Here is a 72089-nt window from a genome sequence, read left to right as displayed (position 1 = left end):
AAATAATAAATTTCTGCCAAAACACTGCACAAAAATTTTATAGCCAGTCTTTTTGGTGTTACCCCCTCTGACAGTGTCACCCATTGGGATCCACACACCCCCTTCTGAACACCCCAGGAGATGCCAATGGGAAACTGACTGCCACATCTTTCTCCTGCAGAGCAAACTGTTGGGTTTGAACCACTCACTTCTCAGTTAGTGGTCCAACGCTTAACCACTACACGACCAGGGCACCTTCTAAAGTGGGCATTAAAACCAAACCAAAAAAACCAAACCCATTGTCTTCGAGTTGATTCCAATTCAGAGCAACCCTGTAGAACAGAGTAGAGCTGCCCCATAGGGTTTCCAAGGGGCACCTGGTAGATTCAAATTGCCGACCTTTTGGTTAGCAGCCATAGCTCTTAAAAACTACACCACCGGGGTTTCCAAAAAATGGGCATTACCCATATTTAAATAGCCTGTTAACTATATTTAAGCATAACAGTTTGATCATATAGATGGGGCAACAAAAAACATAGATTTATCTACAGATCATTTGGGTAAAGCATTTTTCTTTAAAATATGTGTTATCTTTAAGTATAACTTATACGTAGCAATAGCAATGCACAAATATAACTGAATCCTCATTGACTTCACTGCTCTGTAATAATGAAACTAAAAAGCAAAATTACCAATCCAGTATAGTGAAAATGTATACATGGATAGTCATTATCCTTGTAAAAATCCAAAGTAATTAAGGAATACACCACAGTTCCACCATATTTTCAGTGCTTGGTTTAGTCTGCTAGGCCTTGAAAGGTTTTGTTTTGTTTTTAATAAATTATGCTTTAGAAGAGTGTGTTAGCTTTCCAAGCAAGAAGTTTAAGCCTGGCCCATTTTTAGCCTAAATGCATTGACTTGGTGAAGATTGGAAACGAAAAATCAAAGCAAAATTAATGGACTGGGGTCATAAAAAATTACCAAAAGGCTTTAATTTGGAAGAAATGAAACTTGGTTAGTTAGCTCATGAATCATGCTGTTGTTATCCAAATGTGAAAAGCTCATAGTAGCAATTGTAACATCATTAGTGGTTCTCTTGGCCTTTGTTTTTCATCTTTTGTATTCTTACTGCTCGTTAAGATCTAGTTTGTATTCATTGCTGTATTTTGGTGTATAGATACATAATTGTTCAGAAAGAGACATGTGCTCAAAGTGCCCTTAATTCATGTCTTTTGCTAAACAGTCAAGACCAAATCTTTTAATGATATTATTTCATTTTATAGTAAAGAACACAGAACTATCTTCTTTTACTCTAATAACTTTGCTATGGCTTATTTTTTTATCTCAATTTTTTTGATAATGTAATATAAGACCATTAGAAAATAGTTTTGATGTTTCTTATCATGCCTATTGGCAGAGATCTGTAATAGTAAATTGAATATGTTACTGTCATTAGGTGTCCTTGAGGTGGTTCCAACTCATAGTGACCCTATGTACAACAGAATGAAACAGCGCACGGTCCTGAGTTGTCATCACAGTTGTTGCTATATTTGCGCCTATCGTTGCAGCCACTGTGTCAGCCCAACTCATTGAGGGTCTTCCTCTTTTTCACTGGCCCTCTTCTTTACCATGCATGATGTCCTTCTCCAGGGACTGGTTCCTGCTGATAGCATGTCCAAAGTGCGTGAGATGAAATCTTGCCATCCTTGCCTCTAAGGAACATTCTGACTGTACTTTTTCCAAGACAGATTTGATTGTTCTTCTGGTGGTCCGTGAAATATTCGGTATTCTTTGCCAACATCCCAATTCAAAGGCATCAGTTCTTCTTCGGTCTTCTGTTTCATTGTCCAACTTTTGCATGCCTATGAGGCGATTGAAAACACCGTGACTTGGGTCAGACAAACCTTAGTCCTCAAGGTGACTTCTTTGGTATTTGATACTTTAAAGAGGTGATGTCATTATGTAAAAGATGACAACATTGAAACAAAAAAGAGGGACTAAAAACTGTAGTCATAGATCTTTCATATGGAGAGGGAGTCAAGGCAATATACAGAAATAAAAGATTAGTTTAAACTTAGAAAAATAGGGCTAAATATTAAGGTAACCACAATGGAGACTAACAATCCTACACATCAAAATAAGAAAGAAAAACATAAAAACTCAGCAAATACAAAATCAACAACAATGAAAAAGAGGAAAAGAAAATATGTAAAGAAAAACAACTCAACACAGAAAATTAAGTGGAAAAAAGAATCTATCAAAACCATGAAAAAAGGGCATCAAAATGACAGCACTAAATTCATACCTATCAATAAACATTCTGAATGTAAATGGACTAGGTGCACCAGTAAAGAGACAGAGAGTGGCATAATAAATTAAAAAACAAGATCCGTCTATATGCTTCCTACAAGAGACACACTTTAGACTTAAAGACACTAACAAACTAAAACTCAAAGGATGGAAAAAAAAATATATCAAGCAAACAACAATTAAAAAAGAGCAGGAGTGGCAATATTAATTTCTGACAAAATAGACTTTAAAGTAAAATCCACCACAAAGGATAAGGAAGGACACTATATAATGATTAAAAAGTCAGTATACCAGGAAGATATAACCATAATAAGTATTTACCCACCCAATGACAGGGCTCCACAATATATATTAAAAAAAACTAACAGCATTAAAGAGACAGTTCCACAACAATAATAGGAAACTTCCAACACACTACTTTCAGTGAAGGATAGAACATCCAGAAAGAAGCTCAACAAAGACATGGAAGATTGAAATGCCACAATCAAGCAACCTAACCTCATAGGCAAATACAGAGCATTCCGCCCAACAGCAGCCAAGTATACTTTCTTTTCCAACACACATGGAACATTCCGCAGAATAGACTACATATTAGGCCATAAAGCAAGCCTTAACAGAATCCAAAACATCGAAATGTTACAAAGCATCTTTTCTGACCATAAAGCCATAAAAGTAGAAATCAACAGAAAAAGCAAGGAAAAAAATTTCAAACACTTGGAAACTGAACAATGCCTTGCTCAAAAACTGCTGGGTTACAGAAGAAATTAAGGATGAAAGAAATTCATAGGATCCAATGAGAATGAAAGCATTTCCTATCAGATTCTTTGGAACACAGCAAAAGCAGTGCTCAGAGGTCAATTTATAGCAATAAATGCACACATCCAAAAAGAAGAAAGAGCCACAATCAAAGAATTATCCCTACAACTTGAACAAACAGAGAGCAGCAAAAGAAGCCCTTGGGCACTGGAAGAAAGCAAATAATAAAAATTAGAGCAAAATTAAGTGAAATAGAGAACAGAAAAACAATCAAAAGAGTTAACAAGACCAAAACCTGGTTCTTTGAAAAGATCAACAAAATTGATAAACCACTGGCCAAACTGACAAAAGAAAAACAGGAGAGGGTGCAATAACCTGGATAAGAAATGAAATGGGCAATATCACAACAGAGCCAACTGAAATTAAAAGAATCATAACAGAATACTATGAAAAATTGTACTCTAACAAATTTGAAAACCTAGAGGAAATGGACAAATTTCTGGAAACACACTACCTACCTAAACTAATACAAACAGAAAAGGAACAACCAGATAAACCTATAACAAAAGAAGGTAATCAAAAAACTACCAACAAAAAAGAAGCCCTGGTCTGGACAGCTTCACTGCAGAGTTCTACCAAACTTTCAGAGAAGAGTTAACACCACCACTACTAAAGGTATTTCAGAGCATAGAAAAGGATGGAATACTCCCAAACTCAACAAAATTCTAGCCGATAGAATTCAACAACATTTCAAAAAAAATAATTCACCGTGACCTTGTGGGATTCATACCAGGTATGCAAGGATGGTTCATCATCAGGAAAACAATCAATGTGATCAATCACATAAATAAGAGAAAAGAACCACATAATCTCATCAATTGTTGCAGAAAACACATTTGACAAAGTCCAACACCCATTCGTGATAAAAAAAAAAACTCTCAGCAAAATAGGAATAGAAGGGAAATTCCTCAACATAATAAAGGGCATTTATACAAAGCCAACGGCCAACATCATCCTAAATGAAGAGAGCCTGAAAGCATTCCCCTTGAGAATAGGAACCAGACAAGGATGCCCTTTATCACCACTGTTATTCAAAATTGTGCTGGAGGTCCTAGCCAGAGCATTTAGGCTCCAGAAAGAAATAAAGGGCATCTAAATTGGTAAGGAAGAACTAAAACTATCTCTATTTGCAGATAATATGATTTTATACACAGAAAACCCTAAAGAATCCTCAAGAAAACTACTGGAACTAGTAGAAGAGTTCCACAAATTGTTGGGATACAAGATAAACATACAAAAATCAGTTGGATTCCTCTACACCAAAAAAGAGAATGTCAAAGAGGAAATCACCAAATCACTATCATTTACAGTAGCCCCCAAGAAGATAAAACACTTAGGAATAAATCTAACCAGAGACATAAAAGACCTATACAAAGAAAACTACAAGACAGTATGCAAGAAACCAAAAGAGACTTACATAAGTGGAAAAACATACCTGGCTCATGAATAGGAAGATTCAACATTGTGAAAATGTCTATTCTACCCAAAGTGATCTGTAGATACAATGCTATCCTGATCAAAATTCCAATGGCATTTTTTAATGAGATGGACAAAAAAATCATGCACTTCATATGGAAAGGGAAGAGGCACTGGATAAGTAAAGCATTACTGAAGAAGTAGAACAAAGTGGGAGTCCTCACACTACCTGATTTTACAGCCTATTATACCACCAAGGTAATCAAAACAGCCTGGTACTGGTACAACAACAGATACATAGACCAAAGGAATGGAATTGAGAATCCAGATGTAAATTCATCCACCTGCGAGCAGCTGATATTTGGCAAAGGTCCAAAGTTCATTAAATGGGGGAAAGACAGTCTGTTTAACAAATGGTGCTGGCATAACTGGATATCCACGTGTAAAAAAATGAAACAAGACCCATACCTCACACCGTGCACAAATACCACCTCAAAATTGATCAAAGACCTAAATATAAAACCTGAAATGATAAATATCACAGAATAAAAAATAGAGGCAAGGCTAGGAGCCCTAATACATGGCATAAACAGTATGCAAAACGTTACTAACAGTGCACAAACACCAGAAGAGAAACTAGATAACCAGGAACTCCTAAAAATCAAACACTTATGCTCATCCAAAGACTTCATCAAAAGAGTGAAAGGACAACCTACAGTTTGGGAAAAAATTTTTGGCTATGACAAATCTAATCAGCATCTAATTGCTAAAATCTGCAAGTTACTATAAAACCTCAACAATAAAAAAGTCAAATAACTCAGTTAAAAAATGGGCAAAGGATGTGAACAGGCACTTTACCAAAGAAGACATTCATGCAGCTACCAGAGACAGGAGGAAATGCTCACCATCATTAGCCATTAGAGAAATGCAAATCAAAACTACAATGAGATACCATCTCACCCCAACAAGGCTGCCATTAATCCAAAAAACACAAAATAATAAATGTTGGAGAGGTTGTAGAGAGTCTGTAACACTCATACACTGCTGATGGGAATGTACAATGATATAACCACTTTGGAAATTGATTTGGTGCTATCTTAAAAAGCTAGAGAACTACCATACAATCCAGTAATCCCACTCCTTGGAATATATCCTAGAGATATAAGAGTCTTTATGCAAATAGATATATGCACACCTATGTTCATTGTAGCACTGTTCACAACAGCAAAAAAGATGGAAACAACCAAGGTGCCCATCAGCAGATGAATGGATAATCAAATAATGGCATATCACATAATGGAATACTGGCAATGATAAAGAACAAAGATGAATCCGTGAAACATCTCATAACATGGAAGAATCTGAAAGGCATTATGCTGAGTGCCATTAGTCAGTTGCAAAAGGACCAATATTGTATAAGACCACTATTATATGAACTCAAGAAAAGGTTTAAACACAGAAGAAAACATTCTTTGATGGTTACAATGGTGGGGAGGGAAGGAGAGGGATTTTCAGTAACTAGATGGTAGACAAGAATCATTTTAGGTGAAGGGAAGGTCAACATACAATACATGGGAAGTCAGCATAACTGGACCAAACCAAAAGCTACGAAGTTTCCTGAATACAACCAAACACTTCCAGGGACAGAGTACCAGGGGCGGGAGTCTGGGGCCTGTGGTTTCAGGGGACATCTAGGTCAATTGGCATGACAAAGTGTATTAAAATGTTCTGCATCCCACTTTGGTGAGTGGTGTCTGGGGTCTTAAAATCAAGCAAGCAGCTATCTAAGATGCATCAATTGGTTTCAACCCACCTGGAGAAAAGGAAAAAGAAGAACACTAAAGACAAAAGGAAAATATGAGCCCAAGAGACAGGGCCACAAGAACGAGAGACTTCATCAGCCTGAGACTGGAAGCGCTAGATGGTGCCCGGCTACCACAAGGACTGCGCTGGTGGAGAACACAACAGAGAATCCCTGATGGAGCAGGACAAAAGTAGGATGCATAACTCAAATTCTAGTAAAAAGAGTGACTGAGACTGGGGAGACCCCAGAGGAGTCTCTCTTAGCCCAAAACTAAAACCATTCCTTAGGCCAACTCTCAGACAAAGATTAAACTGGACTATAAGACATAAAATGATGTTGGTGAGGAGTGTGCTGCTTAGCTCATTAGGCACATGAGACTATATGGGCAGTTCCTGTCTGGAGGAGAGATGAGAAGGCAGAGGGGCACAGAAGCTGGTTGAATAAAAAAAAAAAAAAAAAAAAGGTTGAATGGACACAGGAAATACAGGGTGGAAAGGAGGAGTGTGCTGTCACATTATAGGGAGAGCAGCTAGGATCACATAACAATATGTGTATAAGTTTTTGTATGAGAAACTGACTTGAATTGTAAACTTTCACATAAAGGCACAATAAAAAAATAAAAAAGAAGGTTGGAAACTGAAAAAAAAAAAAAAGTTGGCTTCCTGTGTTTCTTAAGGTCCTTATGAGAAATAGATACCAAGATGGTTTTTTTATTAGCTGAAATTGTGAGAGGGAGATGTGGATAGAGCTGGAAATCTGGGAGAGCTTTCAGACATTGATGCCAGCCTGACCTTGACTGAAGAAAAAAAGAAGAGACTACAATGGCATAAACTGCTGTGCAATCTGACAAAGGTTTGTTTAAGTCATAATGGAGTCCTCAAGTCACAATTGGAAGAGAGAGTACCATGTCTCCCAGAAATGCCTCTTTATTATCCCTGCCCTGTTCAGTCTGTCTGGGAGCAGCCCATGGGATGTGATGCCTTCATTACAAACTGCAGTGCAGCAGCTGGGATTCATGGCCAATTACGATTCCTTGAGGAAACCCTGGTGGCATAGTGGTTAAATGCTATGGCTGCTAAGCAAAGGGACAGCAGTTCAAGTCTGCCAGACGCTTCTTGGAAACTGTATGGGGGCAATACTACTCTGTCCTATAGGGCTGCAATGAATTGGAATCCACTTGACGGCACTGGGTTTTGGTTTGGTTTGGTTAGTTGGAGGTCTGCAAGGCACATTTTTGTGGCTGCCATACCTCATTGCCACCAAAATGTGGAGGTATGGACTCAATGTGGAAAGATCTCTCTTGAATCTCTTCACTAGCATTACCCATAACATCCTCTGTCTTTATCTATATGCTCACTTTTCATATTTTCAAAGTGAGTAAAATGATTCAAGAATCATGGAATAGAGTTTTTCTATTTCCTTGGAGAATCTATATATGATTATTTGGTCTTAACATTTCATATGAATTTTATCAGGATGTCTCCGCTTGACACTTTGATTTTGAAATATGGTGGTATATCTATTCCTGAATCTCCTAAAAAATGTAGAACCAAAGATTGGTTTTTGTTTTTGCTTTTTTTAATATTGAATCTGTTAATAAAATAATTGCTATTAAAATAGTTGTATTTATATAGGAGAATCAGGTGCTTAGAGAAGATATTATGGCATTTGATGTATCTGTTAATTAAATTATATTAATTATGACTCACGGGGCATTACACAAATTTCTGTTTATTTTATATCTGTAGAATATTACATCAATTGGAATTATGAAGGCAGAGATAGTACTAGAAGAGTAGGCTTAGATTTTTATCTATCCATTTCTTCTTCAAATGTGAATAATTTGTAATAAGCCTTTTCTCATTGCCTTTCCTGTTCTCACCTATGAAATGTATTGATTTATACAGTTTTACAATGCAAATATATTCTATTCTGAAACTAGTAGATGAGAAAGCAAATAAAAATAACTTATTTTAAAAGTTAAGAGGCTAATGCTTAACACATGAGCTTTTTGTAATCTAAACTGAAATAAATTATTGGGTGACAGACTATTTTGCAAAATATTCCAATTTTGTTAATTTTCTAAAGCTAGCCAAGGTTAGAGGAAATTGACAGAAAAAAAAAAAAAAAAACAAAGAATGTATTATTTTTGAACTCTGTCATCTTAATATCTAGGAAGACTTAATACCTCATTACAAAGTTATTGATTTGGGTGCACAGAGCACAGAAATTGTATATTACTTGTCCAAGGTAATAGCATGTTTTGAAATGAATCTGTAGTTAGGCTAAGCAGGTTTATTTGAGTACATAGAACATGAAACAACTTCCTAAATTACTGAATGATTTCTAATAATTACAAAGTAGAAAACATGACATTTTTTCAGCATTAAACATTACATATTGCTTGAAGTCAAATTTAATAGAGTGTTACTGGATTATTTCTACATTCTCTTCTAAAAATAGTTTCTGATCTAATAAATCAGCATAACTTGGTACCTGATCAGAATAACTGACAGCTCAGGGACTCATCTGGTTGGATTTCTTTATTTCTTGGGACAATTCTGTAAGCATGCTTTTAAAAACAGACTTACGAGTCAAATCTATATTGGCAGAGCTCAATTTCAAGGTGGTTCCAAAAAATTAAATAAAAAATCTTCTCTATAAAGTGAAATATGAGTAACAGAAAAACCCAGGTGTAAAAAGAAGCAAAAAAAGAAAACAACTTAAATTTTTCATTTGGATGGGGAGATAATCTCAGAAATGGAAAATGAAGACAAAAAATGGATTTCTGTTTCTGAATAGGATGGAGTAGTTTGCTGTAGGCCAAGCTTATACCAAGACCAAGTAGGGAAATGCTATAAAAAAATAATTTAAATTGCATATTTAAAGGCATCAGAAAGCTGCTGAGGCAATAAGAACTACAAGGTCACCACTGGGAGAATGGAGGAAAGTCAAGGTGACTTTCTACCTTTGCTGATTCTAGATACAGGGCATTAGTCAGTACAGGCTTTGCCTAGACAGAGAGCAACTTCTGGAGGAGAGAGATACCGGTAGAACTTTGGGAAACATAGAGTGATGTTGGAGATATGAAGGGGCAAGATCTCAGTGAGAAAGAATTGTGGAGAACTAAACCTGACGCACAGCTCATTTCCCCTGAAATTCTTTGTCCATTTCTGAAACTGCTCAATGCAGGAGGCTAAAAGCTATGCAGACAGTTTTGAATAGGTGAGCAGAGTTTTCTGCTGGCTTCTTGCCTATTGTCAGAATTGTCAGAGGGAGGATGCCTGATGAACAGTTAAAATTACGGAAGTTTCAATCATAGGAATGAATGTGAACCAGATGTACCAGAACCTTATGAAAATTACGACGCAACCTCTACTCATTTGAGTCCCTGATTGGATTGTGGTCATCAGGCACTACTTTATCTGGCTGGCAAAGGACAGAGTGAATAATTCCTAGAGCAGTATAAAAGTACAGTATTTTAAAAAATACATAATGTCCAGAATTCAATTAAAAAATGATTAGACTCGCCAACATCCGAAAGGAAAAAAAAAAAAAAAAAGGAGATACACAGTTGAAGTTAGTTTAAAAAACAAACAAAAAACTTTAAAGTAACTGTCATTAATAGGTTAAAGGAAACAGAAAGAATGGCATTATAAATGAAGATAAGGAAAATTTCAGTCAAACAAAACACTTAAAAGAGATCTAAATGATGCTTCTAGAACTGAACATTGTAATATCTAAAAATAGCTTAATAGATGGCTTTAACGTTAGATTAGACACAAGCAAAAAAGAGGATTAGTGAATAAGAATGTATATCAATAGGACATATCCAGATTGTACCACAGGAGAAAAATGAAAAATACTAAAAAGGCATAAAATGCAAGCAAAGTAAAATGGAAAGGTATAATATGTATATAGAGTTCAAGTTCCAGAAAGAGTGAGGAGAGAAATAACTGAGAAGCAATAATTGAAAAAAGTGATACTCTTAAAAATTGACAAAATACTTCAAGATACAGGATTAAGAATCTCTGTGAACCCCAAGTAGGTTAAATACAGAGTGAAGCACATGTAGTCACATCATCCATTGCCCGTCTGTCAGTTTGTCATATGGTGGTGGCTTGCACATTGCTGTGATCTTGGAAGCTGTGCCACCAGTGTTTCTAATTCCAGCAAAGTCACCCATGATAGACAGTTTTCAGTGGAGCTTCCAGACTAAGTAAAACAGACTAGGAAGGAGTTCCTAGCAGTCTACTTCTGAAAGAACTGGCCAGTGAAAACGTTATGAATAGCAACAGAACATTGTCTGCTGTAGTGCTGGAAGATAAGCTCCTCAGGTTGGAAGGCACTTAAAATAAGAATGTGGAAGAGCTGCTTCCTCCAAGTAGGGTCCACCTTAATGACTTGGGTGGAGTAAAGCTTCCCCAACCTTCATCTGCTGAGGTGGCCCAACTCAAAATGAGATGAAACAGCTGGAAACATCCATTAATAATTGGAACGTGGAATGTAGGAAGTATGAATCTAGGAAAATCGGAAGTTTTTAAAAATAAAATGGATCTCATAAAGATCAATACCGTAAGAATTAGTGGGCTGGTTTTAGCCATTCTGAATCTGACAATCATATGGTCTGGTATGCCAGAATGACAAATTGAAGAGGAATGATGTCACATTCATCGTCAAAAAAAATTTAAAGATCTATCCTGAAATACAATGCTCTCAGTGATAACGTAATATCCATACATCTACAAGGAAGACCAGTTAATACAACTATTATGTACCAACCACTAAGGTGGCAAAAGTTGCAGAAACTGAAGATTTTTACCAATGTCTGTAGTCTGAAATTGATCAAACATTCAAAGATACACTAATAATTAATGGTGATTGGAATGAGAAAGTTGGAAACAAAGAAGAAGAATTGGCAGTTGGAAAATATGGCCTTAGTGATAGAAATGATGCCAGATATTGCATGATGGAATTTTGCAAGACCAGGAACTTCTTCATTGCAAATACCTTTTTTCAATAACATAAATGGTGACTATACATATGGATCTCACTGGATAGAAAACACAGGAATCAAGTTGACTACCTCTGTGGAAAGAGACAATGGAGAAATTCAATATCATCAATCAGAACAAGGCCAGGGGCTGACTGTGGAACAGATCATCAATTGCTTATATGCAAGTTCAAGTTGAAGCTGAAGAAAGTTAGAACAAGCCCATAAGAGGCAAAGTACGACCTTGAGTATATCCTACCTGAATTTAGAGACCATCTCAAGAATAGATTTGATGCATTGAACACTAATGACCAAAGACTAGACCAGTTATAGAATGACATCAAAGACATCATATAAAAAAATCAAAAGGTCATTAAAAAGGTGAGAAAGAAAGAAAAGACCAAAATGGGTGTCAGAAGAGACTCTGAAAATTGCTCTTGAACCTGAGTAGCTAAAGTGAATTGAAGAAATAATGACGTAAAAGAGCTGAACAGAAGACTTCAAAGGGTGGATCGAGAAGAAAAACAAAGTATCATAATGAAATGTGTAAAGATCTGGAGTTAGAAAACCAAAAGGGAAGAACACGCTTGGAATTTATCAAGTTGAAAGAACTGAAGAAAAAATTCAAGCCCGGAGTTGCAATATTGAAGGATTCAATGGGAAAATATTGAAAAAGGCAGGAAGCATCAAAAGAAGATGGAAGGAATACATAGACTCACTGTACCAAAAAGAATTGGTCAATGTTCAACCATTTCAGAAGGTGGTGTATAATTAAGAGCTGATGGCACTGAAAAAAGATGTCCAAGCTACACTGAAGGGAATGGCAAAAAACAAAGGTCCAAGAATTGACGGAGTACAAATTGAGATGTTTCAACAAATGAAATCATAGCTGGAGGTGCTCACTCGTCTGTGTTAAGAAATTTGAAAAACAGCTTCCTAGGCAACTGACTGAAAGAGATCCAAATTTGTGCCCATTCCAAAGAACAGCGATCCCACAGAATGCAGATATTATCGAACAATGTCATTAATACTACAAGCAAGTAAAATTTTGCTGAAGATCATTCAAAAGTAGTTCCAGCAGTACATTGACAGGGAACTCCTGGAAGTTCAAGCTGGTTTCAGAAGAGAATGTGGAATGGGGAATATCATTGCTGATGTCAGATGGATCTTGGCTGAAAGCAGAGAATACCAGAAAGATGTTTATCTGGGTTTTATTGACTATGCTAAGCCATACAACTATGTGAATCATGACCAGTTAGGTATAATATTGCAAAGAATGAGATTTCCAGAACACCTAATTGTGCACATGTGGAACATATACACAGACCAAGAAGCAGTTGTTTGAACAGAACAGGGGACACTGCATGGTTTAAAGTCAGGAAGGGTGTGTGTCCAGGTTGTATCCTTTCACCATACTTATTCAATATGTATGCTGAACAAATAATCTAAGAAACTGGACTCTGTGAAGAAGAACAAGGCATCAGGATTGAAAGAAGATTCATTAACACTTGTGATATGCAGATGACACAACCTTACTTGCTGAGAGTGAAGATGACTTGAAGCACTTACTGATGAAAATCAAAGACTACAGCCTTCAGTATGGATTGAACCTTAACATGAAGAAAACAAAAATCCTTACAACTGGACCACTAGTAACATTATGATAAACAAAGAAAATATTGAAATTTTCAAGGATTTCATTTTACTTAAATCTATAATCTATGCCCATGGAAGCAGCAGTCAAGAAATTGAACGATGCATTACATTGGGAAAATCTGCTGCAAAAGACCTCTTTAAAGTGTTCAAAAGCAAAGATGTCATTTTGAGGACTAAAGTGCACCTGACCTAAGCCATGGTATTTTTAGTCAACTCATATGCCTGTGAAAGCTGGACGATGAATAAGAAAGGCTGAAGAAGTGTTGATGCCTTTGAATTATGGTGTTGGCAAAGAATATTGAATATACTGTGGATTTCCAGAAGAAGGAACAAATTTGTTTTGGAAGAAGTATAACCAGAATGAAGCAAGGACTGCGAGACTTTGTCTCATGTACTTTGGAAATATTATTAGGAAGGGTCAGTCCCTTGAGATGGACAACATGCTTGGTAAAGTTGAGGGTCACTGAAAAAGCAGAAGAGCCTCAAGGATGGATTGAGATGAATTGAAATGGATTGACACAATAGCTGCACCATTGGGCTTAAGGAGCAATGATTGAGAGGATGGTGCACAACCAGGCAGTGTTTCATTCTTTGTAAGTAGATGCCCTATGAGTCGAACCAACTAGACGGCACCTAACAATAAAAACAGCAACATGAATCTAGGAAAATTGGCAGTCGTTAAAAATGAAATGGAATGCTTAAAGATCAATTTAATAGGCATTAGTTAGCTGAAATGGACTGGTATTGGCCATTTTGAATCAGACAATCATATGGTCTACCAGGAATGACAACTTGAAGAGGAATGGTGTGACATTCATCATCCAAAAGAACATTTCAGGATCTATCCTGAAGTACAACACTGTCAGTGAGAGGATAATACCCATATGCCTACAAGGAAGACCAGTTAATACCAGTATTATTCAAATTTATGCACCAACCACTAAGGTCAAAGATGAAGAAACTGAAGATTTTTACAAACTTCTGCAGTCTGAAATTGATCAAACATGCAATCAAGATGCATTGATGATTACTGATGATTGGAATGTAAAAGTTTGTAACAAAAAAGAAGGATCAGTAGTAGAAAAATATATCATTGGTGATAGAAACAACACCAAAGATCACATGGTAGAATTTTGCAAGACTGACAGATTCTTCATATCAAATTCTTTTTTTTCAGCAACATAACAACGTAAACCACAACTATACACTGGACCTCACCAGATGGAATACTATGTCTGTATGAAGAGACGATGGAGGAACCCAACGTCATCAGTCAGAAAAAGGCCAGGAGCCAACTCAGAATAGACTGTCAATTGATCATACACAAGTTCAAGCTAAAGATGGAGAAAATTGGAGCATATCCATGAGAGCCAAAATATGACTTTTAGATTATCCAACCTGAATTTAGAGACCATTTCAAGAATAGATTTGATGCATTGAACACTGATGATTGAACATCAAATGAATTGAGAATGACATCAGTGACATCATACGTGAAGAAATCGAAAGGTCATTAAAAAGACAGGAAAGAAAGAAAAGACCAAAATGGATGTCAGAAGACGCTGAAACTTGCCTGCTCTTGAATATAGAGTAGCTAAAGGCAACAGAAGAAATGATGAAGTAAAAGAGCTGAACAAAGGGCAACTCAAGAAGACAAAGTAAAGGCCAGACTTACTGGTCTGAGAGAGACTAGAGGAACCCCCAAAACTATGGCAGCTGGACACTCTGCCAACCCAGAACTGAAACCATTCCTGAAACTCACTTTTCAGACAAAGGTTAAACAGGGCTATAAAACAAAAATAACACATGTGAGGAACGTGCTTCTTAGTTCAATCAAATATACAATGCCAAATGGCTAGTTTCTGTCCAAAAGCAAGACAAAAAGGCAGTAAGGGACAGGAACTGGAGCAATGGATACAAGAAACCAAGGTTGGGGGGGGGGGGACGTGATGTTACGTTGTGGGGATTGCAACCATTGTCAAAAACAACATGTATAAATTTTTGAATGAGAAATTAACTTGAGCTTTAAATTTTTGCCAAAAGCACACATACACATACACAAAGTATTACAGCAAAATGTGCAAAGACCTGGAGTTAGAAAAACAAAAGAGAAGAACATGCATGGCATTTCTCAGGCTGAAAGAACTGAAAAAAAAATTCAAACCTCAAATTTCAATATTAAAGGATTTTAGGGGCAAAATATTGAGCTACACAGGAATCATCAAAAGAAGATGGAAAGTATACACCGAGTCATTGTACTAAAAAGAGGTGGTCAGCTTTCAGTATTTCAGGAGGTAGCGTATGATCAAGAACTGGTGGTATTAAAGGAAGAAGTCTAAGCTGCACTGAAGGCTTTGGAGAAAAACAAGGCTTCGGGAATTGACAGAATGCCAATTGAGATGTTTCTACAAGTGACTGCAACCCTGAAAGTGCTCACTCATCTATGCCAAGAAATTTGGAAGACAGCTACGTGGCCAACCCACTGAAAGAGATCCATATGTGTGCCCATTCCAAAGAGAGGTGATCCAACAGAATGTGGAAACTATCTAACAATATCATTAGCATTGCACCCAAGTAAAATTTTGCTGAAGATAATTTAAAAACAGTAGCAGCAGTACATAAACAGGGAACTTCCAGAAATTCAAGCAGGATTCAGAAGAGGATGTGGAACCAGGGATGTCATTGCTGATATCAGATGGATCTTGGCTGAAAGCAGAGAATACAAGAAAGATGTTTACCTGGGTTTTATTGACTATGCAAATACATTAGACTGTGTGGATCATAATAAATTATGGATAACATTGGGAAGAATGGGAATTCCAGAACCCTTATCTGTGCTCATGATGAACCTGTACATAGGCCAAGAAGCAGTTTTTTGAACAGGACAAGGGAATACTGTGTGGTTTAAAATTAGGAAAAGTGTGTGTCAGGATTGTATTCTTTCACCATACTTATTCAATCTGTATGCTGAGCAAATAATTTGAGAAGCTGGACTATATGAAGAAGAATGTAGCATCAGGATTGGAGGAAGACTCATCAACAACCTGCCATTTGCAGATGATACAACCTTACTTGCTGAAAGTGAAGAGGACTTGAAGCACTTACTGATGAAGATCAAAGACTACAGCCTTCAGTATGGATTTTGAATCTCAATGTAAAGAAAACATCCTCACGACTAGACCAATAAGCAACATCATGATAAAATAGAGGGTCAGTGAAAAACAGGAAGACCTTCAGTGAGATCAGTTGGCACAGTGGCTGCATCAGTGTGCTCAAATATAGCTGTGATTTTGAGGATTGCTCAGGACTGGTCAGTGTTTCATTCCATTATAGTTTAGGTTGCTATGTGCTGGAATCGACTTGATGGCACGTATCAAAAATAGCAACAGTCACATCATGATTAAACTGCTGAAAAGCAAAGACATAGAGAAAATCTTAAAAAAAAAAGTAGCCAGTGGGGCAAACACATTACTTGGAAACAAACAAACAAAAACAACAAATTTCTCACAATAAACAGAGAAAATTAGGAGACCATGGACATACAGCAAGAAAATGGTTATCAATCAATGTTTCTCTACCAGCAAAAGTATTCTTAAAGATAAAGGTGTAGTAAATACGTTTTCAGACAAACAAGCAAAGAAATCCCAGAAGTTACTGCCAGAAAACCTGCGGTAAAAATAATAATAAAAAAGCAGGAATCCTTTAGGCAGAATGAAAATGATCCTAAGATATGTTAGTATAGGTAGGAATGATCAGCAAAGAAGAAAGTCATATAGAAGAGTATTGACTAGCAAGGCAATAAAAATAACAGTAATAATGCCTTATGTTTTTGTAAGTACATATATAGTTAAAATTCATAAAAACTAATAGGAGAGTGTAAACAGAATTAAAGTGTTCCATGTCGCTAGCATTATAGTGGAAATGCTACAAATAAGAATTTGTATTAGATTGTAATGATTCAAGAATGTATAGTACAATGTACAACAGCCATAAAAGAATAAAAAGAGAAGTTACAATAACAAGCTGATAGAGGGAAAATGAAATAGTAAAGACAACAACAATAACAACAACAAAAAGAACAGACTATTCCAAAGTAAGAAAGGAGAGAATCAGACTATAACGCTGGTTGGTCAAATAGAAAACATAATAACATGCTAGATAAGAAGCCAAATATATCTGTAATTACATTTAATCTGAATGAATTCAATATTTCAATTAAAGAATAAAGATGGTTAGGTTGGATTAAAAAAAAAAAAAAGACTCAACTAGATGCTGTTTACAAGAGAGGCATATTAATATAAGAGTGTAGAAAAAAAAAAAAAAAGAGAGGTTGAAATTCAAAGGATGGAATAAAGATATAATGTGCAAACACAAAGCAGAAGAAAACTAATGGGGCTATATTAGTACCACACGATTATTTTAAGGCAGTGGCATTACTAGAGATAAAAAGTGACATTTATAATAATGAACGGACAAATCAATGGGAAAATATAATTCAACTTTATATTAAGTTCCCATTTTGGAAACTTCAAGACCTAGTAATAACCTGCAGCCAAAACAAATCAGTAAGGATATAGAAAATTTGAACAACATAATTTACAAACCTTACCTAGTTGTCATAAAGTGAATCCTACATTCAGCATTGTGAAAATTTAAAAAATTTCAGGTTTACCTGGGACATATTCCAGAATAGTAGAAAAAAAAAAAAAGTACTTGTCAAATAAAAATTTACCGCCTTTCCAAGGAAGTGTTTCACACTCAAACTATCTGGTACCCTAACAGAATTCCAACTTGAGCTAGGAAAATGAGCAAAATCCCATAGCACTTTTCTATCATATGAAGTAACATTGTTCATGCAATTAAAGAAGACTACAAACTTAATGACAAATGTCTCATGGGCTGTTATTTTTGTCAGTGAAGATCAATATTATTGCCTTTATTTTAAAAAATGCTATCTGCGCAGGTGGAAGTTACAAAAAATATGTTTTCTTTTTAACTTCAAAAGTTTACTTCCAAATCTTTATATCACTGACTGCTTCTTTCAGTTGTGCATGTATAATTTATATTACTACAAACAGAAATTTTTCTTATGTTGACACTAGGATTAATGTGCATATCAGGCAGCTAGCCCAACTTGCCATTAATAATGCCAGGGTCATGAGTCTGCTATTCATTGGCCAATGAACACTGTATCATGCTATGCCTATTATAAGCCTCTGTGCTTGGCTGAGCATTAAAAAAAAAAAAAAGTGACTAAAATGGGAACTAAAATGTAGATGGTTCAGCACAATTAGAAAAAACAAAACAAAACTGCGCAGAGTGTGTGCCTTTTGAATCAATAGCATCATCTTTGTTTAATAAGCAAAGCCCCTTGATTTATCAGAAAAGACTCAGATTCATCCCTCATTAAGGGAAGACTGCTGCAAGCTTTGTTTACTTAGAAAACCAAATTGGAGGAAATGTTGCTAGGTTGTACTTGTATGTGGCCCGATAATTTGCAGTGAGCACAGTACGTTTGCAGTTTTGACAAACCTAGGAATTATTTCATATGAGGTAATTATATAAACACGAAACTGTCTCGATTTTAAGAAAATATATAAAACTACTTATTCTTAAAATAATCATGTGCAAAGTATGGTGTTAATACAAGAATGGTCGAAAATAGAGCTATAAGTCTCCTGTATCATTACTTGTGGGCTTTGCAGGAGCAAAAGTGTCATCAAGGAAGATCAATGCAGTGCATTAAAATATAAGCTTACATGAAGTTTTAAGAAACTAGTAAAATGGAAAATTCAGACACATTAGGCTGAATGGAGGTATATTTTATATGTAAGGTAATAACTAGCCATAATCTGTAGTTCATGCATTGTTCAGAGAATTAATTTCACAGATTCGTCTCTGGAAACGATGGATTTAGCTAAGAACTCATTTGAATCCCCTGCTTTTTAGTTCATGTGTATCTTTGGCTAATGCACAAAGATGTGGGTAAGACTTGACATTTTAGTTTTTAATTAATTATGCCACTAAGTTTCTTGCCTGAATGTGCTATAGAAAAAGAAAGTGCTTCTTTGACTAAAATGTCATTATTGTTCACAAACTATGCCAAGGGCCAGCTTAATGGGTTAGAGTTTCACAAATAATTAGACTAAATTATAAAATGTCAAAATAAATGAACAGGCATGCCTTTTGATGTATTTTCTTTATTTTAAACATTCCTAATTTGCATATAGGCCAATTTGCCAAATTGGCAACATTTAGCTGTTCTTTCTAGCATTCATGTGACTCATCTTATTTCATCCATTTAGGTGCTGTTTCCAATTTATAAAGTTGCTGTTACTAAGGTAAGATCATGGTAGTTTTTCTTCTGTTGGAGAAAATTTATATTACCCAAATAATTTATTGCTTCAGAGTAAAAACTGTCTTTCCTATACAAAATGGTCTGAGCAGTATTGTCACACATTTACCTAACCAAACTCAATCCTCTCACCAGCGTAGAATTTTCTCCATGGGTCATTAATAATTTAAATGTCAAAGTGTATATGTGGAGGTCCATTTTCTGGATTATGTATTTAAAATAAAGTTATGTTACAACCTACCCTGTCCTTATTTTCCTCTTATATTTAGACTTTTAAAGTTAGTACCTCAATCATTTGCAGTTATTCAATGGCCAGCTGCTCATTGACTCCAGTTGATTCTTTTTCATTCATCCTTCAAGGCATTGATACCTGATTTATGGTCCTATCAGCAAATAGACATTTTGCTAAATTTACTAATGTCGTTTTCTATCAGTCACCTCTTGCTTCTTCACACCAAACTCTCAGTGGCACACAACAATATTCATTTGTTTCACACACATCTTTGTGTTGGGTGGGTAGCTTTGCTGCTTTGGCTGGGCTGAGAGAGCAGTTCTAAGTGTAGGCTGATCCCAGGTCTGTTCCATGAGTCTCTTATTTTAGACCAGACAGTTGGTCAGGATATGTTCTGATGTTGATGGCAAAAGTACAGGAGGTCAGGTGCACTTCTAGTTTTGAAACTGGTGACTCTCATTTCTGCCCATATTTAATTGGTTAAAGGGCTTGGGATCTATACTCTGTCTGTATCAGTCAAGGTTCTCCAGAGAAACAGAACAAATAGGATATAATATACAAAGTGATTTATATTAAGGAATCGGCTCCTATGACTGTGGGGACTGGAAGGCCTGAAATCTGTATGAGAGCCTGGCAGGCTGGAAACTCAGGCAGAATTTCTATGTTACAATCTTGAGGTCTTCTCTAGGAAACTTCAGTTTTTCATCTTAAGGCCTTCAACTAATTGGATGCGGCCCATCTACATCATTTTACTTAAAATCAACAGATTGTAAATGTTAATCATATCTACAGAATACCTTCACAACAACATTTAGCTGTGTTTGACCAAACAACTGGGCATCATAGCCTAACTCAGTTGACACATAAAATTAAACATCATATCGTCTTTTGTGTTAATAACTTCCAACTTACAAAGCAAGGAGTGTCAGTGCAAGGAAGCATGAAAAATTGGGACCACATAGACTAATAATCAAAAGGATGATTTCTTCTAAGATGTCTTCCTTCTTCTATGCACTCCTTGGTACTCGTTGGTTTCCTAATCTCTGTTCTGTCCTGCTGTTTCCCTATTTGTCATCTTTTCGTCTTACTTCCCAAACGCTGGTATTTCATAAGACTCCCTTTTCAAAGTACTTTTATTGCTTTCACTTCTCTTCTATGCAGTTTTCCTCTCTGAGTGATCTCATCTACTTGTATGGCTTCTATTATCACTTATATTCTGAAAACACTGAATTTAAAATTTTTAACCCTCATGTCTCATTTGAGCTTCAGACTCAGTTTTTTGAGTCTGATCAAGACTTATCAACATAAAAGGACATCGAGAACTCGAAACTCAGTATGTTGTTGTTGTTAGGTGCTGTCGAGTCGGTTACGACTCATAGCGACCCTATGCACAACAGAATGAAACACTGTCCGGTCCTGCACCATCCTTATAATCATTGTTATGCTTGAGGTCATTGTTGCAGCCACTGTGTCAATCCACCTCGCTGACCCTGTACTCTGCCAAGCACGATGTCCTTCTCCAGGGACTGATCCCTCCTGACAACATGTCCAAAGTATGTAAGACGCAGTCTCACCATCCTTGCCTCTAAGGAGCACTCTGGCCACCCTTCTTCCAAGACAGATTTGTTTGTTCTTTTGGCAGTCCATGGTATATTCAATATTCTTCGCCAACACCACAATTCAAGGCGTCAGCTCTTCTTCGGTCTTCCTTATTCATTTTCCAGCTTTCACATGCATATGATGTGATTGAAAATACCATGGCTTGGGTCAGGCGCACCTTAGTCTTCAGGGTGACATCTTTGCTCTTCAACACTTTGAAGAGGTCCTTTGCAGCAGATTTACCCAATGCAATGCATCTTTTGATTTCTTGACTGCTGCTTCCATGGGTGTTGTCTATCAGTTTGTCATACTGTGGGGGCTTGTGTGTTGCTGTGATGCTGGAAGCTATGCCACTGGTATTCAGATACCAGCAGGGTCACCCATGGAGGACAGGTTTCAGCTGAGCTCCCAGACTAAGACAAGGAAGAAGGACCTGGCAGTCTACTTCTGAAAAGCATTAGCCAGTGAAAACCTTATGAATAGCACCGTAACATTGTCTGATATAGTGCTAGAAGATGAGCCCCCCAGGTTGGAAGACATTCAAAAGATGACTGGGGAAGAGCTGCCTCCTCAAAGTAGAGGCGACCTTAATGACGTGGATGGAGTAAAGCTTTCAGGACCTTCATTTGCTGATGTGGCACGACTCAAAATGAGAAGAAACAGCTGCAAACATCCATTAATAATCAGAACCTGGAATGTATGAAGTATGAATCTAGGAAAATTGGAAATCATCAAAAATGAAATGGAGTGCATAAACATCGATATCCTAGGCATTAGTGAGCTGAAATGGACTGGTATTGGCCATTTTGAATCAGACAAACATATGGTCTACTATGCTGGGAATGACAACTCGAAGAGGAATGGTGTTGCATTCATCGTCAAAAAGAACGTTTCAAGATCTATCCTGAAGTACAACGCTGTCAGTGATAGGATAATATCCATACGCCTACAAGGAAGACCAGTTAATATGACTATTATTCAAACTGACGTACCAACCATTAGGGCCAAAGATGAAGAAATAGAAGATTTTTATCAGCTGCTCCTGTCTGAAATTGATTGAACATGCAATCAAGATGCATTGATAATTACTGGTGATTGGAATGCAAAAGTTGGAAACAAAGAAGAAAGAAACTCAGTATATGTACGACTAAATTATTATCAGACATTCCAGTTATTGAGCTTGGTACTTTTATTATTTACATTATTTAATTGCATCATCTTATATCTACACATTTAATCTTAAATTCTGAGAAAAAATGTAGCAACTTTCCCTTCCAAATCTTCGGAATATAATCAGTTGCTAAATCCTGTTGAATCTACCAAATCCCTCTCCCAATGGTTCCACAATCCTTCCTCTAACTTATTTCACAAATTTTATTATGCCAGTTGTGATCAAGGTATTGTGTTAAGCCATGTTAAATGCTCAGAAAGAACTTAATCTCATATAGGATGTAAATATTAAGATATTGATAAAGTACTAAGTAATGCCCAGAGTAAAAAGAGGTTGATTTTAGCGGGGTCAGACAGGGACAACATAATGTTCTAACTACCATTTAAGTTATGTTTTAAAACGTGAGTAGGGTTTGTATATGTAAAGTATGCAAGATGGAAGGGAAAAGGGTCATTCAATAGAAAAGATAAATAAGCATATTTTCAATTGAAAATTGGAGTATTTTAAAATAGAACCTGTCTTAGTCTGGGTTCTCTAGAGAAGCAAAACCAGTAAAACATATAAACGTATACAGAGAGATTTATATCAAGGAAACAGCTACGCAAACGTACAGGCTAGAATATCCCAAGTCTGTGGATCAGGATAGAGTCTCCTCTTGATTCACGTAGCTGCAGGGGATGGGGAACCCACCACTGGCAGGTAAGAGAGCAGGGCTCTTGCTCACATGCTGTAAAGATCAACAGATCCCAAGATTGACAGGCAAGACCCCAAGGTTTCCCCTGATTCACATAGCTGCAGGGGCTGGCAAACACAAGATCAGCAGGTAAGCTGCTAGCTCAAGTCCCAAGAACTAGAGGTCAGGTGAACATGAGCCAGCTGCAGTATCCAGAGCAGGAAAAAACCACAACGTCCGATTATTTTTGGATGCAGGCCACAAGCCCAAGGAAACTCCCTTTGGGAGTTCATTGGCAACTCACGGCAGATTCCACCATGGGCGCGATCACATATAAACACTGAGAATCATGGCCCGGCAAAGTCGACACACAATCCTAACCATCACAGAGTCCCAGGAAGGTTAATAATTTTAATAATTTTATGGGTCCAATTATTAAAGTGAGAAAGGTAGAGATTTCCTATTCCTTCTCCATGAGACTGACTACACAGTTTACACTGGAAATGTCAGTGTCAATGCTCAGTGGTGGCAGCTGCAATGGTGAGGAGCTTTTGGTAGTGGTGACGCCATGTGTATAGACTATAGAATTGCACATCTTGTGGTATGATGTTCTTGTGTTATTGGCTTTCCCGTCATTTTAGTTCTTACTAATCTTCTGTGCTAGCTTTCAAACTTCCCGGTGGTTTTATCATCTTCCCAACATATCTCCAATGTATGATTTTTCTGCTTACATTAAACAAGGGGTCTATTATTGGTCAGGTTCCCCAGAAGCACTCCCTGAGATGAGGATTTCTGTGGTAGTGGTTTGTTAAGAAGTGGCTCTCATGATTAAGGAATGTCACAAGCAGGACAGGTAAAGGGAAGAGTAAGCATGGACAAAATTTTGGGCCAAGATTTATGGAGGGTAACTTTGGCCTGTTTTCAGAGGAGAACGCTGGAATGTAAGTTATACTTTAGAGGTTGCCTCTTCAAGGTAATGGTGCTGGGCTTCATACATCTATTCAAGTCAGTGAGTGATGAAGGCCCTCCCCAGGGATTTGTAAACTCCAGGACTTCTAGCTGTTTGCTTATTTAGGCCGAGCTGATCCAGTCAGCCAATGGCAGTCTTCCAAGGAGATTTGTAAGTATAGGAAAAACACAGAAATTGCAGAGAAACAAGGGCTGGACCCACAGAAATGACAAGAAAAGAAAGAGTTTCCAGATGAGGCACTCACAGTGTTTGCTAGAGACTGCAATTAGTCTTTTTTTTTTTTTTTTTTCAGTTGAGTTTTCAAATAACATATTTTCTTGGAAAATTAAGTGAACCTTCAACTTGTCATCTGTTCAGTTTGGGGGTGTAGGCAGTGAAAATGCTGTTTGGATTCATAAATTGTCATATGGAAGACCATGACTTGTAGTGAGATGTAGCATAGTATAATGGTTAAGAGTTGTTGTTGTTAGGTGCCATAGTCTGTTCCAACTCATAGTAACCCTGTGTGTGAATGAAACACTGCCCAGTCATGTGCCATCCGCACAGTCATGCCTATGCTTAAGCCCATTGTGGAGGCCACTGTGTCAGTCCATCTCATTGAAGGTCTTCTCTTTTTTGCTGACCTTCTACTAAGCTTACTTTGGACATGCTATCAGGAGGGGTTAGTCCCTGGAGAAGGATATCATGATTGATTAAGACTATGGACTATGAAATCTGGCTGCTTTGGTCAAATTTCAGCTCTGCCATTTTCTAGATGGTAACCTTTATTTTTTTTAACCTTTGGTAAGTTACATAGTTTCTCTGTGTCATAGTTCCTTCGTAGTAAAATCAGGGTAATCATAGTATCTACTTCATAGAGTTTTTGAGAGTATTGGACGAGTTAGTTTTCTAAGGGACTAGGAATGGTGCCTGGCTCATGATAAGTAGTACCCTGTGTTTGACAAATAAATACAGTGGTGATTTTTTGTTGTTGTTAGGTGCTATTAAGTCAGTTCCAAGTCATAGTGACCCTATGTAGAATAGAATGAAACAATGATTGCTATGTTTGAACTCATTGTTGCAGCCACTGTGTCAGTCCATCTCACTGAGGGTCTTCCTCTTTTTTGCTGCCTCTCTACTTTACCAAGCATGATGTCCTTCTCTAGGGATGGTCCCTTCTGATAACATGTTCAAAGTACACGAGATGAAGTCTCTCCATCCTGGCTTCTAAGGAGCATTCTGGCTGTACTTCTCCCAAGATGGATTTGTTCATTCTTTGGGCAGTTCATGCTATATTCAATATTCTTTGCAACACCATAATTCAGAGGCATCAGTTCTTCTTCGGTCTTCCTTATTCATTGTTCAACTTTTGCATGCATATGAGATGATTGAAAATGCCATAGGTGATGACATAGGTAGTTAAATTATCTACAATTTCCTAACCATTTCTCTGGAATGGAATGTTGTGATTGACATGAATCTAAGAAAGGTGCCTTTGAATACTGGGAACTAAATGCTTTGATCAGAAAGAATATATTATTTTTTGGCTACCTGGCATTAAACTTGTTCTTGGTTACAACGGTGAGGGATGGGATCTACACTGTGGGTCCGGAAGAGAAGTACTTTTCTTGCTTTTCTTCTCCCAGAAGGCTGAGGTGCAGATACATTAGCCAGGCTCAATAATCAGATACTTCTCTCCCAGGACTTCGGCTCTTGAGGGAGTGACTAAGCTACTGGGGCAGTTATGAACATTCATAAAGGCAGGGCCGGTGTCAAGGGTAGCAATGCATCATTTGCAGTGTTTGAAACAGACCATTCCTTAAGAATATCCCTGACTATGTTCTTGGCATCAAGTTTTCCTTGATTACTGATTATTTTCTGAGCCGGTGTCTCCAGTTTTCTCAACTACTGTGTGATTTGCCCAAAATTCTGCAAATAAATTCAATTCATGCTTCAACTAGCCAGCTTTGATTTTATTGCTGCCACCAAGAACTCAAGTGGTCCACAAGCCTCTACAGGCATACCTCAACGATATTGTGGGTTTGGTTCCAGACCACCATGATAAAGCAAGTCACACTTCTTTTTTGGTTTCCCAGTGCATATAAAAATTATGTTTATACTCTACTGTAGCCTGTTAAGTGTGCAGTAACATTATGTCTAAAGAAATGTAATACCTTATTTAAATAAACACTTTATTACTAAAAAATGCTAACCATCATCTGAGCCTTCAGGGAGTTATAATCTTTTAGCAGGTGGAGTGTCTTGCCTCACTGTTGATGGCTGCTGACTGATAAGAGTGGTGGTTGCTCAAGGCTGGCACTAAACCAAAAAACACAAAATAAATGTTGAAGAGGTTGTGGAGCGATTGGAACACTTGTACACTGCTGGGGAGAATGTAAAATGGTGCAACTACTTTGGAAAATGGTTTAATGCTTCCTTAAAAAATAGAACTAGAAATACCATACAGTCCAGCAATCTCTTTCCTTGGAACATATCCTAGAGAAATAAGAGCCATCACACAAATAGATATATGCATACACATGTTCATTGCAGCACTGTTCATGATAGCAAAAAGATGGAAACAACCTAGGTGTCCAACAACAGATTAATGGATAAACAAACTATGGTACATACACATAATAGAATACTACACAGTGATAAAGAACAATGATGAATCCACAAAATATCTCACAACATGAATCAATCTGGAGGATATTATGCTGAGTGAAATTAGTCAGTTGCAAAAGGACAAGTATTGTATGAGACCACTATTGTAAGAACTCAAGAAAAGGTTTAAACACAGAAGAAAGCATTTCTTTGATGGTTCCAGGGTGGGGAGGAAGGAGAAGGGGCATTCACTGACTAGACAGTAGACAAGAATCATCGTAGGTGAATGGAAGGACAACACACAATACAGGGGAAGTCAGTACAACTGGATTAAAACAAAAGAAGTTTCCTGAACACAACCAAACACTTTGAGGGACAGATTAGCTGTGGCTGGGCCTGGGAACCACAGTTTTGGGGGACATCTAGGTCAATTGACATAACAAAGTGTATTAAGAAAGGGTCTGCATTCCACTTCGGTGTGTGGTGTCTGAAAATAGAATAAAAATTAAAAAAAAAAAAGTGGTAGTTGCTGAAGCCTGGGGTGGCAATTTCTTAAAATAAGAAAATGAAGTTTACAGCATTGATTGACTGTTCTTTTCACAAAAGATTTCTCTGTAGCATGTGATGCTGTTTGATAACACTTTCTCCACAGTAGAACTTCTTTCAAATTGGAGTCAATTCTCTCAAACCCTGCTGCTGCTTTATCAACTAAGTTTATGTAATATTCTGAATCCTTTGTTGTCATTTCAATAATGTTCATAGCATCTTCACCAGGAGTAGGTCCATCTCAAGAAACCACTTTCTTTGCTCACCCATAGGAAGCAACTCTTCATCCATTAAAGTTTTATCATGAGTTTGCAGCAGTTCTAATTCTAGTTTTCTTACTATTTCTTACTATTTCAACCACATCTGCAGTTATTTTCTCCACTGAAGTCTTGAATCCCTCAATGTCATCCATGAGGGTTGGAATCAGCTTCTTCCAAATTCCTGTTAATGTTGATATTTTGACCTCCTCCCATGAATCACCAGTGTTCTTAATGGTATCAGGAATGGTGAATCCTTTCCAGACAGTTTTCAATTTACTTTGTCCAGAACCATCAGAGGAATCACTATCTATGGCAGCTATAGCCTCATCAAATGTATTTCTTAAATAATAAGACTTGAAAATAGAAATTACTCCTTGATCCATAGGCTGCAAAATGGATGTTGTGTTAAGAGGCATGAAACAACATTTCTTTGTACATCTTCATCAGAACTCGGGTCACCAGGTGTAATGTCAGTGAGCAGTAATATCTTGAAAGGAATCTTTTCTGAGTAGTAGTCTCAACAGTGGGCTTAAAATATTCAGTAAACCATGTTGTAAATAGATGTGCTGTTATCCAGGCTTTCTTTGTTCTTTAATTTATAGAGCACAGTCAGAGTAGATATAGCACAATTCTTAAGGGCCCTAGGATTTTGAGAATGGTAAATGAGCATTGGCTTCAACTTAAAGTCACCAGCTGCATTAAGCCCTAGGAAGAGAGTCATCTTGTCCTTTGAAACTTTGAAGCCAGGCATCGACTTCTCCTCTCTAGCTATGTAAGTCCTCAATGGCACCTTTTTCCATTTTTTGTCTGTATTGAAAATCCATTGTTCAGTGTCGCCGCCATCAATCATCTCAGCTAGACCTTCTGGATATCTTGCTGCACCTGCTACCTCAGCACTTGCTGCTTCACTTTGCATTTTTAATGTAATGGAGACAGCTTCTTCCCTTAAACCTTATAAACCAACCTCTGCTAGCTTCAGACGCTTCTTCTGCAGCTTCCTCGCCTCTCTCAGCCTTCGTAGAGTTGAAGAGAATTAGGGCCTTGCTTTGGATTTGGCTTAAGAAAATGTTATGGCTGGTTTGATCATGTATCCAGACCGCTAAAGCTTTCTCCAGCAATAAGGCTGTTTTGCTTTCTTATCATTCAGGTGTTCACTGGAGTAGGACTTTTAATTTCCTTCAAGAACTTTTCCTTTCCACTCATAACTTGGCTAACTGGCACAAGAGGGCCGAATTTTGGCCTGTCTCAACTTTCTGCTTTCAACATGTTTTCCTCTCTAAGCTTAATCATTTATAGCTTTTAATTTAAAGTGAGAGACATACGACTCTTGCTTTCCCTTGAACACTTAGAGGCCATTGTAGGGTTACTCTTTGGCCTAATTTCTATGTTGTTGTGTCTCAGGAAATAGGGAGGCCTGAGGAGAAGGAGAGAGATGGGGGAACTCCCAGTGGGTGGAGCAGTCAGAACACATGCAACATTTATTAAGTTCCCTTGACTTATATGGGCATGGTCTGTGGTGCCCCAAATCAATTACAACAGTAACATGAAAGATCACTGATCACAGATCACCATAAAAGATATAGTAATAATGGAAAAGTTTGGAATATTGTGAGAATTATCAAAATGTGACACAGAGATATGAAGTAAGCACATGCTTTTGGAAAAATGGCACTGATAGACTTGCTCAACACTGGTTTGACACAAACCTTCAATTTGTAAAGAATGCGATTATCTGTGAAGTGAATAAGACTAGTTATGTCTGTCTTTGGAATAGTACATGGGGAGGGAAGGAATATGAGATGAAATATATAGAGGTTATTTAATGAAAAGTCTTTGTCTTTGCCAGAATTGTATGTAATTTTATATTGTTGGAATTGGGTCTTAGAGTCTCTCAATTGTTTTTTCTTATCAGGTTTATTTTTATTATTGTTCAATTCTCCCCTAAGTGTTGCCAGTGACCAACATAGGTCTTGGAAAATGTGTGCATTAAGTTTTTTTGGGGATCATTATGAAGAAGCGTTCATAATATATACTTAAAGTAATTTTTTTTTTCCTAATAATCATTTGACTTTGCTGTTGCTACACTTTGAATCATTAACATCTAGAGTCATGGATTCTTGGGCCAGATTGCCTGGATTTAAAATTTGTTTCAGCCATTTACTACTACTTTATTATCTACATTGAGCACAGTTTGCTTTTTGATAAAAGAGGAATTATAATTGTATATTCTTCGTAGGGTTGTTGGAAAGCTTAAATGAGTTAGAAATAAAGAGTTTAGAATGAGGCTTGACTCATAGTAAGTATAGAACGGACAGTTAATATTATTATTATTTGCTAGCTAACCTATGCTAGTATATAACATTGTCCTAAACTTCTTTTTATAAATATTTCACACACACACACATACACACACACGCACAGGAACACTTATCTTGCCTTGTAATCTACAACCACAACCTTTGGTTAATTTGCTGTACAATTCTGTCTTCTTGGCTTTTATATGTCTTCTTCAATAAATGTAACACTAAACGTGATAGTTACTATGTAGAAAGTAGCCTCATATAATTTAGGGTTAAAAATTGGCTGCATAAATCTGAGGCCACTTTTCTAAGATGCTTAAAAATATGTCTAAAGTAATTAATGTCTAGAAATTAATACAGAAATGATTTGTAAAATTAAATGAAAACTCATTTTTATTTTAAAGGCATTACAATAGTATTTTAAATTTAATAAACTTTTGAGACATGCTTTTAAGAAATGTCAATGTATTAGTATATTATATAAACCTCAATGTTGGGTTAACACTCCAATGTGATATAGTTAATGTAGAGGCTGTTTTGACTGAGGCTGTGTTATACCAAACAAGATGGAAAACTCCATATGGAATAAACTGAGTACTTTACCTGTGGCAAGAAAGTGTATAGAAAAACTTTAAGGTTCAAACTTACACTATTTTCTGCTTTCAGCTGTCAAGTAGAATTTTAAAAATTATGCTCAACACTTCTTATCCATAAGGAAACACAAATCCTGGAGAAGCAAATAATTTCAATTCACAATTCTTCTGTCTCAGTTTCAAGAGTGAAGTGTTACAGAAGCATTATGGAAATTTTAGGAGATGCCACAAAGTGAAACAAGAGCTGTCCTTCAGATTTAATGACCAAGATATTGTGGCTCATGAATGTATCTCATAACTAAAATACTGGGCATCCCTTGGTAGCAAAAATGGTTAAACACGCAACTACTAGCTGAAAAGTTGGTATTCAGATCCAGGCAGAGGCTCCTCTCAGAAGACAGGCCTGAAGATCTGCTTCCCAAAAGGTCACAGCGTTCATAACCCTATGGAGCAGTTCTACTCTGCACACATGGGGTCAACATTAGTAGGAATCAAGTCGACTAACAACAACACCTAAAACTTCCAGGGAATATCATTATTCACGTATTAGGTCACTATCATATGAATATGACACTTTCTATATTTTTCCTGGCAGTATATCATACAAACCAATATTATTTTAATTATTTAGTTACTAACATAGGCTGAGTATTAGCAGGGCAGAGGATGGTGGACAACTATCCAGAGAAACTGAGACATGGCTCTGGCCTTTGAATTATTTTAATATTATCACATTTGCTTTCAATGCCTCTTTGAAGTGTAGGTTATAGAAAGAGGCAGATCAAGGGCCAGATTAAATCAACTGATGCAGAAGTGATCTGACTCACATGGGTGTTGTTAGAAGCATTTTTCATGCTGCTGTGCTGAAATTTAAACAATAATGTTGGTGACCATTATAAAAACAGATTCTATTCAGATTATAGTGTCCAGCATAGTGGCAGTAGATGTAATTACACAAACCTGAGTTCAAATCCTAGCTTCGCCACATCTCAGCTGAGTGAATTTTAACATGATATTGAATCTTTCTAATCCATAAGAATGGCTATTTAAATATTGTACTATCTACAAGTAATGTGCATAAACATCTATAGTGCTGGCTATATACTAAAAATAAAAAAAATATATATATTTTTTTATTTTTAGTATATAGCAGGTACACAGTAATTTTTTTTTTTATTACTATCGTCATTATTGCAGAAAGATTTCTGAAGAGCTTGCTGGTATTTTATGAAAATGTATACCTAGTGCGAGTTTGCTCTGTTCCAAAAGAGATGAATAGATAATTATTACAAAGCTATTTGAAAATTATTTGATTGAACATTTTTTTAGCTTGAAGAAGGAATTTACAGTAAATGTAATAAGTAATGATATAGTAGAAGAATTTCCATTAATGTTAGGAGAAGACAAAAATCCCCACTAACACCATTAACCTTTAACATTTTTTCTGAGGCTTCTAGCTAATACATCAAGTCAACAAAAATAAATGAGCTAGAAAGATGAGAAAGGAAGAAGAGACAAAACTGTTAATATTTGTGGACACTATTATTAGTGCATGTCTACCAAGAAATCTAAGAGAATTGACAGGCATTAGAACTTGAGCACTACAAGTCCACATAAGCTTGTCTGGGTTCAAAGAATGGCAAGAATGACAATCTGACCCAGTATCAATTCTGCCTGATATAAATGAGTGAGTGAATAAAGCTTCCTAGTTCTTCACTGAAAAAACATATTCCCAAAATAATAATTAGAAAATAAAACAAAACAAATATTGCTTCATTGTAACAACAAAAACTGTAGACCACTTATAATAATCCTTTCTAAAAAGGGCACCAGATCTGTTTTTTAGAAAGTGATTCGAATTTACTCAAGGGCAAAAAAGAAGACCTGCAAAAATAGAGATATACGGTTTTTATGGAGCCCTGGTGGCAAAGTGGTTAAGAGCTCAGGCTGCTAAACAAAAGGTTGGCAGTTCCAATCCACCAGCCGCTCCTTGGAAACCCTGTGGGGCAGCTCTACTGTGTCCTATAGGGTTGCTATGATTCTGAATCAACTAGACAGAGCACAACAACAAACTGTGTTCATAGAAGGGTAGATTCAATGTTATCAAGATAGCAATTAATTTATAAATCAAACTAAGTTTCAATTAAAATTCAAACATATTTTTGGTGAAACTTGACAAGGTTGGTCTTAAATTCTCGTAATGGAAGACAAAAGAGCCAATAGCACACATTTACCTGAAGAAAAATCATAGGTCACGATGTTATAAAAATATGATTTTTTAAAACAATACATTATAGGCACAGAATATATAACCACATAATGGAACAGAATAGAGGGTCTACCTACAGAACCATGTATATGGATTTATGAGAAATGTGACATCTTATATTGGTGGAGAAAATGTGAACCATTTAATCAATATTTTATAATTGATTCTACATTACAAAAAATCAATTCCTATTTCACACCATAAAATAATGTTCAAATGGACATAAATCTAAGTATAAAAAATAAAACTGTAAGTTACTAGAAGAGTTTGTATTAATTATGACTGTGGATTTTAGAAAAGCCCTCATTAACCAAAATACAGAAAAACAAAAAGCTTAAAGGAAGCTAATAATAATTAAAACTGTATCAAAATTTAAACTTTTTTTAATTTTAATCAGAAGCAACACCCTAAATGAAGCTAAAAGTCAACTGACAGGCAGGAAGAAAATAACATCCAATTTTTAAAATCAATAATGAAAAGATGAAGACTCACAGAAAAGCGGCAGATGATATGACTATGAGGAAAGGAAATGTACAATAGGAAATATAAACGAACAATAAACCCATTTCACAGAAAAGGAAATACAAATGAACAATAAACATAAAAGGGTGTCAGTCTCACTAGTAATTAAGGATATAGAAGTTAAAACAAATATCAATTTTTTTTCACACATCACAGTAGCAAAAATTTAATTTTAACAATTTCAGGATTTAGCAAAGGAGTGGTAAAATGGATATTCTGAGGCTTTGATGATAAAAACCAAAAACCAAACCCACTGCTGTCGAGTCGATTCTGACTCATAGTCGTAGCACTTATCCACTGTGCCACCAGGGTTTCCTTTTTGTTTATAGGTCTGTCTAATCTTCCTCCGACACAATGGTTAAGAGCTACTGTTATCTATGGCTGCTAACCAAAAGGCCAGCAGTGTGAATCTACCAGCTGCTCCTTAGAAACCCTATGGGGCAGTTCTCCTCTGTTCTATAGGGTCACTATGAGTTGGAATCGACTCAATGGCAACTTTTTTTTTTTTTTTAATCTTTGTCGAAAAAGTGGGCTTTGGGAGTGGTTTCCGTTCTAGGTTTCAGAATGTCCAGGGGCCATAGTCTTGGATGTTCCTCTAGTCTCTGTTAGACTAGTATGTCTGGTTTTTGTTCATGAATATGAATTCTGTTCTCCATTTTTCTTGCATCCTGTCCAGGAGCCTTTGTTGTGATCCATGTCAGAGTGGTTATTGGTAGTAGCTGGGCACCATCTAGTTCTCCTGGTCTCAGGCTGGTGGAGCCTCTGGTTTCTGTGGCTCTTTAATACTTTGTGCTAATATATTCCTTGAGTCTTTGGTTTTCTTCATTCTCCTTTGATGTGGCATTCTGCTTCTGTAAAGTTTACAGCCTTGAAAACCCTATGTAGCAGTTCTACTCTGTCCTGTTGGGTCACGATGTGTCAGAATCAACTTGAAGGCAACAGGTTTTTTTATATTTGGTATATATACATATATAAACACACACATAGGAATTTATGTTTTGTGAGTAATTGTCCATAAGTTAGATGCATACTTGGTTCTTAATTCTGGTAACTACCAACGATTAAGCAGTGCAGTTTCAGGTTGTCATCAGTCATCATTTGCTTAGTGCAGTGAATCTCAATCTGGACTTTGCGTTAGAATTACTCAAGGACTTAAAAACAAACAAAAACCGACAAACAAACAAATACAGTAGTGCCAAGGACTCCATACCATTCCACCTCCAATATTCTGATTGGTTCTCAGAAAATAGTAATTGTAAGAGATTCCAGGACATTTTAATGTCTGGCCAGTGATGAGAAGCTTGGCATGATGGGAAGTCTTGCTGGAAATCTATGTGAAGATTTTAAACACAATGTACACTTGTTAACTTGTTAAAGTCTGTGCTTCATCAGAGTACTTTAAGTATTTGTGTGCCTAGTGCCTCCATTAATTTTTAGTTGATAATCTTTGAGTCACCATTAATAATAATGCTATTCAATTTCCAAAAACTCAGAATCATTGAATGACAAAACCACAAAAGCCAAACCCATTGCCATTGAGTCGATTCTGACTCATAGCAACCCTATTGGACAGAGTAGAACTGCCCCATAGGGTTTCCAAGGAGCAGCTGGCAGATTTGAACTGTCACCATTTTGGCTAGCAGCAGAATGCTTAAGCACTGCTCCACCAGCGCTCCATTGAATGACAATATGTCATCATACAACAAATGATTTAATTGGAATTTTAAAAATCAGATAAGCTCTAAAAGCCTTCTGAGTACTCAGCCGAAGTGTAATTATAATGCATATGTATCACTAAAACTATTGTAAAAAGTTTCTCTCTTCTAACATAGAAATAGCACTATTTCAGAATCACAAATGGAAATTCCCATCTTAAGGTAAAAATATTTTTTGTCAGTGAGCTTATAATTATTTTCACTGAATAAATGTATTTGCACAAATGACTATGCAGTATTATGTATGTATTAAAGAAAATGAGCTTTAAGGTAATACTTAACTATACTAGAAATATTAAGTTGGAATATTTTAATGCCTTTTTAAGTATAGCAATATACCATAACCATGAAGTAGCTAATGCCATCACCATTATTCCTGATTAAAATATAAAGTTAGCTATAGCCAATGAAATAATACTTAAAGATAAAAAGATTTCCTCTTACTGTTTTTAAAGGGTGGCAGCAAGAGAAGTGAGATTATAGAACTAGAACACTAATTTGATTTTAAAAGACTCTGCCTATTCTGTGATCAAGTAATTACCCAAATGAATATATCCTATGTAGACAAAATTTGAATTTCCAGTGGCAATGTCATTTAAAGTCCCTGTGATTCTCATGGTAAAATAATTATCTTTACCATAGGTATAATCTTATATAACAATTTTAAAAAATACTACTTAACTATGTAGAGGTTTTTATTCCATAATACACCCCCATAAGGGTTTTGTTGTAGGCAGAATTATGCCCCCGAAAAAATATCCACATTCTAATTCCCAGAACCTGTGAATATTTTACATGGGCAATATTTAATTTCATAATCCAGTTACTGTTCAAAAACAAATAATTTACATTATTTAAATTATATTTTGTCTTATTTTTTTCATCATAAATATGACTTAATTTGGAAACTGGAAAAAAATTAATTTTTATTGTGCTTTAATGCAAAGTATACAAACAAACCAAGTCAGTCTCTCATACAGAAACTTACATACACCTTGCAGTATACTCCTAGTTGCTCTCCCTCTAATGAGATAACACGCTCCTTCCCTCTACTCTATTTTTGTGCCCATTCGGCCAGCTTCTGATTCCCTCTGCCCTCTCATCTCTTCTCCGGACAGGAGCTGCCCACATAGTCTCACATGTCTACTTGATCCAAGAAACTCATTCTTCACCAGTATCATTTTCTATCCCATAGCCCAGTCCAATCCTTGTGTGAAGAGTTGGCTTTGGGAATGGTTCCTGTCTTGGGCTAACAGAAGGTCTGGAGAACATGACCTCTGGGGTCCTTCTAGTCTCAGTGAGACCATTAAGTCTGTTATTTTTACAAGAAATTGGGGTATGCATCCCACTGCTCTCCTGCTCCTTCAGGGGTTCTCTGTTGTGTTCCCTATCAGGGCAGGCATCCGTTATAGCCGGGCACCATCTAGTTCTTCTGGTCTCAGGCTGATGTAGTCTCTGGTTTGTGTGGCCCTTTCTGTCTCTTGGGCTCATAATTCCCTTGTGTCTTTGGTGTTCTTCATTTCCCTTTGATCCAGGTGGTTTGAGACCAATTGATGCATCTTAGATGGCCACTTGCTAGCGTTTAAGACCCCGGACGCCACTCTCCAAAGTGGGATGCAGAATGTTTTCTTAGTAGATTTTATTATGCCAGTTGACTTAGATGTCCCCAAACCCCCGCCCCTGCTACGCTGGCCTTCAAATCAATCAGTTTATTCAGGAAACTTTTTTGCTTTTGGTTTAGTCCAGTTGTGCTGACATTTCTGGTATTGTGTGTTGTCTTTGCCTTCATGTAAAATAGTTCTTATCTACTATCTAATTAGTGAAAACCCCTCTCCCTCCCTTCCTCCCTGCTCTCATAACCATCAAAGAATAGTTTCTTCTCTATTTCAACTATTTTTTTGAGTTCTTAAAATAATGGTCTCATACAATATTTGTCCTTTTGCAACTGACTTAGCATAATGCCTTCCAGATTCCTCCGTGTTAATGAAATGTTTCTCGGATTCATCATTGTTCTTTATCAATGCATAGTATTCCATTGTGTGAATATACCATAATTTATCCATTCATCCGTTGATGGGCACCTTGCTTCTTTCCATCTTTTTGCTATTGTAAACAATGCTGCAGTGAACATGGGTGTGCATGTATCTGTTCCTATAAAGGCTCTTATTTCTCTAGCATATATTCCAAGGAGTGGGATTGCTGGATCCTATCATAGTTCTATTTCTAGCTTTTTAAGGAAGCACCAAATCGATTTCCAAAGTGGTTGTACCATTTTACATTCCCACCAGCAGTGTATAAGTGTTCCAGTCTCTCCGCAACCCCTCCAACATTTATTCTTTTATGTTTTTTGGATTAATGCCAGCCTTGTTGGAGTGAGATGGAATCTCATTGTAGTTTTGATTTGCATTTCTGTAATGGCTAATCATCCTGAGCATTTCCTCATGTATCTGTTACCTGAATGTCTCCTTTAGTGAAGTACCTGTTCATATTCTTTGCCCATTTTTTAATTGGGTTATTTGTCTTTTTGTAGTTGAGTTTTTGCAGTATCATGTAGATTTTAGAGATCAGATGCTGAACAGAGATGTCATAGCTAAGAACTTTTTCCCAGTCTGTAGGTAGTCTTTTTACTCTTTTGGTGAAGTCTTTGGATGAGCATAGGTGTTTGATTTTCAGGAGCTTCCAGTTATATAGTTTCTCTTCTGCATTGTTAGTAATGTTTTGTATATTGTTTATGCCATGTGTTAGGGCTCGTAGCGTTGTCCTTATTTTTTCTTCCATTATCTTTATTGTTTTAGATTTGACATTTAAGTCTTTGATCCATTTTCAGTTCGTTTTTGTGTATGGTGTGAGGTATGGGCCTTGTTTCATTTTTCTGCAAATGGATATCCAGTTATGCCAGCACCATTTGTTAAAGAGACTGTCTTTTCCCCATTTAACAGACTTTGGGCCTTTGTCAAAATCAGCTGGTCATATATGGATGGATTTATGTCTGAATTCTCAATTCTGTTCCATTGGTCTATATATCTGTTGTTGTACCAGTATCAGGCTGTTTTGACTACGGTGGCGGTATAATATGTTCTAAAATCAGGTAGAGTGAGGCTTTCTACTTTGTTCTTCTTTTTCAGTAATGCTTTATTTATCCGGGGCCTCTTTCCCTTCCATATGAAGTTGGTGATTTGTTTCTCTGTCTCATTAAAAAATGTCATTGGAATTTGGATAGGAATTGTGTTGTATCAATAAATGGCTTTTGGTAGGATAGACATTTTTACAATGTTAAGTCTTCCTACCCATGAGCAAGATATGTTTTTCCACTTATGTAGGTCTCTTTTGGTTTCTTGCAGTAGTGTCTTGTAGCATTCTATGTATAAGTCTTTAACATCTCTGTTAAGATTTATTCCTAAGTATTTTATCTTCTTGGGGGCTGTTGTAAACGGTATTGATTCGGTTATTTCCTCCTTGACATTCTTTTTGTTAGTGTAGAGAATCCAACTGATTTTTGTATGTTTATCTTGTATCCTGGTCCTCTGTTGAACTCTTCGATTAGTTTCAGTAGTTTTCTTGAGGATTCTTTAGGGTTTTCTGTGTATAAAATCATGTCATCTGCAAATAGAGATACCTTTACTTCTTCCTTACCAATTTGGATACCCTTTTTCTTTATCTAGCTTAATTGCTCTGGCTAGGACCTCCAGCACAATGTTTAATAAGAATGGTGATAAAGGGCATCCTTGTCTGGTTCCCAGCCTCAAGGGGAATGCTTTCAGACTCTCTCCATTTAGGATGATGTTGACTGTTAGCTTTGTGTAAATGCCCTTTATTATGTTGAGAATTTTCCTCTGTTCCTATTTGGTGAGAATTTTTATCATGAATGGGTGTTGAACTTTGTCAAATGCCTTTTCTGCATCAATTGATAAGATCATGTGGTTCTTTTGTTTTATTTATATGATGGATTACATTAATTGTTTTTCTAATGTTGAACCATCCCTTCATACCTGGTATGAATCCCGGTTGGTCATGGTGAATTATTTTTTTTGAAATGTTGTTGAATTCTATTGGCTAGAATTTTGTTAAGGATTTTCACGTCTGTGTTCATGAGGGATATGGGTCTGTAATTTTCTTTTTTTGTGGTGTCTTTAGCTGGTTTTGGTATCATAGAATGAGTTTAGGAGTATATCGTCCTTTTCTATAGCCTGAAATACCTTTAGTAATGGTGGTTTTAACTCTTCTCTGAAAGTTTGGTAGAACTCTGCAGTGAAGCTGTTCAGGCCAGGGCTTTTATTGTTGGGAATATTTTAATTACCTTCTCAATCTCTTCTTTTGTTATGGGTCTATTTAGTTGTTCTACCTCTGTTTGTGTTAGTTTAGGTAGATAGGGTGTTTCCAGAAATTCATCCATTTCTTCTGGTTTTCAAATTTGTTAGAGTACAATTTTTCATAGTAATCTGGTATGATTCGTTTAATTTCCGTTGGGTCGGTTGTAATATCACCCATCTCATGTCTTATTCGGGTTATTTGCTTCCTCTCCTGTTTTTCTTTTGTCAGTTTGACCAATGGTTTATTAATTTTGTTGACTTTTTCAAAGAACCAACTTTTGGTCTTGTTAATTCTTTCCCAATTGTTTTTCTGTTTTCTGTTTCATTTGGTTCTGCTCTAATTTTTATTATTTGTTTTCTTCTGGTGCCTGAGGGTGTCTTTCTGTTTGTTCAAGTTTTAGGGATAATTCTTTGATTTTGGCTCTTTCTTCTTTTTGCATGTGTGAATTTATTGATATAAATTGACCTCCGAGCACTGCTTTCACTGTGTCACAAAGATTCTGATAGGAAATGTTTTCATTCTCATTGGATTCTACGAATTTCTTTATTCCATCCTTGATGTCTTCCATTACCTAGTCTTTTTTGGGCAGGGTATTGTTCAGTTTTCAAGTGTTTGATTTCTTTTCCCTGCTTTTTCTGTTATCGATTTCTACTTTTATGGCAATATGGTCAAAGCAGATGCTTTGTAATATTTCAGTGTTTTGGATTCTGCTAAGCCTTGCTTTATGACCTAATATGTGGTCTATTCTAGAGAATGTTCCATGAGCATTGGAAAAGAAAGTATACTTGACTGCTGTTGGGTGAAGTGTTTTGTATATGTCTATGAGGTTAAGTTGCTTGATTGTGCCATTTAGATCGTCTGTTTCTTTATCGAGCTTCTTTCTGGATGTCCTGTCCTTCACCGATAATGATGTGTTGAAGTCTCCTACTATAATTGTAGTGCTGTCTATCTCCATTCTCAATGGTGTTAGAGTTTGTTTTATGTATCTTGAAGCCGTCATTGGGTGCATAAATATTTAATATGTTGTATCCTTCTGGTATATTGTCCCTTTAATCATTATATAGTGTCCTTCTTTATCCTTTGTGGTGGATTTAATTTTAAAGACTTATTTTGTCAGAAACTAATATTGCCACTCCTGTTCTTTTTTTTTTTTAATTAATTTTTATTAAGCTTCAAGTGAACATTTACCATTCCAATCAGTCTGTCACATGTAGGTTTACATACATCTTACTCCCTTCTCCCACTTGCTCTCCCCCTATTGAGTCAGCCGTTTCAGTCTCTCGTTTCGTGCCAATTTTGCCATCTTCCCTCTCTCTCTATCTTCCCATCCCCCCTCCAGTCAAGAGTTGCCAACACTCTCTCCAGTGTCCACCTAATTTAATTGGCTCACTCTTCATCAGCATCTCTCTCTCCCCCACTGACCAGTCCTTTTCATGCCTGATGAGTTGTCTTCGGGGATGGTTCCTGTCCTGTGCCATCAGAAGTTCTGGGGAGCATTGTCTCTGGGATTCCTCTAGTCACATTCATATCATTAGGTATGGTCTTTTTATGAGAATCTGGGGTCTGTATCCCATTGGTCTCCTGCTCCCTCAGGAGTTGTCTGTTGTGCTCCGTAGCAGGGCAGACATCGATTGTGGCCGGGCACCAACTAGTTCTTCTGGTCTCAGGGTAATGTAGGTCTCTGGTTCATGTGGCCCTTTCTGTCTCTTGGGTTCTTAGTTGTCGTGTGGCCTTGGTGTTCTTCCTTTGCCTTTGCTCCAGGTGGGTTGAGACCAATTGATGTATCTTAGATGGCCGCTGGTTGGCATTTAGGACCCCAGGCGCCACAATTCAAAGTGGGATGCAGAATGTTTTCATAATAGAATTATTTTGCCTGTTGACTTAGAAGTCTCCTCAAACCATGTTCCCCAGACCCCAGCACCTGCTCCACTGACCTTTAAAGCTTTCATTTTATCCCGGAAACCTCTTTGCTTTTAGTCCAGTCCAATTAGGCTGACCTTCCTTATATTGTGTGTTGTCTTTCCCTTCACCCAAAGCAGTTCTTATCTACTGATTGATCAATAAAAAACCCTCTCCCTCCCTCCCTCCCTCCCCCCTTTGTAACCACAAAAGTATGTGTTCTCCGTTTTTTCTATTTCTCAAGATCTTATAATAGAGGTCTTATACAATATTTGTCGTTTTGCCTCTGACTCATTTCGCTCAGCATAATGCCTTCCAGATTCCTCCATGTTATGAAATGTTTCAGAGATTCGTCACTGTTCTTTATCGATGCGTAGTATTCCATTGTGTGAATATACCACAATTTATTTACCCATTCATCCGTTGACAGACACCTTGGTTGCTTCCAACTTTTTGCTATTGTAAACAGAGCTGCAATAAACATGGGTGTGCATATATCTGTTTGTGTGAAGGCTCTTGTATCTCTAGGGTATATTCCGAGGAGTGGGATTTCTGGGTTGTATGGTAGTTCTATTTCTAACTGTTTAAGATAACGCCAGATGGATTTCCAAAGTGGTTGTACCATTTGACATTCCCACCAGCAGTGTATGAGAGTTCCAATCTCTCCGCAGCCTCTCAAACATTTATTATTTTGTGTTTTTTGGATTAATGCCAGTCTAGTTGGTGTGAGATGAAATGTCATCGTAGTTTTAATTTGCATTTCTCTAATGGCTAATGATCGGGAGCATTTTCTCATGTATCTGTTGGCTGCCTGAATATCTTCTTTAGTGAAATGTGTGTTCATATCCTTTGCCCACTTCTTGATTGGGTTGTTTGTCTTTTTGCGGTTGAGTTTTGACAGAATCATATACATTTTAGAGATCAGGTGCTGGTCGGAGATGTCATAGCTGAATATTCTTTCCCAGTCTGTAGGTGGTCTTTTTACTCTTTTTGGTGAAGTCTTTAGATGAGCATAGGTGTTTGATTTTTAGGAGCTCCCAGTTATCTGGTTTCTGTTCGTCATTTTTGGTAATGTTTTCTATTCTGTTTATGCCCTGTATTAGGGCTCCTAGGGTTGTCCCTATTTTTTCTTCCATGATGTTTATCGTTTTAGTCTTTATGTTTAGGTCTTTGATCCACTTGGAGTTAGTTTTTGTGCATGGTGTGAGGTATGGGTCCTGTTTCATTCTTTTGCAAAGGGATATCCAGTTATGCCAGCACCATTTGTTAAAAAGACTATCTTTACCCCAATTAACTGACACTGGTCCTTTGTCAAATATCAGCTGCTCATACATGGATGGATTTATATCTGGGTTCTCAATTCTGTTCCATTGCTCTATGTGCCTGTTGTTGTACCAATACCAGGCTGTTTTGACTACTGTAGCTGTATAATAGGTTCTGAAATCAGGTAGAGTGAGGCCTCCCACTTTCTTCTTCTTTTTCAGTAATGCTTTGCTTATCCGGGGCTTCTTTCCCTTCTATATGAAATTAGTGATTTGTTTCTCTATCCCCTTAAAATATGACATTGGTATTTGGATTGGAAGTGCATTATATGTATAGATGGCTTTTGATAGAATAGACATTTTTACTGTGTTAAGTCTTCCTATCCATGAGCAGGGTATGTTCTTCCACTTAAGTATGTCCTTTTGAATTTCTTGTAGCAGAGTTTTATAGTTTTCTTTGTATAGGTCTTTTACATCCTTGGTAAGATTTATTCCTAAGTATTTTATCTTCTTGGGGGCTACTGTGAATGGTATTGATTTGGTTATTTCCTCTTCGGTGTTCTTTTTGTTGATGTAGAGGAATCCAAGTGATTTTTGTATGTTTATTTTATAACCTGAGACTCTTCCAAACTCTTCTATTCATTTCAGTAGTTTTCTGGAGGATTCCTTAGGGTTTTCCATGTATACGATCATGTCATCTGCAAGTAGTGATAGCTTTACTTCCTCCTTGCCAATCCGGATACCCTTTATTTCTTTGTCTAGCCTAATTGCCCTGGCTAGGACTTCAAGTACGATGTTGAATAAGAGTGGTGATAAAGGGCATCCTTGTCTGGTTCCCGTTCTCAAGGGAAATGCTTTCAGGTTCTGTCCATTTAGAGTGATATTGGCTGTTGGCTTTGCATAGATGCCCTTTATTATGTTGAGGAATTTTCCTTCAATTCCTATTTTGGTAAGAATTTTTATCATAAATGGGTGTTGAACTTTGTCAAATGCTTTTTCTGCATCTATTGATAAGATCATGTGGTTTTTATCTTTTGTTTTATTTATGTGATGGATTACATTAATGGTTTTTCTGATATTAAACCAGCCTTGCATACCTGGTATAAATCCCACTTGATCAGGGTGAATTATTTTTTTGATGTGTTGTTGGATTCTATTGGCTAGAATTTTGTTGAGGATTTTTGCATCTATGTTCATGAGGGATATAGGTCTAAAATTTTCTTTTTTTGTAATGTCTTTACCTGGTTTTGGTATCAGGGAGATGGTAGCTTCATAGAATGAGTTGGGTAGTATTCCGTCTTTTTCTATGCTTTGAAACACCTTCAGTAGTAGTGGTGTTAAGTCTTCTCTGAAGGTTTGGTAGAACTCTGCAGTGAAGCCGTCTGGGCCAGGACTTTTTTTTGTTGGAAGTTTTTTGATTACTGTTTCAATCTTTTTTTTTTATGGGTCTATTTAGTTGTTCTACTTCTGAATGTGTTAGTTCAGGTAGGTAGTCTTTTTCCAAGAATTTATCCATTTCTTCTAGGTTTTCAAATTTGTTAGAGTACAATTTTACGTAGTAATCTGAAATGATTCTTTTAATTTCATTTGGCTCTGTTGTGATGTGGTCCTTCTCGTTTCTTATTCGGATTATTTGTTTCCTTTCCTGTTTTTTTTAGTCAGTCTGGCCAATGGTTTATCAGTTTTGTTAATTTTTTCAAAAAACCAGCTTTTGGCTTTGTTAATTTTTTCAATTGTTTTTCTGTTCTCTAATTCATTTAGTTCAACTCTAATTTTTATTATTTGTTTTCTTCTGGAGCCTGATGGGTTCTTTTGTTGCTCACTTTCTATTTGTTCAAGTTGTCGGGACAGTTCTCTGATTTTGTCTCTTTCTTCTTTTTGTATGTGTGCATTTATCGATATAAATTGGCCTCTGAGCACTGCTTTTGCTGTGTCCCAGAGGCTTTGATAGGAAGTATTTTCATTCTCGTTGCTTTGTAAGAATTTCCTTATTCCCTCCTTGATGTCTTCTATAACCCAGTCTTTTATCAGGAGGGTATTGTTCATTTTCCAAGTATATGATTTCTTTTCCCTAGTTTTTCTGTTATTGATTTCTAGCTTCGTTGCCTTGTGGTCTGAGAAGATGCTTTGTAATATTTCGATGTTTTGGATTCTACCAAGATTTGTTTTGTGACCTAATATGTGGTCTATTCTAGAGAATGTTCCATGTGCGCTAGAAAAAAAAGTATATTTTGCAGCACTTGGGTGGAGAGTTCTGTATAAGTCTATGAGGTCAAGTTGGTTGATTGTTGTAAGTAGGTCTTCCGTGTCTCTAATGAGCTTCTTACTGGATGTCCTGTCCTTCTCCGAAAGTGGTGTGTTGAAGTCTCCTACTATAAATGTGGAGGTGTCTATCTCGCTTTTCAATTCTGTTAAAATTTGACTTATGTATCTTGCAGCCCTGTCATTGGGTGCGTAAATATTTAATATGGTTATATCTTCCTGATCAATTGTCCCTTTTATCATTATATAGTGTCCTTCTTTATCCTTTGTGGTGGATTTAAGTCTAAAGTCTATTTTGTCAGAAATTAATATTGCTACTCCTCTTCATTTTTGCTTATTATTTGCTTGATATATTTTTTTCCATCCTTTGAGTTTTAGTTTGTTTGTGTCTCTAAGTCTAAGGTGTGTCTCTTGTAGGCAGCATATAGATGGATCGTGTTTCTTTATCCAGTCTGAGACTCTCTGTCTCTTTATTGGTGCATTTAGTCCATTTACCTTCAACGTAATTATAGATAAATAAGTTTTTAGTGCTGTCATTTTGATGCCTTTTCATGTGTGTTTTTGGCCATTTCATTTTTCCACATACTTTTTTTGTGCTGAGACGTTTTGCTTAGTAGATTGTGAGATCCTCATTTTCATAATGTTTAACTTTATGTTTGTTGAGTCGTTACGTTTTTCTTGAGTTATGGAATTGTTATTCCTTTTTGTGGTTATCTTATTATTTACCCCTATTTTTCTAAGTAAAAACCTAACTTGTATCGTTCTATATCGCCTTGTATCACTCGCCATCTGGCAGTTCAATGCCTCCTATATTTAGTCCCTCTTTTTGATTATTGTGATCGTTTATCTATTGATTTCCATGATTTCCTGTTATGTGTTTTATTTTGTTTATTTATTTATTTTTTAGAATTAATCTTACTTTGTTTTTGTGCTTTCCCTATTTGAGTTGTGTTGATATCAGGACGTTCTGTTTTGTGACCTTGTATTGTGCTGGGACCTGATATTATTGGTCATCAGGCCAAACAATCTCCTTAAGCATTTCTTGCAGTCTTGGTTTAGTTTTTGCAAATTCTCTAAACTTATGTTTATCTGTAAATATCTTAATTTCACCTTCATATTTCAGAGAGAGTTTTGCTGGATCCTTGGCTGGCAGTTTTTCTCCTTCAGTGCTCTGTATACGTCGTCCCATTCCCTTCTTGCTTGCATGGTTTCTGCTGAGTAGTCTGAACTTATTCTTATTGATTCTCCCTTGAAGGAAACCTTTCTTTTCTCCCTGGCTGCTTTTAAAATTTTCTGTTTGTCTTTGGTTTTGGCAAGTTTGATGATAATATGTCTTAATATGTCTTGGTGTTTTTCTTTTTGGATCAATCTTAAATGGGGTTCAATGAGCATCTTGGATAGATATCCTTTCGTCTTTCATGATGTCAGGGAAGTTTTCTGTCAGGAGTTCTTCAACTATTTTCTCTGTGTTTTCTGTCCCCCCTCCGTGTTCTGGGACTCCAATCACTCGCAGGTTATCCTTCTTGATAGAGTCCCACATGATTCTTAGGGTTTCTTCATTTTTTTTAATTCTTTTATCTGATTTTTTTTCAGCTATGTTGGTGTTGATTCCCTGGTCCTCCAGAAGTCCCAGTCTACATTCTAATTGCTCGAGTCTGCTCCTCTGACTTCCTATTGCGTTGTCTAATTCTGTAATTTTATTGTTAATCTTTTGGATTTCTACATGCTGTCTCTCTATGGATTCTTGCAACTTGTTAATTTTTCCGCTATGTTCTTGAATAACCTTTTTAAGTTCTTCAACAGTTTTATTGGTGTGTTCCTTGGCTTTTTCTGCAGTTATCCTTAAGCATTCTGTAAATTAGTTTTTTATATTCTGTATCTGATAATTCCAGAATTGTATCTTCATTTGGGAAAGATTTTGATTCTTTTGTTTGGGGGGTTGTAGAAGCTGTCATGGTCTGTTTCTTTATGTGGTTTGATATGGACTGCTGTCTCCAAGCCATCACTGGGAAACTAGATTTTCCAGGTAATCCGCTAAAAAAAAATGCAGTCAGATCCCTATCTGAATTCTCCTTCTGGCTCAGGGTATTTGGATGTTAATGGAGCCGCCTGGGGAGGGTGGGGGAGGGATCAGAGAGCTAGGCGTGTAGCACCACAGAATATAGAGCTGATCCCCGCGTTCACGCTCCACCCACGTCTGCCAGAATCCTGGCAGGACAGCTCCCTGGCTGGGACGCTACTCTCCCCGCTCCAAGATCTGTCACTTCCTCCCGGGGATTTCTCCCTCCGGTGTGCCGCACCGCTCGAGCGAACTGAGTGGGCGTGGCCCTCCTGAACAGCTGGGCCCGCCCCCGGGTCTATTCAGGGGAATGTGCTCACACCCTGCCCGCTCTCGCCAAGATTCCAGCGGGACGGCTTCCTGGCTGGGACGCTGCTCTCCCCGCTCCAAGACCTGTCACTTCCTCCCGGTGATTTCTCCCTCTGGTGCGCCACACCGCTCACGCGAACTGGGTGGGCGTGGCCCTCACGAATGTCTGGGCGCCCCCCCCGGGGTCGCTTTAGGGAAATATAGCTGATCCCCACGCTCGCGTCTCGCCCGCTTCCCGCCAAACTCCCGGCGGGATGGCTCCCCGGCTGGGATGCTGCTCTCCCGGCTCCAAGATCAGTCACTGCCTCCTGGGTGCTTCTCCCGCCGGCTGCGCCGCTACGCCGCCCGCGCCAACCAGCTAGACTCCCTCCCGGGATGGGTTCGGGGGGTGTAGGGCTGGACCCGTTGTCTGTGCCGTCTGCCCCCCTGGGCTCTGCCCCAGCCCGGGCTTCGAAGGTCACCTGCCTGGTACACTGGCTCTTAGTTCTGAAAACAATCGCTGTCTGCCCGTATTCCTTCTCCGTCTCTAAGTCTGTGTTTGTTGTTCAGAGTTTGTAGATTGTTACGTATGTGATCGATTCACTTGTTTTTCAGAGTCTTTGTTGCAAGAGGGATCTACGGTAGCGTCCACCTAGTCCGCCATCTTGGCCCCGCCTCTACCTCCTGTTCTTTTTTGATTGTTGTTTGCTTGATAAATTTTTTTCAATCCTTTGAGTTTTAGTTTGTTTCTCTAAGTCTAAGGTGTTTCTTTTATAGGCAGCATATAGACAGATCATTTTTTTTTTTTTTATCCATTCTGTCACTCTCTGTCTCTTTATAGGTGTATTAGTCATTTATATTCAGTGTAATTATGGATAGGTATGAGTTTAGTCCTATCATTTTGATGTCTTTTTTTGTGTGTTGTTGACAGTTTCATTTCCTACCTAATTTTTTGTCCTGAGTAGTTTACATATTGTCTTTTCCTCTTATTTGTTGTTGCTGATTTTGTTTCTGCTGAGTCTCTATTTTTTCTTGTATTTTATTTTGATGAGTAGGATTGTTAGTCTCCTTTGTGGTTACCTTAACATTTACCCCCTATTTTTCTATATTTAAGCCTTTTATTTGTTTATATTGACTTGTCTTCCTCTCCATGTGAAAGATCTATTTCTTAGACCCTCTTTATTGTTTTCATGTTGACTTCTTTTACATAATGACATCACTTTTTCCCTGCTTTGAGCATTTTTTTTATCTTGATTTATTTTTGTGATTTCCCTATCTGGATTGACATCTGGTTGCTCTTTCTAGTGTTGTAGTCTTGGGTTGATATCTGATATTATTGATTTTCTATCCAGAGAACTCCCTTTAGTATTTCTTATAAGTTTGGTTTGGTTTTTACGAATTCCCTAAACTTTTGTTTATCTGGAAATGTCCTAATTTCACCTTCATATTTGAGAGACAGTTTTGCTGGATATGTGGTTCTTGGCTGGCAATTTTTTTCCTTTAATGCTTTTATAAGTCATCCTACTGCCTTCTTGCCTGTATGGTTTCTGCTGAGTAGTCCAAGTTTATTCTTACTGGCTCTCGTTTGTAGGTGACTTTTCGTTTATCCCTAGTTGCTCTTAAAATTCTCTATCTTTGGCTTTGGCAAGTTTGATTATAATATGTCTTGGTGAACTTTTTTTAAGATCTACCTTATATGGAGTTTGATGAGTATCTTAGATAGGTATCTTCTCATCTTTCATGATATCAGGGAAGTTTTCTGCCAACAAATCTTTGACAATTCTCTCTGTATTTTCTGTTATCCCTCCATGTTCTGGTATTCCAATCACTAGTAGGTTATTTCTCTTAAAAGAGTCCTTCATGATTCTTAATTTTTCTTCATTTTTTAATATTCTTTTATTTTATTTTTCTTCAAATATATTGATGCCAAGTGCTTTATCTTCAATCTCACCAATTCTGCCTTCCAGTTGGTTAAATCTGCTCCTCTGACTTTCCACTGAGTTGTCTAATTCTGTAATTTTATTGTTAAACTTCTGAATTTCCGATTGCTCTCTCTCTACAGATTCTTGCAGCTTATTATATTTTTCATTATGTTCTTGAATAACCTTTTTAATTTCTTCAACTGCTTCATTTGTGTGTTCCTTTGCTTGTTCTGCATTTTGCCTGATCTCCTTCCTGATGTCTTGAAGAGTTCTGTATATTAATCTTTTGTATTCTGCATGTAGTAATTCCATGATTGCACCTTCATCCAGAAGATCCCTTGATTTCGTTCTTTTGAGAGCTTGTTGAAGCAATCATGGTCTGCTTCTTTATGTGATTTGATATTAACTGTTGTCTCTGTGCCATCTATAAGTTATTGTATTAGTTTATGTTTGCTTATTGTATGCTAGCTTCTTGCTTTGTTTTGTTTTGATATGTCCAAATAGGGTGAGCAAGCTTGATTATTTTCCCCTTTGAAGCTCTAACGTTCTGTCGCCAGATGGCTAGGTGACAGGTATATGACCTTAGGAGTCCATTCAGTTTTCTTGTATGGATTCAGCTCAGGTGTCCAGGTCATTGGTCATCAATTGTGTGGTATAGGCTCTGTCCTACAGTCTTAGAGGTACAGGGGTGATTGGTGGTATCTGGTTGCAGCAGCGGATCATGCTCTGAACAAGGCGGGGCTGACAACTGTCCCCTGAGTATCTGTGAGGAAAGCGTGTCCCTGTTCCCTAGAGTGCACAGCTGGGTGGGTTCTGCAGATGGACCTTGGGCACCCAATGCTTTTGTTTGTAAGGACTGGGAGGTACCAGTTATCGTTCCCCTGTCACGGGTTGCTGGGTGACCTGAGTGGAGCCACCAGTCCTTAGGCCCCTGATGTGGGTAGGTGAGGACCACATTTAATAGGCAAAGCGGTGTCAAACATGAAACACCCACCTCTCCACCGCACAGCTGGAACAGTTGCAGTCTGTCAACAAGGGCCTATTCTCCTGAAATAGGCCCACACAGGTCCATGCATGGGGGAAAGGTATTCATAGTCCACAGGCCATTTATGCCTGGACAAGAGCTGCTTCTGTCTGCGCTCCCCAGCTTAGTGGAGCTGGCATATTATGTTTTCCCCAGTTGTGAGTTTATTTCTTCTCCAAGGCTGGGAGAATGGCTCAGGTTACACAACAAGACCTATCTCAGGCCCAGGGAAATTGACAGTCACTGAAGCTGGCTTGGTGGCATGGGGCACGGTAAAATGTACGCAAGTTCTTAGCTTTTGTAGAGAGCACCGTTTTTCTCTTGTTCTGGAGGTGTGAGTATGCTGTGCGGCTGCTATTTCTCCCTGAGGAAATTGCAGCCAAACGCTACCACCAGTCCACTGCAGCCTGAGGGTTCCTGGCAATTCAGGTCCGGCAACTCCTCTCTGCTTCTGAACCATCTCTCCTCCCCTCTCCTCTCAGTCCATTTGCTAACTTTGCCTTTGATGTTCAGGGCTTCTAGCTTGTAATAAATGTAATAGTTTCACTTGTTTTTTCAGGTCTTTATTGTAAGAGGGTTCACCGAAAGCATCTGACTACTCTGCCATCTTGGCCACGCCTCTGGAAAAAAATTTTAAAATTCAGCTAATCTAATACAACAGTTTTAGTTTATAAATGTACTTTCTTCAAGATTTTTAAAATTAGTTTAATATGTATTAATTATATTTGCACATGTTTGTGGTCATATATACAATATCATATTCAACTTTTTCTACTTAATATTATCATATTAAAAAAATCCATTGCTGTTGCATAATATTCATAACTGTCATTTAAAATTGCTACATAATCTATCTTGAAAGCATATAATACAATTTTCATAAACATTCTCTTACTGTTGGACATTTAAATTGTTGGTAAATGTTAGCTGTTAATAATAATGACTAAATGTATTTTAATTTATGTCTGTTTGCCTTTGGCTTCTATATAAAAACAAAATCATTTAGGCTTTTAAGAAATGTTGATACTTTTGTTTCACACATTCTTCCAGATAAAATTTTAAAGAATTTTTAACTTTTTCTTCATATACTCAATAAATTCGTATTTAATATGAATAGAGTCTACCATGCAGTATGCAAAGTAATAGATACAGAATGATGAACAAAATAGGTGTTTTCTCTCCTTTCCTGGAATTTTCGAACTATGAGAGATCATGTGATGAAAGGACTTAATCAATATTTTCATACTAATTGTTGCTTAATGTATATAATTTATACTACCATACTTTTCTGTCGAGTATATGACTGAAATTTTTTCAACAGCTATTTATCTGTGTGTTTAAGCATTTGCTATATACTTTATATGTTTTTTTTTTATATGTTTACACTGGCTATTTGAATTCATCATTTGTTATATAGTTATTGATATAGCCATTATTTAGATGAAGACATTTAGACTTTGAGTGGTCAAATAAATTACTCAAGGTCATACTAAGTCCTCCTTCTCTTTCCATCGTCATTGAGTTGAATTCCAACTCATAGCGACCCTATAGGACAGAGCAGAACTGCCCCAGAGTGTTTCCAAGGCTGTGATCTTTATCGAAGCAGACTCTCAACATCTTTCTCCTGCACTAAGTAGCAAGCTTGAATTCAGAGTCAGGTGCTCTGACTCATTTCAGGCTGTCTCCATCTTGACACTGCTCTTCGTCAATAGTTTTGTTAGCTGTTGTTGCTAGGTGCCATGAAGTAGGTTCCAACTCATAGCAACCCTATGTACAACAGAATGAAATACTGCCAGGTTCTGTAGCATCCTCACGGTCATTGCTGTGTTTGAGCCTATTGTTGCAGCTACTATGTCATTCTATCTTGTTCAGGGTCTTCCTCTTTTTCACTGACCCTCTACTATACCAAGCATGATGTCCTTCTCCAGGGACTGATTTCTCCTGATAACATGTACAAAGTATGTGAGACAAAGTTTTGCCATCCTTGCTTCCAAGGAACATTCTGGCAGTACTTCTTCCAAGACAGATTTATTCGTTCTTCTGAGAGTCCATACCAAAACAAAACAAAAATGTTGCTGTTGAGTCGAGTCTAACTCATAATGACCCTTTAGGACAGAGTAGAACAGCTCCAGAAGATCTCCCTGGAGCTGCTGATGGGTTTGAACTGCCAACCTTTTGGTTACTATCTGTAGCTCTTAACCACCACAGCACCAGGGCTCCATGGTATATTCAATATTGACAATTTAGGGGCATCGGTTCTTCTGCCTTCCTTATTCATTGTCCAACTTTCCCAAGAATATGAAAATACCATGGCTTGGTTCAGGCACACCTTAGTCCTCAAAGTGACATCTTTGCTTTGATAAGCTTGCTACTTAGTGCAGGAGACAGATGTGAGAATCTGCTTCCATAAAGATCACAGCCTTGGAAACAGTCTGGGGCAGTTCTACTCTGTCCTATAGGGTCACAACTCATAGTGATGGCAATGGAAGGAGGAGGAGGACTTAGTATGACCTTGAGTAATTTATTTGACCACTCAAAGTCTAAACTTCTTCATCTAAATAATGACTATATCAATAACTATATAACAGGTGATGAATTTCAATAGCCAGTGTAAATACATAAAGTATATAGTAAATGCTTAAAGACACATTTGCTCTGATAGCTGTACGTACTTTGTTACTAATGACTCCCTCTAGCTTTATGCTTCCCTGCACCCCAACCTTGGTCTAAAGTTCTTCCCTGTGTGAAGAAAACAATTGAACCATATTCCAGACTCATAATTGTGAACTTAAGTTAATTAGCTCAGGGTCTGGCATTGTAACCAGATGATTTAATCAACTTAGAAAATTATGACTGTAAGTTTGTGTATTATTCACTCATAAAAATCAGAATCACATTTAGGTTGTGAATACATTCTGGAAAGCTTTTATGTAACTTTCAATCAGGCATCCAGGAAAATTTTGTGGAAACGATAGGGTTTCAGTAAATTAAAAGTAACAACTGGGTGCAGTAGATGGAGAAGTGAAACAGGAGGGGAATGCCAGCAAGAATGCTTTTGAACATTTGTTCAAATGTTTGGAGGTAGAAGTAGAATAACCAGAGGAGATGGAAACACAGATTCAGGTAAAGAGGTTTGAAGAGGTAAGAATTTTATATCTGATACCTAATGTACTTAAAGACTATCATAAGGCCTCAAAACTATAGAAAGAGCAATTAACTTAAGATGTCAAGTTAGACAGCAACAATATTGAAAGTAAGATGTTTAAGAGTGCATGGTCTCCTACAAGGTGTTTGCAGAAATTAAGGCTAAACCAATACATAAATTACTGTGATATGACAAACAAGTAAATACAAAGAAATATTTTATTAACAGTTGTAAGAACCTTGCAATAGACTGTGCATGAGGATTAATATACTGTAAATGATGAGGAACATACACTTATGGTGTCTTGCAAGTACATTAATGGTGATGTTGAATTTTTTTTTTAATAAGGGAGAAAGTTTGAGGAACGTTTCACATCAACACTAGTGTGAGTTAACAATTGTCAAGCCGTCCTAAAACTACATAGGAGATGAATGTGCCAGTAAATGGATATTAATATAAATCCTTGAGAAAGGATAAAGTTTTAGGGCCCCATAAGCCAGTGGAGAGTATGATATACCTTTTTCTGAAGGAGGTGAAAGACTTAAAATGACAATTCGTGTTCTGAATAACAAGCACATATGTAAGAACACATCCGCTTAGTGCCCAGCTCAGACTCTGAATACTCAGCATAGACACACAGCTTAACTGCAGTGGTAACCAGCCTCCATGATGGCCTAAAATGATCCCTGTGTCATAGATTCACATCCTTTGTCATGGATTCAATTATGTCCCCCCCCAAAAATCTGTGTATCAACTTGGTTAGGCCATGTGTGGTTGTCCTCCATTTTGTGATTGTAATTTTATGTTAAGAGGATTAGGGTGGGATTGTAACACCACCCTTATTACTCAGGCCACCTGCCTGATCCAATGTACAGGGAGTTTCTCTGGGGTATGGCCTGTACCACCTTTTATCTCTCAAGAGATAAAAGGAAAGGGAAGCAAGCGGAGAGTTGGGAACCTCATACTACCAAGAAAGCAGCACCAGGAGCAGAGCACATCCTTTGGACCTGGGGTCTCTGCACCTGAGAAGCTCCTCAACTATGGGAAGATTGAGAACAGGGATCTTCCTCCAGCGCCAACAGAGAGAGAAAGCCATCTCCTGGAGCTGACACCCTGAATTTGGACTTTTAGCCTACTTTACTGGGAGAAAATAAACTTCTCTTTGTTAAAGCCATCCACTTGTGGCATTTCTGTTATGGCAGCACTAGATAACCAAGACACCCTTATATAGTCCACCCCTATATTGTACCAGGGTTGGTCTGGGTGACCAATAGCATATGGCAGAAGTGATGGAATGTCAGTTCTAAGTTTAAGTTATGAAAGATTATGGCTTCCATCTTGAGTGCTCTCTCACTCACTCCGCTCTCCCTTTGGAATCACTCACTCTGGGGAAAGTCAGCTGACATGTCATGAGCATGTTCACACAGACTGTGCAGAGGCCCACATGGTAAGGAATGGTGGTTTCTGACCAACATCTATATAGGACCTAAGACCTGCCGACAACCACACGAGTGAGTATGGAGGTGAATTCTCCAGTTTCAGTCAAGCCTTGAGGTGACTATAACCCTGGAAATAGCTTAACTGTAACCTTGTGAGAGACCGTGAGCTAGAACCACCTGGCAAAGCTATGCCAAGATTTATGACCCAAAGAAAGTAGGAGATAATAAATGTTTATTGTTTTAAGCTTGGTGTGATTTGTTACTCAGCCATAGATAACTAATACACTTGCAATGATTGATGCCCCTGGTACCCAGATGTAGAAGAGAGAATAGAACTCTGTGCTGGAGGAATTAGAGAGTGGAAGAGGAAGATTCTGTCTGGTAAAAAAGAATAGGCAGGATAGGTTTATCAGTTGGGGTGGAATTTTCACATGTATCTCCTACTTTCTTTGATCTACTTAATGCTTAAGGAAATGAGGTAATACAGTTGTTTTTTCCAAATATACTTGCCAAGTTCATGCTTGTACTGTGATTTTCCTCAGAGTTTCACTCCTCCAAATTTATGTTTGTTTATTGTTTAGCCTACCTTCTAGTTTCTGCTCAGAAAAGCCTGTGAATCAGTGAATTCTGTGAATTAGTGATTCATTTTTTTTTTCAGTTTTCTCCAATTTAAGGAATATTTTTCTCTTTTGTACTACCAAAAATTTCTCTGTACATTTCTTCCTTACTCCCCTGTCCTTGTTTTATGATTGGTTACGTATTTTCTTTATTAAATTTTAATTTAATAATTTCTTTGACAGCAGTATATATGAATGATTTGTTTGTTTTCTCATGCTCAGCACTTGTAGGATTGAATTGAATTAAGATAAATCCTGGGGAAAAAACAGGTATTTACTTATATTAAATTTGTAGACAGATCACTGTATTTCTTCATGTTCAATGTGCTATAGAAAAGAAACCAGACTTTGGAACCTGATGGACATAATCTCATTTTGATTGAGCAGATGGTAATTATATGGTCTTTTTCTTTTAAAACTGTTTTTAACTTGCTGGGCCTATTTTCTTGTCTAAAAAATAATATTAAACTCTACTGAGCGGAATTGTAAACATTAATGTACATATAAAATCATCTTGTTCAAATAATGCATATTATAGAGACTCAATGAAAGTTAGAAAAAATACTCTGCGTTCTCATTTAGTTTTGGAAATGTAGATATCAACAGGATGGACTAACTCTTTTAGATTAGACATATTAGAATCTTGGCTGGAATCTGCATCAAGGCAGCAAGCCAATTAGCATTTAATTCCTAGGCAAAACAAAATTTGGCATCCATTCATTTTCAAGTAGGTATTATAGGATAAGAAAATATCACATTTCATGTGACATTCACATTCTGAATTGCTAGGGTTTGAGGCTAATAGAAGGAGCCCTGGTGGTGCAGTGGTTAAGTGCTGGACTGCTTACTGAAAGGCTGGCTGCTCAAACCTGCCAGCCATTCCACAAGAGAAAGATGTGACAGTCTGCTTCTGTAAAGATTACAGCCTTGGAAACCCTGTGGGGAAATTCTACTCTGTCCTACAGGGTTGCTGTGTTAGAATCAACTGGATGGCAATCGGTTTTGGGGTTTGGAGGCTGATAGAACTACTTATTCACTAAGTGGAACTTATAAACAATGAAAGATAAGTGCTTAAAATGGCCAACAAGTTCTGGCTTGTATCAATTAATTTCTCAGAAGACATTTCTTTTTCCCTAAACAAAGCATCATGAATGCACGGCTGCAGAATATGTGAAAAATAGTTTAACGATATAGTCTTCAGTCAGTGAGGCAGTTTTAAAATGCACACAGCATTGTTTCACCAAATGGCCTGGACATAAACTTTTAGAATTTGCATTAATTCCAGGAGTCACAGAGATTGAAAGAAAATTAGCCATACCTGTGCTAGTTTGTTTACAGACCTCCAGTAATTAAGGGCAATCTGCCCTATTCTGGGAATCTTCAGGCTGCTGTTGGAAAAAAAGTCAGTGTTCTCAGTCTCACAGCAAAATCCCTTTAGATACATCAAAATTCACATTTGGGGCAGAATCAATAATGATAGATGATAATGCTCTTTTTTTTATGAAGTGCACTACTAAGAGATACATAGCAAGCTACTCATCCTTGGAAATTCTAATTGTTGATGAATATTCATCTCCTAGAAAAGCTTAGATTATGTGAAAATTAAATTCAAAGCATGCTTGTAAGTACCTTGAGAGGATGAAAAAAAAAGATATAAATTATCACATTCACAGAATTATTATTTTTTGGTTATATTGTTCCTCAAACTACCTCAACTTTTCTACTTTTCAAAAGGGTAACCTTTGTGTTCCTTTCTGAGAATGAAACACATCTAAAATAAGGAGAAGTTTCCATAATGTCTTACATTGTAAAAACCTGTTGCCGTCGAGCCAATTCTGACTCATAATGACCCTATAGGACAGAGTAGCACTGCCCCATAGAGTTTTCAAGGAGTGCCTCGTGGATCGAACTGCAGACCTTTTGGTTAGCAGCCATAGCACTTAACCACTATGCCACCGGGGTTTCCTCTTGCATTGTAGCCTACTGCTAAATGCAGTCTTTGTCTCCGACCACAGCAGAGAGTGAGGCCATGTTTTGGAGAAAGCACTCTGCTAGGAGAGACGGGTCTTGGTTTTCCAGTCTAGTTTGGGTTCTGGTCTGGTTCTCGTTTTGGCTCTGACTTTTGGGAGCTTTCTGACCCTACATCTGACCCTGCTATTCGCTTACCCTCCCTGAATCTCTTTCCATATCTGTTGAAAAAAATAAAATATTTACTACAGGGTTATTATTTGCTAGGCACTCTGCTTGATGCTACAAAACAAAAATTTTAGCAAGACATGCATAGCGGTGGCCCTTGAAGATCATTCAGACTAGTGGGTAAGTGAAATGATTAAATAGAATTTAACTGAAATTACAATAAAACGATAGAATTAAGTATTTTTGGGGGGTATACAGTGGAGCAGTGGTTGTTCAGTGGTATAATTCTCTACTTCCATGCGGGAGAGCTGGGTTTGATCCCTAGCCAGTGAATCTCGTGCTCATCCACCACTGTGGTGTGATGGATAGCTTTTTTGGGGTCTTCCTTGCTATGGTCTCGTAACTCCTACCCAAGTGACTGAGTGGAACTGTGCGAATAGGGTAATTGTGGCCCACCAAGGGGGTTGGTCAGTTTTGCCGTCCCACTGGACTTGAAATGAGCATCAAAGAGAGGGGAGAGGATCTCACCACTACCAAGGAAGAACAGCCAAGAGCAAACCGTGTCCTTTGAACCAGGATCCCTGCGCTGAGAAGCTCCTGGAACCAGGAAACAGAGAGAGAGAAAGTGGTAACACAGAAACGGTGGCAGGAGAGACAGGAGACAGTGCATGGGCTTCCTGGCCCATGAAGTAAGAAAGTTGAGGGCTTTTGGACAGGAGGCTTGCTGGCACAGTAGAGTGCCTCTGGGTACTTGGTAGAACTAGGTTTGCCAACTCACAGAGGTAGAGCTGAATGCCTTTGGGTTGAGGCTTACCGGTGGAATAGGGTGCCTCTGGGCACTTATCAGCAGAGCTAAAAGAGCTTTGTAACACTTGCCCGAGCAGAGCAGAGGCCAAGGGCCAGAGGGTGGTGTGCCTGTGAGCACAGCTAGGAAGAGCCTATCCTGATGGAAGAACCGTATCCTCAGCATTCCTGAACCTGAATTGTGACCTGTTACTTCCCTAATAAACCCCATAATAGTGAGTATTGTCTGTGAATTCTGTGTGGCCATTTGCTGTGAATTATTGAACCCAGCAGAGAAGTAAAGAGTGGCGTGGGAGGGACAGTTGGTGTCAGAATTAGTAAAGATGTCAGAATTAGTAAAGATCTCTGCCTCAGAGGAGTCAGCCTTTAGCTGTTGATCTTGATTCTCCTTCCCCTAATGAAGTTAGAGGAAGTCAGATGCCACCCTCACACAATTTTTACAACCAATCTTCTTTCAGTGAAGGCTTGAGTGTTGGTATGATGCAGAACAGGTTTTAGCATAGTTTCCATATTAAGACAGACTAGGAAGAAAGGCCTGGTGATGTAATTCTGAAAATCAACCAATGGAAAAGCTACGGCCCAACCAATGGTCTGATCTGCAGCTGATGATGGGGATGGCAGAGGACCAGGCAGCATTTTATTCTATTGTGCTTGGAGTCACCATGAGTTGGGGGCTGAGTCAACTGCAGGTAAGTACAACAACAACAACAACACGGGCATACGTAGCTACAGTACTTAACACAAGGTCAGATGAGAAAAAGGCCATCACTGAGGAAGAGCCATTTAAGCTGAGACCTGAGGGATGAGATAAGACATGTAAAGCTAATTGCAGACAGGAGCATTATTATTATTTGGCAAATTGACTACATATAGAAACAGAAAATAACAATTGACTCCACAGTTCTGTTTTTTGGCCTGAGTTACCCACACCAGCAGTTGAAAATGGTTGAGTATGTTGGATTTTATAAGGGGAACTTCCACTATTACTGGTGAAAGGGAATTTTCTCATCTAGTTACATACATGGGGAGGGCTTAGTGCACTCTCATATTCTATACAGCAGATATACAAAAAAACAAAACCAAATCGGTTGCTGTCGAGTGGATTCGAGCTCAAAGCGACCTTATAGGACAGGGTAGAACTGCCCCATAAGATTTCCAAGGAGGGCTGGTAGATTCGAATTGCCGACCTTTTGGTTGGCAGCTGAGTTCTTAACCACTGTGCCACCAGAGCTCCATACAAGGGATATAATTCCTTTAATTATTTTATAAATTAAAGTTTATGTGGTAATATTCTATGAGATATTTAATTTTTTTTTTCCTAACTGGGAAATTCTTATTTAAGAAAAAACAATTTGTATATAATTTAATATATCATTCTTTTTTTTTTTTAGCTTTGTTTTTGGTCTTCTCATTTAAAACATAAAATTTAGCATTGTAATCCTGGTTGCAGCAGACAGCTTATTACATATTTTAATTTCGAGCAGTAATTTCATTGGAAAACTGCCCTTCTTTTGCTTTTGTCTCCTTCTCTTCCATACCTTATCAACAGAAGAAATGATAGTAGAGGCTTTCTGAAGTGAAAATATAAACATCGCAACTTGTACTACAGTACTGGACTGAAATGAAGACCTAACACAGCCATAATGGTTTGAATTAGTAACAAACAAGCAAAGAGAAAAAGAAATGCATTGCAAGACCCATGTCCCCAGCACAGCTCTGCCTTTTGAGAAGAAAGGGAAGTAGAGGAGCAAGGCTGCTGGGGAGAGAGAATTCTTGAATTAAGACTCCGTGAGAGGCTTGAAGAAGAGTGTGATTAGTTCAGCATTGCTTTCATTCTCCAGTTTCCCCTCCCACTATAGACTTCAGTTTTAATAATGATTAAAGAATAATGCCTGAATCCCATCTGAATGGCTTTTGAGATTTAACTCACTGAATCTATTCATAGCACTGAGCTCGTAAGGGGGACTGAACAGATCTGCACAACTAATCGTGGAATATTACACTGATACTTCATCTCCCACATCAATACCAATTACGGCTGCACAGAGAATCACATATTATTTTAATAGGGTAGGAATTTTTAATCCAGTCAGGTAGTTCTGGATGAATGTGTTTGTATGTCTGTCATTAAAATTTGGTGGCTCATGCTGCTCAAGACAGACACATTTTGAATGTTTAAAATTTCCACAGATGTTATTTATCCATCAGAATGGAAAATTTCCTGCTCTCTACTATATAGATTCTGCCTTATTAACATAAATAAAAAATAAAGCATAACAACAACAATCTTGCTTAATGTGTACACACAGAAATATTGTCATAGGCATCTGGCAATCGGTTGGAGATGGGAAAATTGCTAAATGAATGAAACTGGCAGAGCTCGCAGAAATATGACGCTTTTCTTGCAAAAAAAAAAAGAGCTTAATGTTAGATTTTGTCTCTTTGTTCTATTTTTTGTTAGCTTTTTTCAAGGTTTTTGATCAACATAGATACTCAGATAAATAATGCCTTAATCAGTTATTCGACCTACTAATTTTTAGTCATGGAAGAAAGATGTGGCAGCCTGCTTCTGTAAAGATTTACAGCTTTGGAAACTATGTTGTCGTTAGGAGTCAGAATGGAGTGAAGGCAGTGTTTGTTTTTTATTTTTTTTATTTAATTAAAAAAAAATCCCTTCTTTTAATTGAGAAGTGAAGATGGGGTTCTCTTAAAGTCATTATGTTAAATGGAATCATAAAGAAGAACAATAACTTTTAAACAACAGGATCCATGAATCCAACATTTCATGAGCATGCACCTGAGATCACGATCACAAAAAGAAATCCTGATAGCAGCCACATAGCCTTTGCTACTTTCAAGAAAATCCCGTTACAGAAGTTTGATTATTCTGAAATTCCTTTTCCTGTCCGTTAGTAAGTACTTGGTGAAATTCTACAATCTAGGGAATATTGTAATAAGACAATTTGAGTTTTGTCTGGAATAAGCGTTTAAAAAAAAAAAATAGAAAGTTTTTGAAACCGATAGAAACATCTTCCATCATCTTACTTTAGACAACATTTGCCAGTTTGCTGTTTTATGTAAACTTTTCTTTTGTCTGCTCTCTCAACTATACAGAAAGATTTCTTGAGCCCATGGAAAGTGTCTTATTTAGTATTGAATGTGACTTCATAGTGTTGAGTACAGAGAAGGTATGCTATGTATTTTTTATTGAATGAGTAAATGAAAACTCTATATTCTTTTCCTGGGATTATATGAGATGATATCTTTGATTCGGCAAGAATTAAAAATTAAGATCACGATACAAAATCTATCACAAAAGTTATAATCCAAAGAAGATATTGTCATGAGGCCTGGTGTCTACTTCCAAAAATTCAGCCATTGAAAACCCTATGGAGCACAGTTCTACTCTGAGACACAAAGGGTCTTCATGAGTAGTAATTAATTCAGAGAATGAATTCAGTTAATTAATGGCACATGGATATTGAATATTTTAGCTATTAAAAAATGAAAATGAATTGTTGAACTGGGAAAAATAAATTTGTACATCATCTAAGTCAGAAAAATTGCTTCAAATCATTTACCTACTTTTTTCTGGTAGTTAAATTTTGAAGTTCTGTTTGGAAAAAAAAATTGAACTTGGCAAATATTTTACTCTTCTCTTGTATTGTGAAGTTTTATGTAAAAAATTTGCTTTAAAAAGATTATAAGGCAGAATTTATTTATATGCACATAATCTTAACCAACAACTATATTACTCAGAACCTTGGAAACAAAAGAAACCAACTCATGGTAGTGTAAGCAGAAAATGCACTTCTTAAAAGATAATTATGCAGTTCACAGGATCAGTGAGATTTCTAAAGAACTGAATTTGGAAGCTATGCAGCCAGAAATAGTGCCTGCAACCTCACTGTGGATCTCGGCCTGTGAAAACACCGTGGCAACTGTCTCTGACACTACCACTTGTTTCTACAACAGCACCAACTTTGTGCACACATTGCTGCTTCTTGAACTGCAGCCATTGATATGTCTGGAAATTTGGTGTACTTTTTTTTTTATTATAGTTAATATCACTTCTGTCATTCTTGCCAGAATTGATTCTACTTAGTCTCTTCTTTCCATCATTAGTTTGCATGGAGCTCCTGAGGTCTCTGGATGATGGGGCCTATGACATATACAGTACTTACATTTGAGACGCAAGGGAATGAAGCGTTTTTTAATAGAGAGGATGATAAAATTGGTTTAAAATACCATATTGATGCTTTCCTTTGAATTGAAACCTAAAAACTGTCTATTGTAAAATGACTAACCTTATTGGTAGGAATAATAGACCAATTTGATAGTGTCAAATAGTGTACTATGTCTTTAATATTAGTTTGATTAACAGTTGGAGGATGTACAGTTTTGGGACAAGGTGTTATAACTTTCTGGTAGAACGTCATCTGTGTAGAGCAGATTCTGGAAAGAAGTAGTAATACCCAGCATTGAGACAGTGGTCTCTAGCCTTTTAAGGTGAAGAAAATGAAGAGAAAAACATTAAATGTGCTGAAGATTTCCTACACATATATTCTTAGTTGTATTCACCTGATTTTTAGTAAAAATGATATCTCCTTGGCTTTTAAAGGATTTCAGAGTTATTTCCTAATAGCAAATTAAGTACTATGAAAAATCTGCTTCATTTTGCCTTCCATGTAGCAATAACCTTTTTCTTTCTTTTTTTTTTTTATTGCTGAAGGAGGGTGAGTTTACATAGCTCTAGCCATAGTTAGATTTTTATTATATTGGGTTACCAAGAAAAGAAATGGAATAATCTTGACTCAAGGTCATTTAAAATAGGATAAGATACCATCAATTTAGATAATTTAGTTGCCAGTCTCATTATAAGTTGAAAGAGACAAGCTGACCTCTCAAACTATGTCTCAAGATAAATTCATAAGCTTTCAAAAGCTAGCAATCCCCCAAACTCATTACCTATTACAGATATATTGGTATTTTTCATTACTTATTAGAACACAATGGGAAACTAGCTCCCAAATATTATTTTAGCTCCTCTGCTGGGATTAGAATTGATACCTGACACAGAGAAATAAAAAACAAAATTCACAATATGTTCACAAACAAGATGGCATTGTCATTTGAAGAATATCTATATAACTCTACATCTCCAACTAGATTAACCTATTAAAAAAGAAATCCATTGTTGTCGAGTCGATTCCGACTCATAGCAGCCCTATAGGATAGAGTAGAACTGCCCCACAGGGTTTCTAAGGAGCAGCTGGTGGATCCATACTGCCAGCCTTTTGGTTATCAGCCAAACTCTTAACCACTGTGCTACTAGGAGTTAATCTATAGAGACAATCAAATTATATTCAAGATTTACAATTCCTATATTTTATCTCTTTGAGGATATAAAGATATTTATTACTTTACATTCATTTAAGAAGTAGTGAGATACTGTATCATTAGTATGGATTCTGGAATATGTAGCATGAATACTTGCTAAATTTTTTAGCATTATCTACCTTGGTGGCACAGTGGTTAACAACTTGGCTGCTAACTGAAAGGCCATCAGTTAGAATCCACCAGCCACTCCTTGGAAACCCCATAGGGCAGTTCTACTCTGTCCTATAGAGTTGCTATGAGTCAGAGCCAACTCAATGGCAATGGCTTTGGGTTTTGGGTTAGTGCTTGTAAGTTGATGAGACACTTTTGGTTTAATGTTAATTTACATATTTAAGGAATTATTAACAACTAACTGAATAAATAAAAAAGAAAAATCCAATGAATTATGCATACACACACACACACATATATATATATATATATATATATATATATATGTACATATGCACATATGGGGCCCTGGTGGTGAAGTTGTTAAGCATTTGTCTGCTAACCAAAAGACTGGCAGTTTGAATCCACCAGCTAGCTGCTCCTTGCACACCCTATGGGGTAGTTCTGCTCTGTCCTATAGGGCCACTATGAGTCGGAATTGATTCGACAGCAATGGATGTGCACATATAATCTGTATTATGGATATGGACATAGACATAGCCACAGGTACATACACAGACAGACATAGACATAGATACAGTTATAGGTATAGGTACAGATATAATAACCCTATTTATATTTAATACCCAAATGTATTTATATTTAGTATACAGAGTCTATGTCTTCTGCTTTATTCAAAGTAAAATATTAATTTTTCAGTGTATTGAAGCATTGCATTTTAGAGCCAAAAGGGACTGTAAGAATTATGTAGTAAAGTCCAGTCCCTCCTTTTTACAGATGATACCCAGAGAAGTGAAAAGGCTTACCCAGTATCATAATAAAGATGATGGTTTGAAGGGGCTCAAACTTTAAATTCCGGTTCATAATTCAGTCTGGTTTGCATTATAGAGGGCTAAGTTTTCTGTTTTTATCTCACAAGACATCAGCTTTAGTGCATCAAAGAATCTTTGCCTACCTTCCACTGTGCAGGTCATTAATAGAGACCATGATGGCTGTAAACTACATTAACCCAAGACCAGTTACATAAAGCCTGTCTGTATCCACATGAAAGTTGGATGTAAACTTCTGTTTTTTTCCTAGGTATTTGTTACATAAGCATATTACAGTTTTCATTTTGTCTTTTCTTTCCCTAAGTGTGTTCACTTCAATTGGTTAATGTCTTAATATCTGCAGGTACTGAGCTCTTTAGCCATGGCTTTAGGTACCCACGTGCCCTCTGTCTGTATGTGCTCTACTGAGGTTTTGTGATGCGACTTTACAAAGCCTGGTGTCAGAGATTTTCTAGGTGGCCATATTTCTTCTTTCATAACCATAACCCAACACCAGCACCCCACTGGCCTCCTATTTATATTCTATTCTGCATAACAGTGTTTCTGGAATTGTGAGGTTTTTTTTTTTTTTGGCCATTGACCACTCTCAAGTCTTAAATATGTCCTTATTCAAATAAGTATAATCGTATATTCCTGAGGTGGTTGTTAAAGTAATTTTTTTTTCTTCTGTCAGTGACCTTTACAAAAGTTAGTACGTCTGGACAGTGATTTAAAAAAAAGTGATTAAAAGTTGCTTATCACAGGTTCTTATTTTTGTTTAATAACCTGACATTTCTTCAAAATGAAATGACTATGTTGTGTATATTAAAAATGAGAAAATATTCTTACTATAAAAAGTCATTTTTCAAGGGACTGGTCTATTGGGATAAGTCCAGTTTCCGCAAAGAGGTGATGTTTCTGTCTGAGTCACGGCTACAAATAAAGACAGGAAAAGGAAAACAGGAAAAACCAAATAGCAATTAAGATGAATTGCTATTTGGAAAAACAGAATGATTAATCCAATTTGGCTCATAATTGACACGTATTAAAATCTAAAAGTGAGTTGTTAGCTGAGGGGAAACCAAACTACAAAAATAAATGATTCAGTACAGCATCAGGAAAAATTTGAATTTCGATTTCTATTTTAGCTTTGTGCTCAAAACTTCATATATTGCTGTGCATTATCTAATTATAAACTACTTATACAGACCACCCAGAGGCTCTGTGGGAGGAAGACCTGGTGTTCTGCTTCCATAAAGATTAAAGTGAAGACAGCCCTATCTGGCAATTCTACTGTGTCACATGGAGTTGCTCTGGGTCAAAAATTGACTAGATGCACCTAGCAACAACGTATGAGGTTAAATCTTTATTGATTACAATGTGAAATTGTAAAGTGTTTATGGGATCAAGAGACAGCCACATGACATTATTTTTTAGCTAATAAAAAAACTATTTTTATGTGTTAGAAACAAATCTTGTTGAGGAAGATATGAAGCATCCACTATAATTTTATCGATGAAATAAAACAGAAGCAGTGAAAAATAGTACGACATTTCTTTCCCTCTTTCCTGTTCTTACATTAACTGGTCTCTCCGATGTTTTGATCTAATTAAGTCTCCAATTATTGGTATTAAATGTTTATTGAGGACAACGAAAATAAAAATCTAGGATGTTACCTATAAAATCATCTTTAAATGTACTGGAAGGCTTATATGTAAAATGTTATTTTTATACAGATGGCAACATAAAGGTTAATATCCTAGGCTCTGGTGCCAGAATACTTGACCTACCCCATTTCCATTGAGTTGATTCTGACTCATAGTGACTCTATGAGACAGAGTAGAACTGCCCCGCAGTTTCCAAGGAGCGCCTGGTAGATTTGAAAGGCTGACCTTTTTTGGTTAGTGGCCATAGCACTTAACCACTACGCCACCTATGAACTGAGAAACCTTGATGAAATTACTAGATTGTATACCTGTTTCCTCAACTGCAATGGGAACAAGCATAGACTGTACGGCTTGTGTTTGATTTGTAAGGAATACACCTGATGAAACATGTATATCATGTAGTATAGTACTATGTACAATAAATAGTAAGCACTCAAATATTTATTTTCTCATAAGGTGATTTCTAGTTTTATTTTTATGAGAGGAAATACACCTTGAAAATGGGCAGCCATAAGTACATTTTGTTTCATTCATATGCATTTTAATAATATTATAGTCTCCAATAGAAAAGGAAGAAATCAGAATAAAAGAACTTATATTCAATAAATACTTTATTTCTGAGAAATCCCTAAGGGATGTAGAAGGACCAGAAATTAATTCTGACCTGAAACAATTGACTGACTTACTAGAGGGTATATTTCTTCTTAAGTGATTGAGATCCTTTGATCTCTATGGGAGCTGCATGTAGAATTGAAGACATGGAAATCTAATAAATATTCCATTTTTAACCTCAAGTTATTTGTCTGAATCCTACTGAAATTACTCTCTTACTCTAGATTTTCTGGAAACTTCATTTCATGGAGTTGGGACATGATTCTCATTCTCATTTTGAAGGGAAATTAGACTTAAAATGTAGGCTCTTGGTGGTTTATTGGTATTCCCATCATGTAATTACTGCCTGGGCAAATAAGTTCTCTATTTGTTGTATAAAACCCTTCAGCCATATTTGGTCTAATTTCTTAATTCAAGAAAGAAAACTGCAAGCCTATGGGGTTAAAAGTCATACTAGTCCCAGTTATACACGCTAAATATATGTGTATCAATAGGCCAATTCTCTGGTCATTAATTTAGGTATAAAACTGGGTGAAGAAAATTTCCAGGGACAGAAATCAGAATGAAGACAGTGTGTCTTTCTTTGTTGTTGTTAGGTTCTGTCCATTCAGTTCCGACTCATATCGACCCTATGTACAGCTGAACAAAACACTGCCTGGTCCTGTGCCATCCTCACAATTGTGTTTGAGACCATTGTTGCAACCACTGTGTCAGTCCATCTCATTGAGGGTCTTCCTCTTTTTTGCTGACCCTCTACTAAGCATGATGTCCTTCTCCAGGGACTGGTGCCTTCTGATAACATGTCCAAAGTACATGGGATGAAGTCTCGCCATCCTAGCTTCCAAGGAGCATTCCGGCCATACTTCTTCCTAGATAAATTTGTTCTTCTGGTAGTCCATGGTAGTTCGATACCCTTAGCCAACACCATAATTCAAAGGCATCAGTTCTTCAGTCTTCCTTATTCATTGTCCAGCTTTCACATGCATTTGAGGCAATTGAAAACACCATGCCTTGGGTCAGGTGCACTTTAGTCATCAAAATGACATCTTTGCTTTTGAACACTTTAAAGAGATCTTGTGCAGCAGATTTGCCCAATGCAATATGTCATTTGACTTCTTGACTGCTGCTTCCATGGGCATTGATTGTGGATCCAAGTAAGATGAAATCCATGACAACTTCAATCTTCTTTTTCTGTTTATCATGATGTTGCTTATTGGTCCAGTTTTGAGGCTTTTTGTTTTCTTCATGTTGAGGTACAATCCATACTGAAGGCTGCAGTCTTTGATCTTCATCAATAAGTGCTTCAAGTCCTCTTCACTCTCAGCAGGCTAGGTTGTGTCATTTGCGTATCGCAGGTTGTTTATGGGTCTTCCTCCAATCCTGATGCCCCATTCTTCTTCATATAATCCAGTTTCTCAGATTATTTGCTCAGCGTACAGATTGAATAAGTATGGCTAGAAGGTACAACCCTGACGCACACCTTTCCTGTCTTTAAACTATGCAGCATCCCCTTGTTCTGTTCAAACAACTGACTCTGGGTCTATGTAGAGATTCCGCATAAGCACAATTAAGTGTTCTGGAATTCCCATTCTTGCAATATTAGCCCGAATTTGTTATGATCTGCACAATCGAATGCCTTTGCATAGTCAATAAAACACAGGTAAACATCTTTCTGGATTCTCTGCTTTTAGCCGAGATCCATCTGACATCAGCAATGACATCCCTCATTCCATATCCTCTTCTGAATCCAGCTTGAATTTCTGTCAGTTCCCTGTTGATGTATGGCTACAACAGCTTATGAATGATTTTCAGCATAATTTACTTTTGTGTGATATTAATGATATTGTTCTATAATTTCTACATTTGCTTGGATCACCTTTCTTTGGAACAGCCACAAATACGGATCTCTTCCAGTCAGTTGGCCAGGAAGCTGTCCTCCAAATTTCTTGACGTGGATGAGTGAGCACCTCCAGCACTGCCTCCATTCCTTGAAACACCTTAATTGGTACTCAGTCAATTCCTGGAGGCTTGTTTTTCACCAGTGCCTTCAGTGCCGCTTGAACTTCTTCCTTCAGTGCCTTCGATTCTTGATCATATGCTGCCTCCTGAAATGGCTGAATGTCAACCAGTACATTTTGGTACAGAGCCTCCTTATATTCCTTCCATCTTCTTTTGATTATCCCTCCTTCATTCAATATTTTCCCTCTAGAATCCTTGAATTTTACAATTTGAGGCTTGAATATTTTCTTCAGTTCTTTCCACTTGAGAAATGCTGAGCGTGTTCTCCCCTTTTGGTTTCCTAACTACAGGTCTTTGCATGTTGTATTATAATACTTCATCTTCTTGAGCTGCCCTTTGAAATCTTCCGTTCACCTCTTTTAGTTCATCATTTTTTCCTTTCCCTTTAGCTACTTTCTGTTCAAGAACAAGTTTCAGAGTCTGTTCTGGCATCCATTTTGATCTTTTCTTTCTTTCCTGTCTTTTTAATGACCTCATGCTTTCTTCATGTATGATGTCCTTCCACAACTCGTCTTTGGTCATTAGTGTTTGATGTGCTGAATCTGTTCCTGAGATGGTCTGTAAATTCAGAAGGGGTATACTCAAGGTTATATTTTGGTTCTCATGAACTTGCTATAATTTTCTTCATCTGCAACTTGAACATGCTGTAATTTTCTTCAGCTTGAACTTGCATATGAGCAATTGATAGTGTGTTCCACAGTTGTTAACTAGCCTTTTTCTGACTTAGGATATTGAGCTTTTCTATCGTCTCCTTCCACAGGTGTAGTCAATTTGATTCCTGTATATCCCATCTGACAACGTCTATGTGCATAGTCACCATTTATGTTATCGATAAAAAGTATTTGCAATGAAGAAGACCTTGATCTTGCAGAACTCTATTATGTGCTCTCTGGCATTGTTTCTTTCACTAAGGCCATATTTTCGAACTACCAATCCTTCTTGTTTGTTTCTAACTTTCATATTCCAATTGCCAGTAATTGTCAATGCTTCTTGATTGCATGTTGGATCAATTTCAGGCTATAGATGTTGGTAAAAATCTTTAATTTCTTCACCTTTGGCATTAGTGGTTGGTTTGTAAATTTGAATAATAATCGTATTAACTGGTCTTCCTTGTAGGCATACCAATATCATCCTGTCACTGACAGCATTGTACTTCAAGATAGATCTTGAAATATTCTTTTTGACAATGAATGCAAAGCTATTCCTCTTCAATTTGTCATTCTGGCATAGTAGACCGTATGACTGTCCAATTCAAAATGGCCAATTCCAGTCCATGTCAGCTCACTAATGCTTAGAATATTGATCTTTATGTGTTCCATTTCTTTAGTGTCTAAGAAATTTTCATTTCCTGATGCGGAAGCATTATTTGAAATTTTTGCAACTTTAAATTACTAGAAGAATGCCTCCAAAGTGTTTGTAGATACCAGGTATCACTGAACTGGTAGAGAGATTTTTTTATCCATTAATCTCTCTGTTTGGGGGTCATTACTGGAGAGGGAATGCACACTGAGTATGAAATCAAACATAGGAGAAACAAGACCAACTCTGCTTACTCTTACAGCTTAGCCCAGTTAAAATGAAATTCTAATGCTTTATACCTCTTTCCCCCCAAAAACTCCAGCTGCTTTTCTAGTTGAAACTGATGAATACATGAAGTAAAAATGGTGACAATGAAATATTGAATATATATATCTGCATGGAATATCACTGTAACTGATTAGCCATAACTTTTATGTGATATGACACTTCTAGAAAGTTTTTAATGATGAGTGTTGATGAATGTTTTTTGTATGTTAAAGATCTCAAAGTTATATTCCCACAAACTTAAGAACAATTGATCCTCACCAATGTATAGATAAAGAAGCCCTGGTGGCACAGTGGTTAAAATGATCAACTGCTGGCTGAAAATTTGGCATTTCGAAGCCACCAGCGGCTCCACAGGAGAAAGATGTGGCGGTCTGCTTCTGTAAAGATTACAGCCTTGGAAACCTTATTGGGTTGCTGTGAGTTGAAACCAACTTGATGGTGGTGGGGTAATGTGTAGATACATCTCTAGCTAGGTAATTTCCTAATTCTTAAAGTTCTCTGTATAAAGACAGAGGCTATGTCTATGGAGAGTAAAGTTTTAAAGCGTTTGCCAGCAAAATAAAAATATCCTGGGATTTGTCTCACATTCCAAATGTAACAAGAAAATCTGCATTTTCCTGATTATTTGAAACTGTATGAGGTGTGATGAATCACTTTTGTGTGACAGAGATATGATGGCAGGAGAGAGCATGGTGGGCTTCCTGGCCCACAGAGCAAGAAAGCTGAGTGCCTTTGGGCCGAGGCTTACTGGTGGAGTGGGGTGCCTCTGTGCACTTGTGAGCAGAGCTAAAAGAGCTTTGTAACACATACAAAGCTGAGCAGGGCAGAGGCCAAGAGCCAGTGATTCATTCCTGTGAGCACAGCTGGGAGGAGGCTGTCCTGATGGAAGGACTATACCCTAGCATTCCTGAACCTAAATTGTAACCTGTTACTTCGCTAATAAACCCCATGATAGTGAGTGTTGTCTGTGAATTGTGTGTGGCCATTGCAATGAATTATCACACCCAGCAGAGAAGTAGAGAGTGCTGTGGGTGGAATGGTTGGTATCAGAATTGGTAAAGATGGCAGAAAGAGGAGGCATGTCTTACCTTCCTCTCATGCAAATCAACTTTGGGCTATTGATCTTGATTTTCCTTCCCCCTTTTGAAGAGAGAGGAGGTCAGATCCTGCCCCCATGACATTTTTACATTGCACATTTGCCTATTTTTCCATGATCACCTTTATGTGAATTAATTATGACCAGATTTTATATATGATTAAGAAATTGCAACATTGGGAGTTCTTTAGTTCCTACAAGAAAATAGCTCTGTGAGGATTTGACATGTGCAAATTTCGTATGATATTTGTTGAATACTTTGAAACAGTTCTCCAGATCTGGAAGAGACACTAGTGAGCTCAGCGACACCTTTAATTTACAGATGAAGTTTAGGTTGGCACCTGCTCTACATGGTATAGTTAGTGGCCTAACTGGGACTAGACCCCAAGTCTCTACTCATATTGCAATGAAAGTGTGTAAATGGTTAGAGGTTTCATGTATTTCAGGTTACAAAGACTAGGTCTATAGTTCCTAGTTTTAAAATTATCATCATTTGATTTTGGTTTGCATAAATGAGTAGATAGAGATAGAGATAGAGATAGAGATAGAGATAGAGATAGAGATAGAGATAGAGATAGAGATAGAGATAGAGATAGAGATAGAGATAGAGATAGAGATAGAGATAGAGATAGAGATAGAGATAGAGATAGAGATAGAGATAGAGATAGAGATAGAGATAGAGATAGAGATAGATATAGATAGATGATATATATCCCTGGATTATACAAATGGTTAATATGCTTGGCAGTTAACCAAAATGTTGGAGGTTTGAGTTACCCAGAAGTGCCTCGGAAGAAAAGGCTGGTGATCTATTTCTGAAAAATCAGCTATTGAAGACCCTATGGAACACAGTTC

This window comes from Elephas maximus, chromosome 2, assembly GCF_024166365.1.
Source record: "Elephas maximus indicus isolate mEleMax1 chromosome 2, mEleMax1 primary haplotype, whole genome shotgun sequence".
NCBI classification, from domain to species: Eukaryota; Metazoa; Chordata; class Mammalia; order Proboscidea; family Elephantidae; genus Elephas; species Elephas maximus.
This window is presented reverse-complemented; position numbering follows the sequence as displayed.